This window comes from Tachypleus tridentatus, chromosome 4 (assembly GCF_004210375.1).
Source record: "Tachypleus tridentatus isolate NWPU-2018 chromosome 4, ASM421037v1, whole genome shotgun sequence".
Classification (NCBI taxonomy): Eukaryota; Metazoa; Arthropoda; class Merostomata; order Xiphosura; family Limulidae; genus Tachypleus; species Tachypleus tridentatus.
In genome coordinates, this window is record NC_134828.1 from 22,671,227 (window position 1) to 22,742,942 (window position 71,716).

The 71,716-nt window shown below is 35.4% G+C and overlaps 1 protein-coding gene across 1 annotated transcript; it reads left to right on the plus strand.

The window, feature by feature from the left end:
* Positions 1 to 17,740: 17,740 nt before the first annotated feature.
* Positions 17,741 to 60,032, plus strand: LOC143248080 (protein KRI1 homolog; the record flags this gene model as incomplete). The annotated part of the gene is given in 18 exon segments (XM_076496516.1): positions 17,741 to 17,858; positions 27,795 to 27,874; positions 28,494 to 28,599; positions 29,163 to 29,265; positions 29,869 to 29,955; positions 32,962 to 33,040; positions 45,531 to 45,611; positions 48,773 to 49,006; positions 49,534 to 49,629; positions 51,313 to 51,483; positions 53,835 to 53,913; positions 54,459 to 54,541; positions 56,582 to 56,641; positions 56,644 to 56,704; positions 56,837 to 56,967; positions 57,932 to 57,996; positions 58,906 to 59,004; positions 59,621 to 60,032. Coding segments are annotated over 18 exon segments (2,103 nt in total), but the record flags the coding sequence as incomplete, so codon positions are not given.
* Positions 60,033 to 71,716: the final 11,684 nt, after the last annotated feature.

Below are 71,716 nucleotides of genomic sequence, written 5' to 3' on the forward strand. Positions count from 1 at the left end.
TGATACAGAATACTAGTCATGACAACAAACACAGTAGATGATGATACAGAATACTAGTCATGACGACAAACAGACAGTAGTTGATGATATAGAATACTAGACATCACAACAAACACACAGTAGATGATGATATAGAATACTAGTCATGACAACAAACACAGTAGATGATGATATAGAATACTAGTCATGAAAACAAACACAGTAGTTGATGATACAGAATATTAGTCATGACAACAAACACACAGTAGTTGATGATACAGAATACTAGACATGACAACAAACACAGTAGATGATGATACAGAATACTAGTCATGAAAACAAACACAGTAGTTGATGATACAGAATATTAGTCATGACAACAAACACACAGTAGTTGATGATACAGAATACTAGTTATGACAACAAACACAGTAGATGATGATACAGAATATTAGTCATGACAACAAACACAGTAGATGATGATACAGAATACTAGTCATGACAACAAACACAGTAGATGATGATACAGAATACTAGTCATGACAACAAACACACAGTAGATGATGATACAGAATACTAGTCATGACAACAAACACACAGTAGTTGATGATACAGAATACTAGTCATGACAACAAACACAGTAGATGATGATACAGAATACTAGTCATGACAACAAACACACAGTAGATGATGATACAGAATACTAGACATGACGACAAACACAGTAGATGATGATACAGAATATTAGACATGACGACAAACACACAGTAGTTGATGATACAGAATACTAGACATGACGACAAACAGACAGTTGTTGATGATATAGAATACTAGTCATGACAACAAACACACAGTAGTTGATGATACAGAATACTAGTCATGACAACAAACACAGTAGATGATGATACAGAATACTAGTCATGACAACAAACACACAGTAGATGATGATACAGAATACTAGACATAACGACAAACACACAGTAGATGATGATACAGAATATTAGTCATGACGACAAACACACAGTAGTTGATGATACAGAATACTAGACATGACGACAAACACACAGTAGTTGATGATACAGAATACTAGTCATGACAACAAACACAGTAGATGATGATACAGAATACTAGACATGACGACAAACACAGTAGATGATGATACAGAATACTAGACATGACGACAAACACACAGTAGTTGATGATACAGAATACTAGACATGACGACAAACAGACAGTTGTTGATGATATAGAATACTAGTCATGACAACAAACACACAGTAGATGTTGATATAGAATACTAGACATGACGACAAACACACGGTAGTTGATGATACAGAATACTAGTCATGACGACAAACACAGTAGATGATGATACAGAATACTAGTCATGACAACAAACACACACTAGATGATGATACAGAATACTAGACATGACGACAAACACACAGTAGTTGATGATACAGAATACTAGACATGACGAGAAACACACAGTAGATGATGATACAGAATACTAGACATGACAACAAACACACAGTAGATGATGATATAGAATACTAGACATGACAACAAACAGACAGTAGTTGATGATACAGAATACTAGACATGACGACAAACACACAGTAGTTGATGATACAGAATACTGGACATGACGACAAACAGACAGTAGTTGATGATATAGAATATTAGACATGACAACAAACACAGTAGATGATGATACAGAATATTAGTCATGACAACAAACACAGTAGTTGATGATACAGAATACTAGACATGACAACAAACAGACAGTAGTTGATGATACAGAATATTAGTAATGACAACAAACACACAGTAGTTGATGATACAGAATACTGGACATGACGACAAACAGACAGTAGTTGATGATATAGAATATTAGACATGACAACAAACACAGTAGATGATGATACAGAATATTAGTCATGACAACAAACACAGTAGTTGATGATACAGAATACTAGACATGACAACAAACAGACAGTAGTTGATGATACAGAATATTAGTAATGACAACAAACACAGTAGATGATAATATAGAATATTAGTCATGACAACAAACAGACAGTAGATGATAATATAGAATATTAGTCATGACAACAAACAGACAGTAGATGATCATACAGAATACTAGATCGAAACTTGTCGCCAAACCTACACACGCCTTCAGTTGTGGGTGTGTTATAAAGCTACGGTTAATCCCATCATTTCTCAGTAAAGAGTATTCCAAGAGTTGGCAGTAGGTGGTGTTGAGTGACTGACTTCTCTCTAGACTATCATTTCTTAATTAGGAACGGCTGACGCAAAGGTCCTTTGAATTGCTTTGCACGAAAATGAATAAACGAAATGAAACAAGTGGAGGTTGTAACCACATACTATAAATATGTACATGCACTTATAAATATTATTTTCATATACAGGGTGTTCGGAAAGTCACTGTGCACTTATATATTTATTAACAGACATGTTTCAATATAGAATACAAGAGGTAAATATGAATGACAATTAGAAACAATGTTGAAAGTGAACCCCGTTGGCATTAATACAGGCCTGAATCCTTCTTATTTTGTTTCTGAACACCGCTATCAGTTGCTGGCTTGAAATAGACTGAATAAAATACGATTACAAAACTGCACAGTGACTTTCCGAACACCCTGTATAAATAAGTTTCAAAAACGATCTGAGAATCATTTCTTAGGGATTTTATAAACACTTCCACCCCATAAACGTTACACCTATAACGCAAAATATCAAATTTCACTTCAATTTTTAAGACTTTTATTTCTTTAACAGAACTTTTGTAGAAAATTATCAAATTTATGTTTTAAATAATGGCGTTTCCAAATTGTTCTAAAGTAAAAATATATTGTTTTAATATGTAATCTTGCTGTAAGCTGTAGTGTGACTCACATCACTAGAAACCGGGTTTCAACTACCGTGGTGGGCAGAGCACAGATAGCCTATTGTGTAGTTTTGTGCTTAATTTCAAACACACAAACAAATTGTAAATTGTATTTGATATTTCACAATTTAATTATTTGCTAGAGAAAACTACTGACTAGTATGATGATTCTACATCTAGAAAGTTCATAAGTGTAGTCCTAAAATGAGAAAAACGTTCATGACAATGTAATAATTTGGAGATATAATAGTGTATTATAAATACGAGTAATACTTCCATGAAAATTCGGTGAATCATTTAATAAGTGTTTTGGTTCTATTTTGCTATTCAGTTACTTCTTTCTTTATTGATCATAGCTAAGTAAATTAGGCATAGGTTCCATTAGCGGCGAACTTCTGTTGAAACGTTATTTATGAATTTAGGCCTACAACTTCATGTCAAAGTGAGTGTAGCCTGGAAAAAAAGGTTATAGAAGAAACAACTTAATTCACTATCATTATATGGACTGGTTTTCACATAATTTTTACCATATAATTAAAAAGAACCAGACGAACGAAAGAATAAATTTAAAAGTTTAATGTTGACTTGTTCAAAGTGATGGGTAAATAAGATAAGCCTAATTTATAAATATAACCCGTTTGTTTAATCTATAATAACCTACAGCTGATCTATTAAGCCAACAGTACGGACGATGGTCTCTGTTATCACAAATTTCTCATCACCTTTTTGTTTTTGTTAATATATACAATGTACAACCTTTATTATGCTCAAATGTAGGTGTTTTATTCCTGAAATAGAAGGGCGGGCTACACGTCTCAATCTTTCATGGTTCAAGTTCTACGCACTTGCTACACATAATCAACCTATGGTACTTAAGGGTGGGTGCAAGTTTTCTCCTCAGTGTAACTTTTAACCTCAATATAAAACGACTTAAGCACTTATTTATTAATTGAAGACTTTTAAATGTTAATATATTGGTGGTATTTAAATTATTTTGCCACAGTTTCTAATACATCACTTAAACTGTGTTATAACTGTCGGTGTTGTGTGGTTGTGTCACAGTAAAGTCTCAAAGCTTTTCGCTGTGTTTTACTAAAGAACACCGAGGAATTATTTATCAATATAATAGTGAGACCTAAATATATTAGCGTCTCTGGCGGATCCAAAAGGAAGACCGCCCACGTAGACAATAAAAGTGACTTGTTTTTATAATCATATGAATTTATATATTTTTTATCTTTCATACTAGTTTTTAAATACTTATTCATGCTGTTTCTAAAAATATCAAATTGAAATTATTCAGTTATTATTATTATTAAATTATTATATACACGTTTTTATCTTATACCCCTTTACTCGCCCCTGAATCTCTAAGAAGGGCAGAAGTGCGAGGTGTATTGCAAACGTAACTCTTTTGGGAAATGAAAAAATTCCTTCTCGGTTTGTAACATGTTATATAGTATCGTTTGTTAAACGGTGCGTGTTTTTCTTGTAGCAAAGTCGCATCGGGCTATCTGCTGAGCCCACCGAGGGGAATTAAAACCCTGATTTTAGCGTTGTAACTCCGTATACTTTTCGCTGTACCAGCGGGGACTGTTAAACATGTCTGAAGGTATGAGTTTTTTATATGCAAAAACGGCTCGTTTGCAATTAATTAATATTCAAATTGTGTTGTCCTTTTTAAGTTAATCATTTTATCAAATAACTACGCATAAGGTATGAGCGAGTCGATGTTTGAACACACTCAGTTATCTACGGCAATTACTAGTTTGGAAAATATCAATATTTTTAGTTTTAATGTAAAACTAATATCGCAAAGAAGTAAATCGTTTTTAAGAACAAAGTTGCATGATGGATGTGCCAACCACATGGGCCTAACCTTCCAAATATTAAAATACTGTGTTCTTAATCATGACCTTAAGCAACTGATGGAGTCGGAGGCAAAAGAAAACAAAACGCTTTTCAACTTAAATGTTTCATTTCTTTTACATTTTTACCTGTTCATCAATTTGTTTGTTTATTTATATTTCACAAACTCAAATATTTGTACTCGTTTTATTGAGTATTGACATTTTCTCATAAGTACCACATCTTTCTAGCAACCCCAGTAATTTGTTGTTTGTTTTTGAAATTCGCACAAAGCTACTCGAAAGATATCTGCGCTAGCCGTCCCTAATTTAGCAGTGTAAGATTAGAGGGAAGGCAGCTAGTCTTCACCACCCACCGCCAACTCTTGGGCTACTCTTTTACCAACGAATAGTGGGATTGACCATCACATTATAACGCCCCCACGGCTGAAAGGGCGAGCATGTTTGGTGTGATGGGGGATTCGAACCCGCAACCCTCGGATTACGACTCAAGCGCCTTAACCACTTGGCCATGCCAAGGCCCCATAGGAGACAACGTAATTGCCTCGTCTGTCTTTGTGAAAGCTATAGCAGCTCCTGCCCAATGTTATACTGTTCGTAAAAATACTTTGAAATTAGTCAACATGTCTAGGATGAGAAATACAGAAACATTTCTCTTTAAAAGCTTTAAAACTCCAAAGCTTAATAGTAAACTTATGTTAAGAAAAAAGTTTTTTTTTATTGAACCTAAATTTAAAAAAAATTCAGTCTGCGATACCATATTTAAGCTATTTCTTTCTTTTTTAAACTTCACGTAATTCTATCAGTTAAGCACGTACTGAAAGAACCAAACTTGCTTGCACAATGAAGGACACAGCATGGAACTAGAATCAAAAACGTTATCACAGATCAAACAACTGAGTAGACAAAAGCCCATAAAAATGCAGTTCACATGCAAAACACGTTGCTTAACCTATCTTGAGAAACTAATTTCAAACGCTTTTTCTTACATGGAGTACTTTTATGAAAAACACGCCCAATTTGGTAAAAAGTAATGTTAATCCCAGTCGAAATAAACATACCGAATTAATTTATTTTTTCCGAAGCGTACCCTGCTACAAATAGAGGGTGCATTCGTCACAAATTCCGTCTTAATAACTGACATTGAACTGAATATCTCACTGATTTGCTATATAATAATTCGGAATTTGGTATGTATTTTGCAGTTTAATTACTGCACATTATACGAAATGTCTAGATTCTATATAGGCCTTACGTTTCATGAAATGTTGCTTCGTTGTTACGTAAAAAGTGCTTCCTCTAGCAAAAAAAACATTTAAACTAGAATGTTAAAAATGCTCTTTACGATGGAACTCAACACTATGGTATGCTAGTTGTGTGTAGCATACCACAGTTATTTCAAATGAAAATAATGAAAGATAACCATTATACTTCTAACTACACATAACCGCATTAAAAATCTTGTATTACATATGAGTTTTAATTAATTTTCCACGTCACAGTTTGTATAAAGATAGCGTGATGTGTTATTAAGCTGTTAGGCCTAACTCATAACACTGCGTGAAAATACTAGTGTTAACTTAGTCCATTAATTAAAACTAAATACACAGTTTTAAATGTGAAAAGTTAATCCATAATTACTGTATTTATTTTTCAAAAGTGAAGTAATATTTATTGCTATTATTATTTAAATAGAATTCTTGAGATTCTAAAGTAAAAGTACAGACAAAGTGAATGTACAACGACTATCTCACATGCCAGTTCCCGCCAAAATATTTAAACAGAATATCTAACCCTCTTGGCGCGGCATGGCCAAGTAGTTAAGGCGCTTGAGTCGTAATCCGAGGGTTGCGGGTTCGAATCCCCCATCACACCAAACATGCTCGCCCTTTCAGCCGTGGGGGCGTTATAATGTGATGGTCAATCCCACTATTCGTTGGTAAAAGAGTAGCCCAAGAGTTGGCAGTGGGTGATGATGACCAGTTGCCTTCCCTCTAGTCTTACACTACTAAATTAGGGACGGCTAGTGCAGATAGACCTCGAGTAGCTTTGTGCGAAATTCAAAAAACAAACAAACGTATATTGTAGTTTCTGTGCCTCACCAGTACATTTGTTTTCTTGACAAAACTTGAGCTGACAGAGGTTGAATCTTCCCATAGTCTTTTGTGCCAGTTCTACGAAGGTATGTCCTTGTTTTTCACCTATGAACAGGTAAAACATGTTTTAATCAAAGAGACACAACTAGGAGGAGTACCGGATCCTACGTTAGATAATAATAATAAAAAACAAAACATTCACTTCAAACTATTAATAAAGTTTCAATCAAATAAAAATTTTAGTTCAAACTACGGTATTTACTATGGTACAAACTATAGTATTTACCGTGGTACAGGTAATTTTATGTGTCAGTGAATATTATATGTGGAATTTTGTAGTCATAGTAACTTGTATTCACAGATTACGTGATTGATCGCACGAGAGAACAAGATATCGTGCCCATATATTATATATATATATAATACTAAGTGTTATTATGTGTTTAACTTTTATTTCCCATTTTGTCGAACTATGTAGAATAAATCACCCTCAAAATAATTTATTTTGGGAATATATAATAATATAATGTTTATGAACGCCGTTAAAGAGACCCTAAAGAATCATTAATATTATTACTTACAAATGAGGGGTCGTACTGAAAATGATTGACTGTTTCGATCCACAGTTATTTTTCGTTTCAGTGGATTTTTGGAAAAAAAAAAAAATTGTTTCTAAGACTCAACAAACAGTCACCACCCTGACAGATGTTATTGTTCACACATTTCATTTCGCTTTACAATTAACTTCAGTTAAACATATGACAACATTGATAATATCCACGCCGTAGAAATTTCCCCGAGAGGCCAAAAAAAAGAAAAAAAAAGAAGTGAATAAGTGCAGAACATTTTTTAAAACTATCAGTATTATCCCGGTTCAGGCATTCTTCGCAGACACGTGAATATCTGAGTTCCACCGTTGTCCAAGACGAACTCAGTCACGGATCTGGATTGTGTACGTTGATATTATAATTAATCATACTGTCAGTCACAGACCCTAAAAGTCAGCTCTTAATTCACAGAACTGATTAACGAAACTCATTTTTTACCTCGTTTTGGCAACAGAACTGGCAGCAAAGATACAGATTAATTTATAGCCAGTTAAAACGAAAGTTGTATATGTTTATGAAAGTTTGATTTGTTTACAACACTGTATGTTTTAGATAAGAGAACATCGATTGTGTGTAACACATTAGTAAACAGGGTTAAGTATATTCGATGCCTGTTGGTCTTTGTGACACCTTCGGAAGCTCAGTGGTACGTTTCAACTAACAGCTTACAACGTTTAAATTCAAGTTTCAGTACTCACGATGGGCTGAACACAGATATCTCAGTTTGTAGTTTTGTGTCCATGAGAGCAAAACAAAAATTGTCGTGACTTTTTTTTTGCTTTTAAAAATGTTACATTATGTAAAATACAGTGATGTTTTATACCTGGATATCGGTAGCAGGGTTTTGTTTCCTATGTTCAGTTATCAAAAATGAACAACTGAAATTATCTGGAAAGATAAAACGAAAACATCTACAACAATATCGTGCTGATAAACCAAACATATAGTAAATTTTGTTAAATATACTGTATATTTCTAAATTTTATATTGCCTTTGTTAAAGACATTTCACTGTCTATCTTACACTGTGCTAAATTCATACACCATAAACCTTAAAACAGTGTTGTATAATACAACATGGGTTCACAGTTCGAGCATGATAACCATCACGTTGAGCCAAAGTTAATAAACTGTGAACGTGAAAAATCAATAATTTAAAAGTAAACACTCAGTACAAAAAAAGGGGTTTGTTTGTTTTTTGAATTTCGCGCAAAGCTACACGAGGGCTATCTGCGCTAGCCGTCCCTAATTTAGAAGTGTAAGACTAGAAGGAAAGCAGATAGTCGTCACCACTAACCGCCAACTCTTGGCCTACTCTTTTACCAACGAATAGTGGGATTGACCGTCACATTATAACGCCCCCATGGCTGAAAGGGCGAGCATGTTTGGTGCGACGGGGATTTGAAACCGGTACCCTCCGATTGCGAGTCGAATACCTTGACCACCTAGCTATACTTTTCTCTACAGTGTACACCTTTAAAGCCTCCTTCAGTGTACCATTCTACTTCTTTGGATTTAAGCCTTATGCAGTGGCGGCGCCAAGGGGGGTTTGGGGGCTTGAGCCTCTCCCCCAATGAGCCTAGCCCCCCAAATATTGTTACCTACATATATTCATAAAATATGGAAAACAAATGGGAATACGCACTGAGGCGGTGCGTCAAGGTGGACAGCGATCTGCCCCAGACACCTGGACGAATTCATAATCACATCTAGTACTGGTCAAAGAGATGAATCAACAGCAGATGCCAGGAGACACACCTTCTATGCCATCACAGACAGGATGCTCAACGAGTTGAATAGAAGATTCTCCTCTGATGCCTGCAGTGTTCTGATGGGTGCAACTGCATAGAACCCCAAACACTCCACATTTCTGGACAAGTAAGCACTCTTAGGAATGGCAGCAAACTGTGGTGTGGCAGAGGATGACCTCGCAGTGGAGGTCCACCAGTTGAACTGGCTAATCGCCAGGAAGAAAGACAAGGGGCAGGAAGTATCCACACCATTGGAGTTTGCAACCATGCTGAAACCATATAAGGATGCCTTCATGGATCTCCACAAACTTGTATGCATCGCTGTGACCTTGCCTGTCACTTCAGCTGCCTGTGAGAGAAGTTTCTCATGTCTGAAGCTTCTCAAGACATACTTGTGCAACAGCAGTGGTAACAACCGCACCAGCAATCTTGCTGTTATATCAGTAAACTCCAGGAGGGCAAAACAACTCGATATTGATACTGTTATAGACACATTTGCTGCCAATCACCAGAACAGGTGCATTGTTTTAAGTAATATTGACTATAAACACAACATGATGAAAGATACTTAGCCTGGTAGTGACCTTACTTTTCCTCAGAGTGTATTAACTTCACATGGGATAATTCGTTTCTGCTTTGTAAACTATGTCTTTATGTTATAGTTCATTTGATTTGTAGCTTTACTCTTAATGGTATATTAAATGTTCAATCTAAACTGATCTTGATTTTCTTTATTATTATGTATTACCTTGGGTGGAATTTAGGTGAGCTTCCTCTTTTACATATACGCATATTTTCATAAACAGATTATTTCTAATTTGTAATAATGAATTATTAATCAAAGTACGAGTTTGCAATGAAAACTACATTGAAAACGCAGTTCAAAATATCACACCTTTCTGAAATGTACCTTGGCATTTACATTATTATAATTTACCATCTATACTTCATATTGATGGCATTTTGGGAAGCCCCTCCACAGTTTACCTCAGCCCCCACAACGAAAATATCCTGGCGTCGCCACTGGTCGTATGACGCATTCTGCAATTTCTAAACTATTTACAACATTGTATAGTTGGAGAACATAACAAACACAATTATGTTGTTCGATTTGTTTGTTTGTTTTTTGAATTTCGCGCAAAGCTACTCGAGGGCTATCTGCGCTAGCCGTCCCTAATTTAGCAGTGTAATACTAGAGGGAAGGCAGCTAGTCATCACCACCCACCGCCGATCTTGGGCTACTCTTTTACCAACGAATAGTGGGATTGACCGTCATATTATAACGCCCCCACGGCTGAAAGGGCGAGCATGTTTGGTGCTACCGGGATTATATGTTGTTCGAAAACGAATCAACTGATATGTTTTTATAATTATTTCAGACACTTTTTATGTGGGTTTAAGTGGAATTTTCTATCATTGTGTTCGTAAATTTGATTTCTATCTATTTTATTAACGCTTTTCTGCAAAAAGCAGTACGGAAATATAAATATATATATATATATATATATTTATGTACATATTGACCATATGCTTTGTTTGTTTTTTTGGAATTTCGCACAAAGCTACTCGAGGGCTATCTGTGCTAGCCGTCCCTAATTTAGCAGTGTAAGACTAGAGGAAAGGCAGCTAGTCATCACCACCCACCGCCAACTCTTGGGCTACTCTTTTACCAACGAAAAGTGGGACTGACAGTCACATTATAACGCCCCCACGGCTGGGAGGGCGAGCATGTTTAGCGCGACGCGGGCGCGAATCCGCGACTCTCGGATTACGAGTCGCGCGCCTTACGCGCTTGGCCATGCCGGGCCGACCATATGCTCATTACTTCTGTTTTTCTTCCTCTGTGATTATGTTGCAGTTTTATTTTGAAGGAATTTTAATATTTTGAAAGTTTAGTAGCAGTGAAAAGTGAAGACACAAAATTAGCTCGGCTTTGGTTTCATTTTTTTTTTCGTGTTACTAATCGGAAATCGTTACGATATTCACACAAGAGGTCACTGACTGCAGTCAGACTCCAGTCAAGAAAATGAACACGTGAAGGAGAAAACATTTTAAGCTAAAGTTCTGGCGATTCGTATCACCAAAGAAAATACAAAGACATTCAACATCGATTGTGTGAACTGGAACAGAATTATGTAACATGGATACAAAGTCAGTTGTAATTTAATTTCAAACTAATTGGCTAACAGGCTACAGTGTTATAAACACACACATAAACTACAAAATAGTAGATAACTAAAATTAATGAGTATTGTATTCTGACGTGCTTTAATTGTATCATTCTATCTACTGTTTTTATCACTGAATCCGTCATGTCATTTGACCATCAAATGATCGAAATGTCCACGTTACAATAGTGTTCTACTGACTGGCTAACGCCGACGTACTAATTCGTTGGTTGGAGGGCAGAATATCAATCCGTCCCTGAAGCCCGTGAAATTGTTTCGACTGTACTGTTGAATCAGCGGTAAGTTTGATGGCTTATAACGCTAAAACTCAGGGCTCGATCGCTATGGTGGTCACAACACAAATAGTCCATTGCGCAGGTTTAAAACCGAATAAACAAACAAGGCAGTGTTATTTCTTGTAATACTGTATATACATATACATAAACAGAAAAAAAATATTATCCTATACAATCCTTAAAAACAATAACTATAAGCCTTTTCAGTATAGTGTTCTTACCGTCAGAGGGTGTCTTTTGTTCTCAATCTGTGAACAAATTTTATACAAAAAACAAGAGGGAATCTTCAACAGGCAGGATTAGATTAATCTAATCTATAAGACTTTCCCTCCTTTTTTTAGTAGCTAAATTTTTTGAGCGCCAGCAAAAGTCATCAAGATGTTTACTTGTCTACCCTCAAATTGAAACTATTTTAGGCAGGACTGGAGTAAGATCATTTATGAGGCCTTGGGCATGGTCAAATACACCAAACGAAAAGGTTTGACCTCCTAAAACTATAATTAGATCGGCCAAGAGGCAGAGCTATTACATAAAAGTTTGAACTTTCACCATCACCAACAACAAAATCTCAGAGCCGTTTTGTGAGCTGCTATGTCGCAGTTAACAGCTAATATTAGCAAACATCAAAATATAGCTATATCATTAGAAAGAGCTAAGAAAAATACTAACATATTATATGTTAAAGGTGGTTTTGTAATTAACACTGGGAACCAGAGTAATGATGTACAGATAGCAAAGGTCTACGAAAAGAATTAAAAAAAAAAGAATGAAACTGACCACTGCCTTATTGAAGATTCCTCTCTAGATACGAGATATGATTTAAAGATGAGGCCCCAATTTCTAGCATCTAGCGGTGGATTGTGTTCTCTTATAAAGCAAAAGAGGACACTGTAATTAGAACGTGACTGGACTTATTACCTAAGTTGAGAACTCGCTTACTTTAAGTGTCCCACTTTCCCTTGATGAGTTTGGAAAAAGTTATTCACTGAAGTGCCACCTCCTACTTTTTATTTTGTACGAAATACACGAACACACGGTTTAAAGGTTTTGTGTTGAATTAAATATTTTAATTTCTGCTTTAATTACTAGACTTTCCGTGCACTCAATTTTACATCTAATAATAATAATACATCTTGGTCATAATATATAAACGAAATGTTTGATTGACTTTTTATGATGTCTTTTCATGTTTTATATATATTGTTTCTTGGTATTTCGCACAGAACTAGTCATGCACTATCTAATCGACTACACGGAAGCCAATACCAGTCATCGCCAACTCTAGAAATATTTTTTTACTGACTCAAAGTTGGATTGACGATAACATTTTAACGCTCTCACGGCTGAAGGGATGAGATATACATGTTATAAAACTGCAATGAGTGTTGCTCCTCACTCTTTGATGTCATTAGACTTTATGTATATACATATATACACACACACACACACACACACATACATATTTTTACACATAATGATGACTAAAGCCCAAGAGAGGTGATATTTACAAAGGAAATTGACCATACAAAATTCACGTACTTTGTAATTTTTATTTGTTACAACATAGTGTTTTACTAAGTTGCTTGGAGAATGGTGGAACAAAAATTAAACAAATATAAATTATAACAATTGTAAAGATAAGTAATAACATTTTGAAATATTAAAATAATTGTCATGTTAAGTTTTCTTTTGTTAAACAGAGAGCTATACAGTTCTTAAAATTAACGGAACAACAAACAAACAAAAACTAAACACATTATTAAGCTACAAAAAGCTACTTGTTTATTTATTGCCTACGGCCTGGCATGGCCAAGCGCGTAAGGCGTGCGACTCGTAATCCGAGGGTCGCGGGTTCGGGTTCGCGTCCGCGTCGCGCTAAACATGCTCGCCCTCCCAGCCGTGGGGGTGTATAATGTTACGGTCAATCCCACTATTCGTTGGTAAAAAAGTAGCCCAAGAGTTGGCGGTGGGTGGTGATGACTAGCTGCCTTCCCTCTAGTCTTACACTGCTAAATTAGGGACGGCTAGCACAGATAGCTTTGTGCGAAATTCCAAAACAAACAAACAATTATTTATTGCCAATTCAAAACAAAGTTACAAAATGGGCTGTATATGCTGGGCCCACCCCGCGTATCGAAAGCCGATTTTTAGTGGTTTATGCCCCCAGACTTATCGTTGGCTTTCCTTATTTCAACACTCGACTTGTAATCTGAGGGTCACGGGTTCGAATCCTCGCCACACAAAACATTATCGTCCTTTCAGTTGTGGTGGCGTTATAATGTGACGATAAATCCCGTTATTCCTTGATAAAAGAGTAGGCCAAGAGTTGGCGGTTAACGGAGACGACTATCTACTTTCCTTCTAGTCTTACACTGCTAAATTAGGGACCGCTAGCGCAGATAGCCCTCATGTAGCTTTGCGTAAAGTTCAAAAACAAACAAATCAATCCTTATTTCAGTAAAGATATAACACCATTAAACAAATTTTCCATTCACGAACTTTACGTTTACTATGGTTGACAACTTTATTAAACACCCAGTGCCACAGGTGTATGAATGATGTAGATAAAAACAAAAGGTACCTACCGTCTCTGAATTCCATGGTAATACGTATTATTATTAGTAGGCACCACTTACAACGTGAGGTAATTTTTTGTCTCCCATAAAATGCTTAAAAATTGAAACTACTGCGTGTAACTGTGAAAATGGGGCGTGTACAAGGGAAGGAATTGCAAGATGCACCCCAATATATCTCTGCTTTTAGACTCGATCATTTGGGGGAGTGTAACTCCGTTTATTTTTATGCATGTGATGTATGTGCACGTGCTCATGTGGTTTATACATATAATGTCTGTATTTAAATTCTCCCTACCTCCTTCTCAAATATCGATCAAATTAAAATATTTCGGCATGGTCCTGTTAACATAATACTTTTAACAGATGAAACTAGAATATTTTCATACGTTTTTGTGATATAATTCTTTAATTCTATGACTTTATTTTACGACCAAGCAGGACGACAAATAGTCTTATCGCGTATTCAAACCCACGTGTCTATATCACGAGTACAATAAAATAATAGTTTCTTCCACAGAATTAACCCTAGCCTCATACAATGACAAGAAAGAAGGCAAAGCTTTATTGTCTAGAGCTATTATTACTGCTGGTTGACGCCCGGCATGGCCAGGTGTGTAGGACATTCGACTCGTAGTCTCAGGATCGCGGGGTCGAATCCCCTTCGTACCACAATATGCTCATCCTTTTAGCCGTGGGGGCGATATATAAAGTTAAGATCAATCCTACCATTCATTAGTAAAAGAGTACTATGAGAGTTGGCGGTGGGCGATGATGACTAGTTGCCTTCCCTCTAATCTTAAACTAATAAATTAGGTACGGCTTGAGCTAACAGCTCTCGTATAGCTTTGCGCGAATTAAAAACAAACAAACAAATCTTCTGCTGTTTATAGATAGCTTAAAGGCGCAGATAGCCTAGTTGCTTTGCGCCATAAAACACTAAACCAACCAACCAACTAAGACAGTTTAAAAGTTGTTGTTCTTATGTGTTAAATAATCACACAAATCTCTATAAGGTGAGATGTCGCTGTAAAGGTAATTCAAAATTGCTACAAGACTCCATTTCATTTCTCACAGAGTTGTCTGTATATTCGCAGTAAAGATGATTAATTGAAAATTTTGAAGTAATGAACAAACAACAACAGTTGTTTAATGCGTGCTAGTCGTATGAAGGATGAAATAAGCACACATGTAAAATGAACAGAAATAGTTTAGGTTTTATTTTTGTCAAATAACTTTTTGTTTCGCAAAACTAACTTTTGCCTTGAACGTAATATATGCCAGTGAACAGTGCAGACAACAACAGTAAAACAATTTCATATGATTGTACTTTCTAATTCTTTGTATAAGAAGCGGAACTTCAAGGTTGTTTTAGTCTTGGCTGTAAAATGTATCACCAAAATATGTTACATTAGTTACCAACCGCGTTGATGGAACTCGGCATAAGTTAGAGGAAAATCCCTTTTCTTCACTTTCTAAAATTTTGAAGTAAAATACATGATACAACAAGTGTGTGAACTCATTTCTTTACGAATGTAACTATGACTAATTTAAAATACAAAATATAAATTGCTCACAGACTAAGGTCACAATCTAGTTTCTCACCTGTATCCCAGAATGAAACAATATTAGCTACTTAAATTAACTGAGTCTTGATTAAGGTATTAGTTTGTGATTGTGATAATATTAACAGTCTTATAATTTTATTTTCACTGGAATTTTCATTAAGCAATGTGAAGCAACTGACGTTTGTTTGTTTGTTTTTGAATTTTGCACAAAGCTACTCGAGGGCTATCTGTGCTAGCCGTCCCTAATTTAGCAGTGTAAGACTAGAGGGAAGGCAGCTAGTTATCACCACCCACCGCCAACTCTTGGGCTACTCTTTTACCAACGAATAGTGAGATTGACCGTCACATTATAACGCCCCCACGGCTGAAAGGGCGAGCATGTTTAGCGTGAAGGGGATGCGAACCCGCGACCCTCAAATTACGAGTCGCACGCCTTAACACGCTTGGCCATGCCAGGCCGTTGACGTTTGTACAATTTTCTTTGGCTCAGTTTTTCTTTGTTGTTTTGCAAGTAACTATAAAAAAATCTGAAGTGACTTTTTACAAGCAACGACACCCAATAGTACTTTCAAACAACAACAAAAAAGAAGGCTTATGGAATATGATAATTTAACAAGTACAGCAGTACCTTTAGAATCAACACGATGTGATGTCACAAACCTTCTCAGAATTTAGTTGTTTTTTTGTACCTGAAGGTCTGATGTTTGGAGCGCTTATCTAAATTCACAGTTTAAAAAAAAAAGATTTTTAAATAATTATCTATCAACCCAAAAGTTTCTAGACAAATATTTAGTCTCTGAGAGTAGTCTATATATGTGTGTAGATACTGTAGAATTAATTCAGTAACTAATATTCAACTAAATCATTCACTTTTTAAACAAAATTTGCTAAAAGCTATCAACTAACAGTGTATTAAAATAAAGTAACCACACCCACAACAAGAACTTTATAAAAACTCTCTTTTTCTTCTTCTTATAGAACAACTGCCAGATGTCATCTAGGATTTTTAAGTTATTCATACGGGTATTTTAATGAGACAGTCGCCATTTAAACAACGATTATTTTTGTAACCCGTTATCTAGTGAAAAACGTTTTTAACACTTACTTTAAATTCGTTTTTGTGCTATATTTCTACATTTATATTATTACTTGCACTTGTGCGACCAAATAAAGCTATTTTTATGTTTTGGTGCAAGTGTCGTTGAAGCGACTACACTCTTATACCACATTTTCATGTGCCTAAGTATTTGTACAAAATGTTTGTAATAGCGATTTTTTTGCCGTTTTAATTTTTTTTAGTTAGATGAGAAAGATGAATAAAGACACGAGTTTTCCTTTTTGTTTGCTTTAGCAAATGATAAATTCAGAAACATTTTCTGCCATTGTAATTATGAACACGCGAAAACTGTTCTACTGACTTTTTCAGAGAAAGACTACAGTTTATTTAACCACTAAATGCTAGTCTGTTAGCTAGAACTTAACAAAATAAGATATTTCCTTAAACCTAATTGTGATAGTAGGCCTTCTAAAACGTCATTGCTTTTTGCGTCTATGTGTTTATACGAATGTATTTTTGATTTGTTTGTAATTTTTGTTTTTTCCTGTATTGAAAACAATTCCAATCAGGTGATGAATATAGAATAATATGATCAGTTTTACAAACAATAAATTCATGAACTATGACAACGAAGGTTGAATTTATTTCTGTGCAATTTTAAAAGTAGATGAAAGGTCCTGGGCACGATAAACCTTCAGTGTAACTTCCTGGAAGTCTTTATAATTGATATAAACAGAATATTTCCTTAATTTATAAATGGTCGAGAGAGGGCGCTTTTATCACCACGTTACGAAGGTTCTTTTATACTTCGTCCAAAATATCAGTTATATACGTATAGTTTAATTTGTATTTAAATTATTTTACAATGTCACTTTTTTGCCAACGAAAATTCATCGGACTCTGATGACGAACTTAAAATTAACAGTAATTATGCTGCTAGATATAACAATTGGAGACAGAAGGAGGAATTCCAGAAATGTAACGATTGAATGTTTTATTTTTTTTATGTCAATTACTTTATAATTTACAATGTATTTAATGTTAATTTACTGTATTAAATATACGTGTGAAGATAAACTTAGGTTGAACCTATTACGTGATCTCCGAATTGTTGACATAATAAATAACAATATCTAGTAATAATATTTAGAGATAAGAGATCTTTTTGTGGAGTCGTAAGGCACGGAACTTAAGTTACAAGATTTAAAAGCCAAACGGACGAAAAATAATTTACCCTGTTAATATTATTGTTGTTATGTTAGTGTTATCGAATTAAGTATCAGTTTCACCACACAGCTATGTCTGATGCCATTGCCAGTAGATTGGTAATATCATTCTTTTTGGAAGAGGCCTGTATATCTTGTCTTGTTTGACCGTCTACATGCAGAGTACTTTTTATATTTCAAATGTTGTAAAGAAAGGTCACAAACTAGCTGTAAAAAAAGGATGCAATCTCATTCAAAATATTATACTAAGATGTACTGCAACAGCTTTACTAAAGAAGCTCAATCTGTCTGTGAATGACATTACACATTGACAACAAGGGACCAGTTGGACTTCAACTTTCAAGTTATGACACATCTACACTATCATTTCCATTTACAAGAACATCAACCAGATCTCTTCTAACCCTTCTTTCAAGAGAAGACAGTTTTGAAGATCTTAATCTCTACTCATACCACAAACCCTCTATCCTTGGCACCATTCTAGTAACCCTCTTTTAAGCCCTTCCCAACAATTTAACACTCCAAATGTAACCTAACCAATGATCTATATAATGAAATTATACCTTCCTTAGATTTGGATTCAGTATTTCTCTAGATACAACTAAAAATCTAATTTGTCTTGCCATTAACAACAGCACACTGCTTGGATGGCTTTAAAGACTGATTAGCTGGTACATTGATATATCTTTCTTTCTTAATGCTGGTAAGGTTATTCCCATCCAAATTATAATTCAAGTTATGATAATACTCAAGTAAGGGGATTCAGTGATTTTTAAATTATGAAGATAAAATGTAGTCCCAATAAAGCCTGTCAGTTTCAAACTTGTACACATGGATTTGTATTATATATATAAATGAAAATTGTTAACAATCAGTTATTAAACATGAAGTATATGTGCCTATAAAAATATAGAGATGTTAAAATCATTTGTTGTAAATTTCAAATACAGTGACTGACAGATATGTACTAGTAGTAACCTCCATCTGTTCTATTTCATGGCATGATGTAATTGATATATCATTGGTACTAGTTTTATCAAAGACCATTTAGCTGTAGTCATACACAAAATATTACATATATTGACAGGACAACATATTGTCTGTTTACATCTAATAATATAGTGTAAAGCAATTTGTTACCAGGCCAATATGGTAAAATATGGTTTTAAAATTTGCTCAACTCGCTAACTGGTCAAAATCCTTTTGGAAATCGGCAACATTCTCTTCACAGCTAACAACACCTAAGACCTTGATATTTATTGACCATTCCTTAATCTGTATTATTGATTTAAATCAGAAACAGCAAACACTAAGACTGAGCTCTGAGGTATCCTACTTGTGACATGACTATACAAAATAAAAAATTCTAAGCTTCGTTAAATGATTTTGCATCTTTTAACAGATTTTCTAGAACTTTTCCTGCGACTGATGTAGGACTAATGGGTCTGCAATTACTGGGACAATTTTTATCACTTTCCTTGAAAAGAGGAGTGACGTTAGCTAACTTCCAATCCTTTGGTACCTACCCACTATTCAAGGACTAACAAAAAAAATAGTACCAACTGGCTCATATATTCAATTCTGGACTTCCTTCAAAATCTTTGGGGAAATATTATTTGGCCCAGAAGCGTTATTGTTTTTTAAACATTTCAGTTTTTGTCATAACAAGCTCGGAATTGATGAAGTCATGTTGTTTGATCTGTTTCCATCTATCTGCTGTTAAAGATGTGGAACACTGCTTAAGTCTTCATTAGTATAAACTGAATAAAAAGCATAATTTAATAACTTGGTCACTTCATAATCATCAGGTACAAGTCTTCCTTTATCCCTCAAGGATCTCATCTTAACATTTTATTTACTCAAGGAAATCCTTACTTTTAACTTTTACATTTTCAGCCAACCTTTTTCCCATACATCCTTGATGGTATCCTAATTTTCACCAACTTCCGAAGTCTTCCATCATAACATTAAACTTGTGATACTTTTTCTTTAATTTTATCTGTTATACCCATCGTGAGCCAACCTGACAGAAGCGGGAAACACGAAGAATTAAACGTAAAATTACAATGACAGCTGTAAATATAATTTTATGAAGTTTTGATCAGTATGAAATAAATAAAATAAGGCTATCCTCTGGTCAGTATAAACCTTGAGCATGAATGAGAATACTTATCGTGTGCACGTGTACACGCCCAACACTTGGGTACTGTGTAAATATCATGACACAGTTGTCTTACTACAATCAGGTTAAAATGAAAACATGAACATGACTGCCCAAGACTGCTGTTCAGTTAAAAATGTTAGTTATTGGTTATTTGTTTTCTTAAAATACTATGTAACATTGGCATAGTTTGGCCTTTTTTTTTTTTCCCCAATGTCAAAACTTTCTGAGAAATAAGGCACCAAAAATTAGTTGAATAAAGATGCAACTTGCAAACTAAATGTTAATTGTAGTCTTTGGAAATAAATAAGATATAAAAACATGACAATCTATGTAAAAAATGTACATTATTATCTTCATAATTGGTTCATTTTTTTTTAGGGTTTATTTTAGTTTTAAGGTAAACAATAAAGCCTTCCAGACAATTTGGAAATTTTCTTAAAATTGAGCCTTGTTTTATCCATATTAAATAAGTTGTAACCCTAATTTCAAATAAATTTCTGTCACCAAAATGTTCTATATTTAACTGTGTTTCAGTTGCTCCCATTATATCCAAGTTCTCCATTCATAACAGTTCTCAAAGGTCATCTATTTTGTTTCTTATACTTTTAGCATTACAGTAGTAACAATTAAGCCTATCCTTAGAACTAATTGTATACTTATTTCCTGTGGTAAACTTTTCTTTACATCTTACTATTTTTTCATTAAGTTTATCCTGGATCTCATTGTTGTATAGTCCTAGGTTAAATCTTCCCTTATGACTGAGTTAATAACCCTTGCAAACAAGCTAGACCATACAAGTTTGTATTTCAGAATGGCTGTTATGGGTATTAACACTTTTATTGATAAGGAGAGAACAATGTTTCAACTTTCCTAGGTCATCTTCAGGTTAAGAATTCAGACCAGAGTAATTTAAAATGTTCTACATCATACTTGTTCATTTTGATTGGTAAAAGGTCATTTAGGTTTGCATTTAAGCTCTTCAAACTTTATATAGAATGAACAATAGTTTATTTTGTTTACCACTGATAAAGGTTATTTGGGTTTGCATTTAAATTCTTTAAAACGTTATACAGAATGAACGATAGTTTATTCTGTTTACCACTGATTATTCTACACCAAAATGTTACTATTTTCTGCTCTATGATACTAGTGAGTTCTGATTTTTCTGTTTCTTCCTAAACCATACTGTATAACTGGTAACAAGTAATACATTTAAAAAAAAAAATTCTTGTGAAGAATTTCAGTTATTTAAGTTTTCATAACCTCATGTTTCACAACCATACAGAAGAACTGGAAGAACAAATTTATGAAACAAATCACACTGAATATCTCTAGGTAAATGTAGTTTTTTTGGTTTAAAATATTGAAAGAGCCTTTCATGCCTGATTAACTTACTTGTCAATAATACTTTTAAAACTACCATTATAACTAAATGTAATATTTAAATATACATACAAACCAACTGCTTTAAATGGGGTCATCCAAAAACACAAATGTGTGTTTTTTTTATTTTGTCCTGAGAAAATATAACAGTTTTGCTAGTGTTAACGGTAAGTTTCAAGTATTTACAATAACTGAATACAGTGTGTAAACCATTTTGTACTTCACTTGGAGTCTCAGCCATGACAACTGTGTCATCAGTAACGTATATAATGTTGAATAAATTTCTTTAATTTCATCGAGGTTATTTTTGTCTTTTGACAATACATTTAATTCATTTCAGTTATTGCTAACATAAGATTCAAAGTCACATGAGTAAATTGCAAATGGTTTAGTACACACACAGTGATGAATTTTACCCTTCTCTCACATTAATATCACACTTAAAAAAACTGATCTTTTACCATTGAGAAAAATGCATGTTTTTGCATTTTCACACACACACACACAGTTATATATACTTATATAATTTTAATTATCTTACCACTTATACCATAGCTTACAAACTTTTTATCCACAGTAAAAATCTGTTCACTAGATGAAAATCTTGTTAGTAAAAACTGAAGGCAAAATACATTCTTTATTTCTTACTCAAATAAATGGTAAAAACAGAATTAGGTACAGGAATATAATTTATTTCAGAAAATCCTTCTCTGAAGCCTGCTTGTTAATCACCTATATCCTCTAAACAATTCGTAGTTCTTTGGTTAAAGGTTACTATATGAAAAGTTTGCTCGGGAAGCTGAGTAGTTATATCTCTATAACTTCATTGCCTTGGTCCTTTTCCTGACCTCATATTTTTTTTTTTATATAAAGAAGCACAATCAAATCAATACACCAGTATGTTGGTATTAAACCAGTATCGAGAACTGGTGTGTATTTAAGCATTTCTTTAGAAACTTGTGTTCTCTCGTCTTCATAATGTAGTACAACAAAATTAGATCCTTTTATTTCTCAGAATAGCCTTGTAAACTTAAAATATTTTACTTTCTTCCTTTTCTCAGTGAAAGATTGAGATCTTAACCTGACCCTATAAATAATTCTTCCAGAATCATTTTTGTAGCTTGTCTTCCAACCCCTTCCAGTAAGTCAATGGAGACCAAAACTGTACAGAGAGATGATTACCTAGTTTGATTAACAATCATTGTGTATCAACATACCATAAAATTCTACTGACTTTACTACTAGCAATGAAGCACTAGTCCAGTAAATTGTGAATCATCAACCAATCTGCTAAGAACCTTTTCCCAAGTCACTCTGTTGTTTTCCAGTGTCTATTAAATGTGTGATCCATATTATGCTATTCCATATTTATCTTGCACTTACTGTAGTTAAAGACAATTTGGCATATATTTAGCTAACTTATCAATTGATCATTCTGTAATTCATCAACATCTTTCCTGCAGAGCTGTAAATGTAAGTAAGTTCACTTACGATATTAGCTGGAGTAAAATTACTAAATTAACACGTTGTAGTGATGTAATTAGAGTTTTGATCCTTCGAGTACATTATTGATAATAAGTGTGATTTGACATTTTGCTGTTTTCCATCCTACTGTTTAACAACTATAATCTAATTAACTAGTCTTTTCTTAACCCCTACCAATTTGAATATCTTTGCTGATCTTCTGTGTGGCACATTAATCTAGATAACATCATTAGGAAGGGTAAATAGGTTAGTAGGACAAGCTTTCCCTATGATGAATCTATGTTCGTTGTGTACAGGCTAGTAAAGCAAGGTCTCCTTTTGGTGAATCTATGTTGGCTGTGTACAGGCTAGTAAAGCAAGATTTCCCTTTGATGAATTCATCTATTTTTTATAATACATTTCAGTACATGATTTTTGAAGCTTCTTTTGTCAGACTTTATAAAATATTAATTTTAAGTGAAAAATTGGTCCAGTGTACTTAATTTAGCATTTTTATAAATGCCCCTTTATGGTAATGAATAAACATTATAAACTGTGTGTGAAAATGGCCCATGAGTGACACGTGTGTGTTGATAGCAGAAAATGCTAATGTCAAAATAATGTTTTGACCTTTTTAAGTCACCTTCAGAAGGTCAAAATGTTGTTCTCTGCTTTATTAGTAAGTGTCAATACCCATATCAGCTGTCCTGAGATACAATTAACTCCTCTTGCATTAGAAGGCTGTTGAAGATTTACCCATTGAGGTTACTCTCATGCTACTTTGAATTCATCATGAGGAGTTATTTTTGAGAGGGATTTAAAGAACATTCCCAAGTTGGAGATCCTCTTTAGTTTCTCCAGCCAAGGCATTTCTGAGGTGTGTGATATCTCCTCTCAGAAGGATGGAATAATGCTATCTACAAATGTACTAATTTTGACACTTAAATCACCATGCCCACCTACCATCATCAAGGTAGGTTATCTGAATTGTTAGATTTTTTCAATGTCAATAGTTCAGTCACTCAGTGATGTCATATTGTGGTTCCTTGATGTGTGCTCAGTGCAGTGGCAAGGACCGTGTTGCCTATGAGTGTGAAATGGACCCTCGTGTTAATTGTAGTGGCTCTCGCAACTCTTACTTTTATTCTTGCCCTAGGTGGGTTGAGGAAAAAGAGGTACAGCATTTAAAGATGGTTCACAACATTTCTTACTGCAAGGCTTCAAAGTCACTGTCCACCACTCTATCTTGAATGTATACTGTCTCATTCTGTTTCAGGGCTACAGTGGTAGTGAAGACAGATTTCTCTGTGCCTCCTACAGAATCGTTTTCAAACAGTGTGATGAATTTTTTGCTCTTTCGAGAGAGTTGACAAGTGAACACCTATTTCTGTTCCCACCATTCTTTCGAATGGCTCCCTAGATCCACTTCTTTTGGTTCTGGCTTTTCCTCAGGTCCGTCTTCTTCTTCATCCATGAGATGTCGAGTGATTATTCGTTCTAGACATCAGCCACTGGACTCTACATCTACTGACGGAGATCTGCCTACTTGATTTGGGGCAGAATCTATGGAGGTCAAAAGACTTCTTTCTAATAAAGAAAAATTACATGATCATAAACTGAAAGGTTCTATACCTAAATAAAAGTTGCCACAATGATACAGTGGAACTGTTGAGCCCTTCGTTTGAATATAGATGACATTAAGGATTTGATTAATTCTCGTTTGTCTCTCCTTTCAGAAAGTATTTCTGAAACCTGCTAATGCAGTCACCTTTTGGCAGTTTTCTTTGTACAGAAATAATGGATGAGTACATGAAGGAGTGGCACTACTGGCCGATTAGCATGTGTCAGTCCTGTCTTTGGCACCTGATACAAATTTGGAGGCTGTAACCATGCATCTTTTTTTTGGGTCATACCACCACTGTTTGTTCTCTTTATCTGTCTCCTGAGGAGACCTATGATCAGTCAGACCTTGATGCTCTCATTGAACAGTTACTGTCTTTCTTTTCAATTCTGGAGAATTTTAATGAACATAGTCCCCTCTGAGGTGGTGCTGATATTGATGGGAGGGGTTGTTCTGTAGAGTGTATGTTTTCAGATGACAATCTTTCTCTCTCCAATACTGATTATTATATTTATTTTCATGCACCTAGTTAGTCTTGCTGCTATTGATCTTTCTATCTGCTCCCCTTCACTTTTCTCTCATTTCTCTTAGGGGTTTGACAGTGACCCATGAAGCTGGGATCATTTTTCTGTCATTTTGAGAGAGACTGGCTACGGTCAATCCCAGCTGACTTGCATGCCTTGGTGGAAGCTGGATCAGTCCAACTGGTCCTCTTTCACTTCTTTCTCATAACTTGATCTCATTGTCATTTGTAAGCTATCAATGCATGACTGTGTAGCAGCAGTGACTGACTGTATTACTCAGGCAGCAATTCAATGCATTCTTAAAACGTTTATGTTTTCCACAGCATCCTTGTCTGTGGTGGAATCCTGCCTGTCACATAGCATGGAAGGCTCAAACACAGGTGTGAAATGCCTTTCTTGGGTATCCCACACTTTTAAACTGCACTGCTTTTCAGCGAGTCCATGCATATGCTTGGTAGGTAAGACGTCAAAGTCAGAAGGAATCTTGGATTAAGTTCACAACTTGCATCTCTTCAATCACCAGTTCCAAAGTTATATGGTACAAGATTCTGAAGCTTGGTGGACAGTACACTTCTGCCCCCATTTTGATCTTGCTCTCTGATAGCCAGGAAGTTGCTGATGCCTGGAGCACCACCTATACTTTTGGTAAAGCTTCTCCTGTGTACATAGCACTTCTGCTTTATACCTCACCTTTTTAGACATCAAGACTGGCAGAGCAATTGCCTCTTCCTTTTGGGCTGGTCATCTATATGACTATAATTGTCCCTTCACACTGATGGAACTTAAGCCTGCTCTTCATCAATCTGGCAGTACACTGATGGTGTTCTCTACAAGATGCTGTGCCATCTCTCTTCTGCCTCTTTTGCTGTTTGTCTGGTTGTTTTAAACCAAATCTGGCAGGAGAATGCTTTTCCTGATGCTTGGTGCCAGGCTATTGCCTTCTTTTTTTTCATGAGCTTGGAAAGGGCCCCAAGATTATTTTAAACTACTGTCCAGTTGGTTTGACAAGCTGTCTCTGTAAGATCTTAGGAGCTTAGGCTATGCATGGGAGCTTTCAACATTTCTCCAGTCAGTCGTTTGTACATTGAGTCTCATGCTGTTTGCATCTGTCTTTACTGTGTACTTCAAAACTTTGATCCTTAGCACAGCATCCCACCTGGGGTTGTGTTTTCCAGAAAGTCTGCCATTGTTCCTTTTAGCCTTCATATCCAGGTGAAGCTGGCTGTATTGGGTCTGTTTTTAAATGACGTTGCTGTCTCCACTGGTCAACTCACCTCTACATGACTTATTATCATCCATCCCCACCTGTGATCTTTCCTTGAGTCATCTGTGGAAGGTCAGTACTCTTGATTGGAAATACTGAGCATCTTTTGAAACATCTTTCCATTCCCATTTATACCAATGGTTTGAGATCAGGTGACTTTGTGGGCTCTGCCTTAGTATGTTGTGGTTCAGTGGTTGCACATAGGATCCCGTCAACACAGAAACTGTATGCAATACATCAGTTGTACTATTTATGTTAATTTGCTTATCTCTACTGGTCTTCAAACCACTTGACATTAGTTCTTGCCCTGTTATCATTGATATTCAAAACTCACTGGCTTACTTCTCTTTATCATCCATTTCTCTCCAGTTCTTCTGTATACTGGACCATGTTGGTATTCACTGGAACGAGCTCGCTGACATCACAGTAAATCTATCTGCTCTGGTACTATCATGACCATATCTATCTCATACTTGGACTATGGTTCTGTATTCAAAGCTTGGGTACGTGCCAGTTGATGTGAAGTGAGCAAGGTGACAATAAGCTTTTCCAGATCAAACCTTCTGTTGCTCTTTGGCCATCTTGCTTCTATAAGGATTGTAAGAATGAAGTTGTCCTGGTCAGGCTATACAGTTTAACTAATTATTTCCTTTTATCTGGGAGTGATGCATCAATGTGTAGTCTGTGTGACACTCACGTCACAATAGCTCACACTTTACTGTTGTGCTGTTGTTACAACCGTGAGCAATGACAACATTTTAGACATCTGTTTACTGTAGGTTCCTCCTAATGTTGGACACCGTTCACCTCAGTTGTGTTTTTAAATTTTTAAGAGCTATTGGCATTTTTAATTCTATTTGCATTTTTAATTTGAGAATTGACCTTTGATTTGTTTTAACATTATTCCCTTGTCCATGTTTTAACACTTTCTTATTTTTGATTTTTTACCAGTTGTTTGGCACAGATAGCCTAGTTGCTTTGTGCCAACAAACACTAACCAACCAAAATACTAATATGAGAGAACCTTTGAGCCTGTAATATGCTTCTGTGTGTATTATATGTGGCTTTTGTTTCAAAAATTTATTTACTTTTGGTCTACATATGGGACCCACAGTTGTGGCTGGACTGAATTTTACCTCCTCTTGCAAAGGTAATTATATGGATTATCGTAACTAACATCTTTGTGGTTTTCTTTAACTTTTATTTTTGGTGTATTTTGAGCATTTTAAAGTGATGTCTGTGTTTCAGCTTTGTCTCTTTTCTGTCAGTGAAAGACAAGTATGGAAATGATGTCATTGACTCGGGCAGTTCATCAGGCTCTTCTGAATCTGAAGACGAAAATGCGAAGGTATTGTCATATTTTTATAGATTGTAATTTGAGTTGGTCTCACTTTAAGATGAATGTGTGCAAGAAAACTTGAATCCTTTCGTTTTGGTACCAAACTTCCTGCAAGTAAATAGCTTTGTTAAAAATAAACAATGTATGTATGTATATTTGAGTTTCATCATGCACACAGACACACACACATTCTGTCAACTACTAATTCTGCTTACTCGTACTGAATATATATGAGAATGTAAACCATAACATCATTTATATTTGTTGTAAAGTACATTTAAGAAACCATTACTTAAAAGACTTAAGCATTATTAGTATTTTTTACAATATTCTGTTGTCCGAGGTACTGGCATTAAATTGACGGAAACCTATAATTTTGATCAAAGCAAGTGTCTTAAATGAATCAGTTAAGAATAGTGATACATTTTTGTTCTAATAAATTGGTGATTAAGGCAGTACCTGGTCTTTCAACATTTTTAGGGATAAAAACATGTAGGGGTAAGACATGAACATTCTTCAGCAACTTGATCTTGTGGTTATAGGCAATTATAATATTGATTGCAACATGGTATCGGTATGATAGTTTATTGAATGTTGTAATAAAGAAATTGTTCATTGTTTTTGAAAGGATCTCACACCAACTGTTGAAAAGGACTTTTTAAAAACTTTAAGTTTACTGAAGAAAAAAGACCCAAGAATATATAACCCAAATGAAAATTTTTTTCAGAAGGAAGGTATGTTTCTAGCTTATACATTGAAACATTTCTTAAGGTTTTTACTTCTTGTGTAGATCATGAGTTTAATTTAAATGTAATAAGTTGCATAGTTGTATGTGTTGGTTTTTTATTGATAAACAATTTGCTTATTAGTTTCATAACAATACTATAAAAGTTGAGCAAGTTATTTTTTTCAGGACTATAATTTTAAGTTTCTTGTAAAATCATAATTCAAGGTTATTATTGTACTTGTAAAATAACAGCTCATGGATGAGGTTACTTAGATATTTCTTAGCACTTTGTGATTTAAAGTATGACTTTATTTGATACTTAAAATATGTATTTCAAATAAAGCTATTTCTGTTATATTTTGCTATTTTCAGTTGAACTTTCATTAGTGTTTAACTTTGTTTCTGTTAAGTAGTCGAGTTTTATTATTTACGTCGTTGTAATTATGTAGGTTGATAACAGTTTTTCGGTGTGAATGAATTTTGGAGTGAATAACATATCTCTTGTTCATTTTTTTCATCTTCTTTCTTGAATTTAATTGCGAAGTAATTTCCAAGTTTTCTCTAATGTAGACGTTGAAAGAGGGAGATTAAACAGTTCTATCAACAAGAAAGAAAAACAAAAACCGATGTACTTGAAAGATTATGAAAGGAAAGTTATATTAGAGAAGGAAGGGTAAGAAACACTGTAAACTGTGTGACGTTACATTTATTTACGAATAGTGATTGTTAACACGAGTCTGAAAGTGAATTAATTACATGTAATAACTGTATATTTTTGTAAATCACATTAGGCTTTTAATTTTGTTAATTTTTTATTGAAATATAACTTAAATAATTCCCCACAAGATCCTCTGTTTGAAGTGGCTATTTTCAAAGAGATTGCTAACACAGTTGTTGTTTCTATGGTTTGTAACTAATATTTATATTTCTTACTCTTTTGAAAGCATTAATATGAATCTTATATAATGAGTAAAACAAACTGAGCTTTAAACTATTGTGATTAAAATAATATTAAGTTCAGAATTAACATATTATGTAGTCATGAAGAAATGTATTTTTAACCCTTAGGAAATTTTACCAAGTTGGTATTATAAAAACAAACAAACCTGCACTTGCTTAGATATTTTACAAAATTATTGTTGATATGCTTTTCCCCGTTGAGAAAGTTTCTAGGCTCAATGTTTTAAAAACCTAGTGTTGATATTATGTGTTATTCCTGAAGAAAATTGACTAACTTCACCATTATACTTAGTAATTCTGCTGCTTTTCCTGTTAGGAAATTATCCGATGAAGATGAAAACACAGGTTTCAAAAGGGCTTCATCACCCACTTACTATGAAGATCAACAACTGATTAAAGAAAGGTATTTGGAATAGAAATTTTGTGACTCAGAATAACTTGATAACATTTATTTCTCAGCATTTTTTATAGTATTTAAGATTTAGATATATCCTGAATCATGGTGGTTTCATAATAGGGACTGCCTGTTTGTTGTTCTTTTTTATTATTTGTTATGCCAGGTGGTTAAGGCATTCAACTTGTAATCTGAGGGTCACAGGTTAGATAGAATCTTATTTGCACCAGACATGCTTGCTCTTTCAGCCATGGGGGCATTATAAGTGATGGTCAATCCCACTATTCATTGGTAAAAGAGTGGCCAAAGAGTTGGCAGTGGGCGGTGATGACTAGCTGCCTCTCCCTAGACTTACACTGCTAAATTAGGGACCTCTAGCTTAGATAGCCCTTGTGTACTTTGCACAAAATTCAAAAACAAACAAACAGTTATTTGTTACTGTTTTTTCAGTTTACAGCAGAAATGGCTGTGAGTGCTGTTTTGAAATGTGGGCAGTATTACTAAATGCATCATTGGATATTGTGTAGGGTAGTTTTAAGTTTATTTGACAAACAAAAGTGGCCATATAACAGTTGACATTTGATTGTTTTAATGTAATCTGTGCTTTATATTGAGCCTCGTAATTTACTGCATCCATATGTATGAAGCTGCATGCAGGTCATGGATGTAATATCATGTTATATGGCAGGCATGACATGTACCATAGTACTTGTTAGGTTATTGTTGCAACTTGTTTAATGTCATGTATCATTTGTTTGTGTATGGGATATTTGCCCTTTCAGACACGACACTGCTGACAGGGTCACAACGCCACCTACAGTCCTGTACACATTTACACTCGTGTCCCTGAGACGCGCCTGGCAATGTTTAGTTGCAAACTCTCTCTTTGTAAACCCGAAGAAGATCTAAGAAGGTTGAAACGTTGTTCTCTGCTTTATTTTAATAAAGGGTTTAATACCCAAAGCAGACGTCTTGAGATACATTTTTGACAGGGTTACAGTATTTTTTACCACTACGTGATCAGTTTAAGCTATGTTACACAAATGTTTAAAATGTCGTACACACGTCTAAAACATTATACAAACATCTCAGATGTTTCCTACAACAGAAATATTTAAGCCACAGTTTAAAAAATTAGCACCAAGCTTGGATTTGTAGTCATGGTGATGGTTGATGGTAAATGTCAAACTATAGCCAACACTGTGTGATTGAGAATCTTATGGAAACTCTAGATAGAGTAGCCATCCTTGAAGCTAATTGTAGGAAGTGGTGAGAATCATGCAAGGAGGCAGAAATTTTGTTGCTAGATATCTTGTTTGTAAAATATTTAATTTAAGGTAAAGTACACAGCAGTGACAGCCTACAAGAATTTAGGGTTGTTAAAAGTGTCATGACCAATACTCCTTTAGAGATGGATGTGAGGAAAGGTATATTATTATAATGAATTCATGATTGTTAATTAAACACATTTTGGACTTGGAATATTGTGCAGAATATTGCTCTAAGTAGAAAATCTGTCCAGCTGTAGTAAAACTGTAACCAGTCTTGCTCTAAGTAGAAATCTGTCCAGCTGTAGTAAAAGTGTAACCAGTCTTTGTATGGCCAGTGGAGAGAAAGAAGAGGGAAATCTAAGAAATGTTTATTGTGTACAAACACTATTATGTTATAACACATTGTTTTATATATAAGCATGCATCTATGAAAGTTGAAAAAATCATATGGCTGTTTATATAAATGGCTTTATGACTTAAGGTATAAACCTATGCATGCATGCACATGCACACACATAAATACTAAGCAATACACATTGGATGTGCATACAAGTATAAAACTTGTATGGATAACAATCCAGTCCATACACAGTTCCAGTATAGTTCAGTTGTCTCTTTAATCCAGTGTTTACTGACACATCATATAGCTACAGAGTATTCATTTAGTATCCATATATATTTTATAAACATGTGCATAACACGTGGTTTGTCGTGTAAGGCGTGCGACTCGTCATCCGAGGGTCGCGGGTTTGTGCCCGCGTTGAGCTAAATATGCTCACCCTCCCAGCCGTGGGGGCGTATAATGTGACGGTCAATCCCACTATTCGTTGGTAAAAGAGTAGCCCAAGAGTTGGCGGTGGGTGGTGATGACTAGCTGCCTTCCCTCTAGTCTTACACTGCTAAATTAGGGACGGCTAGCACAGATAGCCCTCGAGTAGCTTTGTGCGAAATTCCAAAACAAACAAACAAACACGTGGTTTGTTGATCACCATGTATTGTAGTTACCATACATGTAGTACCACAATCAATGTTGATAACATTGTGGCAATAGCCATCCAGTCTGCTTGAAGCCAATACAAATGTTGTGTTTGTTTCCCGAGAGAGCATCATACACTAGCTACATAGTTTATTAAACTTAGCTGTTTTAAATAGGACAGTAATGCTATTACACAGATCTACTTCTATGATGGACATGAAAAAACAAGTAAAGAAATAAAATTATTAAAATTTATTTTAATAAGAAGAATATGTACATTTAAAAAATTACAGAAACAAGATAGATATCTTCAAGTGAAAATGCAACATCACCAAAATTAAAAAAACGGACTTAAAGTTTCGAACATGGTGTTGACACTATTTTCCCAAGCTACAAATCCCTAGTTTGATTCCATGCTTAAAAGCTGTAATATTTAACTTAAGCTTATTTGTTTACTTTTTGTGTGACAACATTTCAACTTTAAGCTACCTATCTTGTTTCTGTAATTTGTTTTTTAAGAATTCCATCCCACTTTTTTAAGTTAACAATTTCTAATAATTTTATTGTACCTTAACGTAAGGGTTATAGTAATTAACCTGATAAGACAATTGTTTTTTTTTTTTCATTTAAGTTTTATGGTTTTGAAGATTCATTTCAGTATTCTTCTTTGTTATGTATAAATATTTATTAAAGAAGGATTGTAGTGGAGCATCGTGTCAACTTGTGTTCAGTTAATAAATATAACTTCATTGTCATTTCCACTGTTAGCTTCAAGGAAGTTCTTCAGGATTCAGATGCTGATGATGAGGTTCTCTTGCAGAAGAAAAGAAAAACAAAAGAAGAAAAGGTTAAAAGTATTTTAATACATTATGAAAACATCAATATCTGTATATATTAGTCACATTACGGGTGTTTCTAGTGAGAAAATAGCAGGTTTGAACTTCTAGAGTAATATTAAGTTTGCTGTTTATTTGCAGTGATTGCACATAATGCTGGAAAATTTGACCACACACACACAGGTAGAGAGATTCAGGCACAGAGATATTCATATAATTTTGAATATTTTTAAATGGATTTCTTATTTTTATGTAAAATATAAATTGAATAAAAGTAAAGCAGTGTTTGAGGCTCGTATAAAGTGTTTGATGTTAAGAAGACCTCTGTGTCAGTGGCACATACTGGCAAATGGTTTTGGTTTATTTTGCTTATTGTGTGTACACACACACACACACACACACACACACACACGCTCGTATGACAGTAATAAAAATGTATATAAACATCTAGTGTGTACTATCCTACTTTGCACCTCAGTCCTGAATGACACACTTCCAAGGTGTTTACCACATAGCTGAACTGTCTTTGCCGCACTAGTCACCATAGACGACGCATATAAACAGTACTGAAATAGTACTGCAATCAACGATGGATATATCTTGTGTCGCTGCTCTTCAAACCTGCAGTAATTGTATATATTTGTGCTAGCAATGGATGAGATTCAAGTATTTTATATTGACTAAAACAGTTTTTAAATTTATCAAAGAAAGATCGGACTACCTCCAGTATACATGGTTGCATGTAAAATATGTTAGTGATCTGTATAATATCATTATACACAAAGGCCTGAAGATGCCTCAGTATCAACTAGATATTAGTTATGGAATGGGAACTGTACAGTTGTTAATAACTAATGAATATGTGAGTGAATCTAAACTTCATTATCCCGATATGGTTTTACCTTTGTTTACGAAAAGGTATTGTGACATTAATCTGCCCTCTAAGCATTGCTAAAAATAGTTTTGCAACCAGTGCACCAAATTATATTCCCCATCAATTTTTTTACCATTTCTGAACATGTATGTGTCGTGACTACTCTCTACCAATAGTATTGTGCCACCTATTGTGTATAGCTAGCTCCATCTACTATTTCTGTGCAATTCTCACATACTTGTTTGGCACCTCATTGTTTTGATGTGTGTTTTTTGCTTGTGGCTACTGTGTACGAATATGCTATTTCAATTTCAATTCTTCTTTGCCTTGATCATAAATTCATAAGATCTTATAATTTAAATAATTCTATTGACTGTGGAAGTTTCAGTTCCAGTTGAAATGACTTCTGGTAGGACATCCAAAGAATGAGGCCTCAGGTTGCAAGGAGCCAGATTCACATGCTTGGACAGCAATTTGTTTGTTTCTTCTGAACGTGACAACGTCCTGAAGAAGAATCCCGTCAGAGAGAATACAGTGTGGACTGTTTTTTTTTTTTTTTCTTCTGGTACTCTCTTGTTTTGATCAGTAACAATCTACACAAGTCCAGGAGATGTCACATTTAACCATTTGCCGTGCCACCATGCAATTCATTGTGGTGGATAGTTGTTTTTCTTCTGCTTTCTTCCAAATCTGCCAGGAGATCTGTGGCAAGTTGATCAACATGTCAACTTCACATTTGGTAGATACACCTGCGATAGGCACAGCTTACATATCCTTTGTGTGGCTCTCTGCTTCTTTACATGTCAGAGAATGAAGTACTTTATTCATACTCGGACTTTGGTATGTTACATATTTGTGTCCTTTGTCATCTAAGTTACTTTAAATGAATTATAAGTTACTTATTGATTATAACTTTGTTTTTTATGTCAATTTAAGTGTTTTTCACATTCATCACTGTTATGTACTTTGTAGATTTGTCAAATTTCAGAAGTTTTTAGTTTGTTATTCATAAATACTTTAACTAGGTACGTTTAGATTGTTTATAAACTACGTCACGTTACTGTTAGTGACATCCAATTCATTGTAATGGGTAATATTTTCGTCTTTTCTAAATTATTAAATATGTGCCTTATCATCCAGACATTCATCAGTGTGTCGTTTGTTTTCTTGGTTAATTTAGTTATAAGGTTAGTTAGGTGTTGATTATTTATGTGTTTTAAAGGTAATTCTAATTTCTAGGACAATCTCTTACCTGGCAATCTAATTCTATGAGTCTAAACTCTTACTTCTGTGGATGACTGGCTCCTGCTTTTTCTTCCCATTTATAGTCCAGAGACCACACTCCTCTGCTTGTATAGAAGCAGCACAAGTGAGATTCTTGACGACAGTGGGGAAGTCTGTTTTTACTCACTCTTAATACCCTGTTCATTTGGGGGAGTTTACCTCTTTCCAATCCTCAGCTGGGGCCAGCCATCTCCTTTTCACATTTGAGTTTGGAGCAACCAGTTCACTCATATTTCATCTCACATTCTTACAGCTTATGTTCTCTCTTTGGGAATGTGGGTTTCTTTGGAACTCTCATTCCTATGAATCGGATTCATTTGTGTTTCCTTCGGTTTCTGGCCAGGTGGTTAGATAGAGACCAGACCATGGCATTGGCATTATTTACTCCTCTCTTTATGGTCTCATCATTAGGGGTAAGGGTTCTTTCTTCAACACCTGGGAGATTTTTGATGTCTGGTTGCTTATATTGCAGAGCCAAGGGGTACCAGTTCCAGGTCTCTCTGTTTTCAGATCTTTTATCTCCTTTCTGGGACAACAGTCACCACATTGTGGTCTTTTACTGGCTCTGTGAATCTGGTGGTTTTTCAATTTTCTCCTAACAGATGCTTCCTTATGGAGTGGTCCCTCAATCTACATCTCTTTACGTGGGCATATTCTCAACTGGGAACATCTCAAATATGCCTCTGTTACTTAATGAAACATCAGGCTTCCCTCACTTTGGTTTCCCATTCCTTATCTGCTAAGTCAAGAGGTGATCACATTCTATTGAGACTGGAGGGTCTTTACATATGTGCTTACTCTCCTATTCAGCTTCTCTCCAAAGATTTGTCCTTCTTCCAAATTATTTTTGTTTATTTACCACACATGACAGTATATTTTCCACTTTTAGTCTTTTTGATGTGATATATGTCCTTCCTAACCTTCTGTTCTTCATTTGGTTGTTCACTTTGACTATTTCTCCAGTGTTTGTCTTCCTCTGTCATGTCCCTCCTTTTCCCACTCTTTTTGAGTTATACATCCTCCATGCTCCCTTGATTTATCTGATTGAAATCTCAATGTGGTCTATTATGCCTTTCTCTTCCTCCATTTCAATCTTTGTCTTCATGTACCATCTCTCCTTGTTAATTCTGGTTGCAGGAGGTTCTGTTCTTTCTATTATAATCAAGTCTAGGAGACTTTATCTGTCTTGTAATTCATGCAACAGGCCATACATTCACCGTTTCCATGGTTTAGCAAATGTTTCTTGCCCTTCTCGTAAAATTGAATGCAGAATATCTCTTCCCTGCTTTTATGGGTGAGTGAGTTATGATTTTGCTCATAATACTGATTACAACTATTATCGTGTTTGTATGGTTGAGTTGAGGCAATACCACAGTCTTGTAATTCCAAGTTTGGTATGATGTACATCTTGCTTCTGTGATTGTTCTGACTTGTAATTCCAAGTTTGGTGTGATGTACATCTTGCTTCTGTGATTGTTCTGACTTGTAATTCCAAGTTTGGTGTGATGTACATCTTGCTTCTGTGATTGTTCTGACTTGTAATTCCAAGTTTGGTGTGATGTACATCTTGCTTCTGTGATTGTTCTGACTTGTAATTCCAAGTTTGGTGTGATGTACATCTTGTTTCTGTGATTGTTCTGACTTGTAATTCCAAGTTTGGTGTGATGTATATCTTGCTTCTGTGATTGTTCTGACTTGTAATTCCAAGTTTGGTGTGATGTACATCTTGCTTCTGTGATTGTTCTGATTTGTAATTCCAAGTTTGGTGTGATGTACATCTTGCTTCTGTGATTGTTCTGACTTGTAATTCCAAGTTTGGTGTGATGTACATCTTGCTCCTGTGATTGTTCTGACTTGTAATTCCAAGTTTGATGTGATGTACATCTTGTTCCTGTGATTGTTCTGATTTGTAATTCCAAGTTTGGTATGATGTACATCTTGCTCCTGTGATTGTTCTGATTTGTAATTCCAAGTTTGGTGTGATGTACATCTTGCTTCTGTGATTGTTCTGACTTGTAATTCCAAGTTTGGTGTGATGTACATCTTGCTTCTGTGATTGTTCTGATTTGTAATTCCAAGTTTGGTGTGATGTACATCTTGCTTCTGTGATTGTTCTGACTTGTAATTCCAAGTTTGGTATGATGTACATCTTGCTCCTGTGATTGTTCTGATTTGTAATTCCAAGTTTGGTGTGATGTACATCTTGCTTCTGTGATTGTTCTGATTTGTAATTCCAAGTTTGGTGTGATGTACATCTTGCTTCTGTGATTGTTCTGACTTGTAATTCCAAGTTTGGTGTGATGTACATCTTGCTTCTGTGATTGTTCTGACTTGTAATTCCAAGTTTGGTGTGATGTACATCTTGCTCCTGTGATTGTTCTGACTTGTAATTCCAAGTTTGGTGTGATGTACATCTTGCTTCTGTGATTGTTCTGATTTGTAATTCCAAGTTTGGTGTGATGTACATCTTGCTCCTGTGATTGTTCTGACTTGTAATTCCAAGTTTGGTGTGATGTACATCTTGCTTCTGTGATTGTTCTGATTTGTAATTCCAAGTTTGGTGTGATGTACATCTTGCTTCTGTGATTGTTCTGACTTGTAATTCCAAGTTTGGTGTGATGTACATCTTGCTTCTGTGATTGTTCTGATTTGTAATTCCAAGTTTGGTGTGATGTACATCTTGCTTCTGTGATTGTTCTGACTTGTAATTCCAAGTTTGGTGTGATGTACATCTTGCTTCTGTGATTGTTCTGATTTGTAATTCCAAGTTTGGTGTGATGTACATCTTGCTTCTGTGATTGTTCTGATTTGTAATTCCAAGTTTGGTGTGATGTACATCTTGCTTCTGTGATTGTTCTGACTTGTAATTCCAAGTTTGGTGTGATGTACATCTTGCTTCTGTGATTGTTCTGACTTGTAATTCCAAGTTTGGTGTGATGTACATCTTGCTTCTGTGATTGTTCTGATTTGTAATTCCAAGTTTGGTGTGATGTACATCTTGCTTCTGTGATTGTTCTGATTTGTAATTCCAAGTTTGGTGTGATGTACATCTTGCTTCTGTGATTGTTCTGATTTGTAATTCCAAGTTTGGTGTGATGTACATCTTGCTTCTGTGATTGTTCTGACTTGTAATTCCAAGTTTGGTGTGATGTACATCTTGCTTCTGTGATTGTTCTGATTTGTAATTCCAAGTTTGGTGTGATGTACATCTTGCTTCTGTGATTGTTCTGATTTGTAATTCCAAGTTTGGTGTGATGTACATCTTGCTTCTGTGATTGTTCTGATTTGTAATTCCAAGTTTGGTGTGATGTACATCTTGCTTCTGTGATTGTTCTGACTTGTAATTCCAAGTTTGGTGTGATGTACATCTTGCTTCTGTGATTGTTCTGACTTGTAATTCCAAGTTTGGTGTGATGTACATCTTGCTTCTGTGATTGTTCTGATTTGTAATTCCAAGTTTGGTGTGATGTACATCTTGCTTCTGTGATTGTTCTGATTTGTAATTCCAAGTTTGGTGTGATGTACATCTTGCTTCTGTGATTGCTTCTGTGATTGTTCTTTGTAATTCCAAGTTTGGTGTGATGTATCTTGCTTCTGTGATTGTTCTGATTTGTAATTCCAAGTTTGGTGTGATGTACATCTTGCTTCTGTGATTGTTCTGATTTGTAATTCCAAGTTTGGTGTGATGTACATCTTGCTTCTGTGATTGTTCTGATTTGTAATTCCAAGTTTGGTGTGATGTACATCTTGCTTCTGTGATTGTTCTGATTTGTAATTCCAAGTTTGGTGTGATGTACATCTTGCTTCTGTGATTGTTCTGATTTGTAATTCCAAGTTTGGTGTGATGTACATCTTGCTTCTGTGATTGTTCTGATTTGTAATTCCAAGTTTGGTGTGATGTACATCTTGCTTCTGTGATTGTTCTGACTTGTAATTGATGTAAGTTTGGTGTGATGTGATGTACATCTTGCTTCTGTGATTGTTCTGACTTGTAATTCCAAGTTTGGTGTGATGTACATCTTGCTTCTGTGATTGTTCTGACTTGTAATTCCAAGTTTGGTGTGATGTACATCTTGCTTCTGTGATTGTTCTGACTTGTAATTCCAAGTTTGGTGTGATGTACATCTTGCTTCTGTGATTGTTCTGACTTGTAATTCCAAGTTTGGTGTGATGTACGTCTTGCTTCTGTGATTGTTCTGACTTGTAATTCCAAGTTTGGTATGATGTACATCTTGCTTCTGTGATTGTTCTGACTTGTAATTCCAAGTTTGGTGTGATGTACGTCTTGCTTCTGTGATTGTTCTGACTTGTAATTCCAAGTTTGGTGTGATGTACATCTTGCTTCTGTGATTGTTCTGACTTGTAATTCCAAGTTTGGTGTGATGTACATCTTGCTTCTGTGATTGTTCTGACTTGTAATTCCAAGTTTGGTGTGATGTACGTCTTGCTTCTGTGATTGTTCTGACTTGTAATTCCAAGTTTGGTTTGATGTACATCTTGCTTCTGTGATTGTTCTGACTTGTAATTCCAAGTTTGGTGTGATGTACGTCTTGCTTCTGTGATTGTTCTGACTTGTAATTCCAAGTTTGGTATGATGTGCATCTTGCTTCTGTGATTGTTCTGACTTGTAATTCCAAGTTTGGTGTGATGTACGTCTTGCTTCTGTGATTGTTCTGACTTGTAATTCCAAGTTTGGTATGATGTACATCTTGCTTCTGTGATTGTTCTGACTTGTAATTCCAAGTTTGGTATGATGTACATCTTGCTTCTGTGATTGTTCTGACTTGTAATTCCAAGTTTGGTGTGATGTACATCTTGCTTCTGTGATTGTTCTGACTTGTAATTCCAAGTTTGGTGTGATGTACGTCTTGCTTCTGTGATTGTTCTGACTTGTAATTCCAAGTTTGGTTTGATGTACATCTTGCTTCTGTGATTGTTCTGACTTGTAATTCCAAGTTTGGTGTGATGTACATCTTGCTTCTGTGATTGTTCTGACTTGTAATTCCAAGTTTGGTGTGATGTACATCTTGCTTCTGTGATTGTTCTGACTTGTAATTCCAAGTTTGGTGTGATGTACATCTTGCTTCTGTGATTGTTCTGACTTGTAATTCCAAGTTTGGTGTGATGTACATCTTGCTTCTGTGATTGTTCTGACTTGTAATTCCAAGTTTGGTGTGATGTACATCTTGCTCCTGTGATTGTTCTGATTTGTAATTCCAAGTTTGGTGTGATGTACATCTTGCTTCTGTGATTGTTCTGACTTGTAATTCCAAGTTTGGTATGATGTACATCTTGCTCCTGTGATTGTTCTGACTTGTAATTCCAAGTTTGGTGTGATGTACATCTTGCTTCTGTGATTGTTCTGACTTGTAATTCCAAGTTTGGTGTGATGTACATCTTGCTTCTGTGATTGTTCTGATTTGTTATTCCAAGTTTGGTGTGATGTACATCTTGCTTCTGTGATTGTTCTGACTTGTAATTCCAAGTTTGGTGTGATGTACATCTTGCTTCTGTGATTGTTCTGATTTGTAATTCCAAGTTTGGTGTGATGTACATCTTGCTTCTGTGATTGTTCTGACTTGTAATTCCAAGTTTGGTGTGATGTACATCTTGCTCCTGTGATTGTTCTGATTTGTAATTCCAAGTTTGGTGTGATGTACATCTTGCTTCTGTGATTGTTCTGACTTGTAATTCCAAGTTTGGTGTGATGTACGTCTTGCTTCTGTGATTGTTCTGACTTGTAATTCCAAGTTTGGTTTGATGTACATCTTGCTTCTGTGATTGTTCTGACTTGTAATTCCAAGTTTGGTGTGATGTACATCTTGCTTCTGTGATTGCTCTGACTTGTAATTCCAAGTTTGGTGTGATGTACATCTTGCTTCTGTGATTGTTCTGACTTGTAATTCCAAGTTTGGTGTGATGTACATCTTGCTCCTGTGATTGTTCTGATTTGTAATTCCAAGTTTGGTGTGATGTACATCTTGCTTCTGTGATTGTTCTGACTTGTAATTCCAAGTTTGGTGTGATGTACATCTTGCTTCTGTGATTGTTCTGATTTGTAATTCCAAGTTTGGTGTGATGTACATCTTGCTTCTGTGATTGTTCTGACTTGTAATTCCAAGTTTGGTGTGATGTACATCTTGCTTCTGTGATTGTTCTGATTTGTAATTCCAAGTTTGGTGTGATGTACATCTTGCTTCTGTGATTGTTCTGACTTGTAATTCCAAGTTTGGTGTGATGTACATCTTGCTTCTGTGATTGTTCTGATTTGTAATTCCAAGTTTGGTGTGATGTACATCTTGCTTCTGTGATTGTTCTGACTTGTAATTCCAAGTTTGGTGTGATGTACATCTTGCTTCTGTGATTGTTCTGATTTGTAATTCCAAGTTTGGTGTGATGTACATCTTGCTTCTGTGATTGTTCTGACTTGTAATTCCAAGTTTGGTGTGATGTACATCTTGCTTCTGTGATTGTTCTGATTTGTAATTCCAAGGTTGGTGTGATGTACATCTTGCTTCTGTGATTGTTCTGATTTGTAATTCCAAGTTTGGTATGATGTACATCTTGCTTCTGTGATTGTTCTGATTTGTAATTCCAAGTTTGGTATGATGTACATCTTGTTTCTGTGATTGTTCTGACTTGTAATTCCAAGTTTGGTGTGATGTACATCTTGCTTCTGTGATTGTTCTGACTTGTAATTCCAAGGTTGGTGTGATGTACATCTTGCTTCTGTGATTGTTCTGATTTGTAATTCCAAGGTTGGTGTGATGTACATCTTGCTTCTGTGATTGTTCTGACTTGTAATTCCAAGTTTGGTATGATGTACATCTTGCTTCTGTGATTGTTCTGACTTGTAATTCCAAGTTTGGTATGATGTACATCTTGCTTCTGTGATTGTTCTGATTTGTAATTCCAAGTTTGGTGTGATGTACATCTTGTTTCTGTGATTGTTCTGACTTGTAATTCCAAGTTTGGTGTGATGTACATCTTGCTTCTGTGATTGTTCTGACTTGTAATTCCAAGTTTGGTGTGATGTACATCTTGCTTCTGTGATTGTGCTGATTTGTAATTCCAAGGTTGGTGTGATGTACATCTTGCTTCTGTGATTGTTCTGATTTGTAATTCCAAGTTTGGTGTGATGTACATCTTGCTTCTGTGATTGTTCTGATTTGTAATTCCAAGTTTGGTGTGATGTACATCTTGCTTCTGTAATTGTTCTGACTTGTAATTCCAAGTTTGGTGTGATGTACATCTTGCTTCTGTGATTGTTCTGATTTGTAATTCCAAGTTTGGTGTGATGTACATCTTGCTTCTGTGATTGTTCTGACTTGTAATTCCAAGTTTGGTGTGATGTACGTCTTGCTTCTGTGATTGTTCTGACTTGTAATTCCAAGTTTGGTGTGATGTACATCTTGCTTCTGTGATTGTTCTGACTTGTAATTCCAAGTTTGGTGTGATGTACATCTTGCTTCTGTGATTGTTCTGACTTGTAATTCCAAGTTTGGTGTGATGTACATCTTGCTTCTGTGATTGTTCTGACTTGTAATTCCAAGTTTGGTGTGATGTACATCTTGCTTCTGTGATTGTTCTGATTTGTAATTCCAAGTTTGGTGTGATGTACATCTTGCTCCTGTGATTGTTCTGACAGTTTGTCTAATTTTGACTGAAAGCTCACCCTCTCTCTGTAATTCCAGTTGTTTGACGTAAGACTCTTATGATTACAGCTGAAGTATCTGCATCTGAACACCTCTATGATATGTTTGATTTTCTGGAATTCTTCCTAAGTGAGAACATACGTTATAAGAACTGTCATTTGAAATAAATCTTACAAACGTTTCTTGATGACGAGAAAACCCACTAGTAGAGAAAATTATATACGTAAAAACAGCTGGTATGGGTAAAGAAAGCACTATGTAAATGAGCGAACAACATTCGACCTTCTTTGGGCATCGTCAGAAGAAGGTTGAAATGTTGTTCGCTGATTTACATAGTGCTTTCTCTACCCACACCAGCTGTTTTTACGTATATAACTTACAAACATTGTTATATCTTCAATGTTGTGTTATGAGCAAAATTAAATCAAAGATTACATGTGGTTTTCATGAATTAATTATCAGTGTATGATATTTTAAATGTAAGCCAGATACTTTGCTTCTTTTGAATTTCAAGTTACCTTCAGATATTTACACTTTCATGTATTTCAATGAACTAATTATCTAAATCTTCATATGTCATGCAGCCAGTTTATAAAATTAATTTTCTTTTAATCAGTTCTCAAAAGTGAAGGGCTTAAAATGATGGCTTACCAAAAACATCTTTGATATGATGCAAGTTCTATTTGTGAAATTCAGACGGAAAATCGAGATATAAATCACTCGAATTTTGTACTAGATCAGTAGAGTATGTAGTTGACAATATTTAAGAGAGAATGAGAACACTTTATTGCATGGTCCACATACCCTAACCACATTGTTAATATCACAGATTATTATATCTTCATTCTCACCTCCGTGATGCCAAGGATGAGTTATGGAAACTCATCCAGTTGGGGTTGACAATATACATAGTTAATTCTGTTTGTGTGTTGACACAAACTGCATCTCTCGGAACGTGTTACACTTCTGCATGTTATCTCATTTTACTGCCTCTTTTGAATCAATTTTCTACTTCCTAGGTGAAGAGTGTAGTTTTTTCAGAAGTAGTGGGATATCCCACTAGTGTGCTTTGTTATGGGCACACATGTTCATGCTGGATGGTCACTTTCCATTTTTCACTTGGTTTCATTTCTGTATGCCTACACCAGCATCTCCACCATTGAAGTTAGGGATTTTAACTTTATGTGAGTGAAAGCAAGCATATTAGAATTTGAGATTTTTCTTACACTGAAATAGTATATCCAGTGTATGCTTGCTTCCCTCACACACTTCTTCCTTTCTTCCCACTGCTGTGGGAGTAGCAGAGGGAGTTAGCTGAGGCAGTGTAGGTGGTACAATACTATTGGTGGAGAGTAGTCACGTGATATGCTGATGTTCAGAAATGGTGTAAAGTTTACAGGCTATATATATATACTGATCACCAAAATGTTTTTAGCAATGTTAAGAGGGCAGATGAAAATCAAGATAGTTTTATGTGAGAGATAAGTACTTATTGGAAATACATTTTCAGTGTAAGAAAAATGTTAACTGTTTGTAACAAAGCTTAAACACATTTAAAGACACTTTTTAAAACAGTCACATTAACTCTCCTTATATTAGCTTGGTCATTTTGACTGACATTTTAGCCACCATGAAACTATACATTCTATAACTTTTAATATAATAAGTGTATCATTACAAAATGTGGGAGCATTACACAAGCCCGTTGTACACAAAAGTCAGATTTATTTAACAAAGTATTTCTACTAAGTATTTGCCTGTGAAATTATGAAATTGGTCTGACTCGGATCCTGACTAATCTGTGTGGGGGTTAATTTTCACATTAAGAATAGATACTTTTTGTTTTAAATTTATAAAACCCCTAGAGCCTCCCAAGAAATGAATAGCAAGAGATCTCTTTTATTTTTGGTAAAATGTTATATTTTATCCATTATTTTTCTTATTTTCTCAACCCTAACATTAACCAACTGTAGCAAAAGTTGAAAATATGATATAAAATCAAAAGAGCTGTTTTTTTTTGTGTTTTTGTCTGGAATTATTGGAGATTATAAAAGACACTTGCAGTTACCCATCCTGCAGCCTACAGTTCCCTCACTTTCACATGACTATTTCATTTAAATTTATTGTTCAATTGCTGTCTAAACCATGTCTGACTATTAAGGTAGCTCAAAAAATTAAGTCACCCACCAAGAACAAAATACTCAGTTATATCACACATAAGAAGCTTCCAACAAAGTACTCAGTTTTATCACACATAAGAAGCTTCCATCCTAGAGGACATTTTTTATTTAATTTGTTTTTTCATGTATGTTTTCTTATTCAAAGAGTTTTAATTTTAGTTGCTTTTTTAAATAATAAATAACCGTATATAAGAACAATAAATTCAGTAGTTATATATGGGTATTTTACTTTTTTTGTTATCTTGAGGTCTTCAGGAGAGTTGACCATATTTGCTAGTATTTGATTTTTTTATTTATTTCAAATATGCAATTTAGGTAATAAAGGTTTGAGAATATAATAACCAATATATATTGAAACTTTAAAGAACTACTTTCTGTGTTTGAGAATATAATAACTAATATATATTGAAACTTTAAAGAACTACTTTCTGTGTAACTTAGCTTTGTTTTGAGGTCTAGATAATTAAGGATATTCATTAATGTTCATGTTTGTTTTCTTTTCTTTTAGGATGCAGAAGAAGGAGATTACTTGTTGTGGTTGAAAGGACAGTGTGAGAAAACTGAAGATAAAGCAACACAAAAAGATTTGGTTGGTGTAAATGAAGTCCTTTAATACATTGGAAATTATTTTTCTGACTCTTTCGTAACAGACACAACGCCAACATAAGATGCTCTCTGTAAAATTCCTGGGGTGCTTTGATATAGTTAAATTTTAATCTGTATTTTTTATCTAGAAGGTTGTGATAAAAAAGTCTTTTAGACATAAGTGTTCTTTCATTTGATTAAGGAATACAAAACACCAACTTATTCACACTTCTCGAATTAGTTTTTAAAATGGAGCTGATAACGGACTAGTTTTTCTACCTTTATATGTTATGATAGGAGGTTAATAAATACATAACTCTTGTTAGTTTAAAAAGTCTGTTTTCAGGTGGGGTGTCTTCTCCCCGTTATAGTAGGCTGTTAACTAAACCAATATAGACAAAAATATTTTGGTTAGCTGAGCTTAATACCCTGCATAGCAAGTGTAGAATTTAATTTTTGAATACAAATTGTAATATATTTGTATGAGTAACGGTACTAAGCAATATATCATTGATTAACTTTTGATCAAATCGAGCTGCTTGTGTAGTACATAATTAAAAATCAAACTTCTATTGAAAGAGCTAATTAAATATATTGTTCTTACTTGTAAAGATTTGAATGCATTGTTTCATTATATGTGATCTAAATAATATCTTGTAAGGTTTGTTCAGCTCATAAAGTTTAATTAATCCAAAATTCATGTACTCAGCTGACAATGAATGAATGCATAAACGTTCTAACCAATATCGTTGCTTAACACAACATTAAATAATAGTTTACAGTTGAGCCTGGCATGGCCAAGTGGTTAGGGAGCTTGACTTGCAATCTAAAGGTCTCAGGTTCGAATCCCTGTCACACCAAACATGCTTGCCCTTTCAGCCATGGGGGAGTTATAGTGTGATGGTCATTCCTACTATTAATTGTTAAAAGAATAGCCTAAGAGTTGGCAGTTGGTGGTGATGACTAGCTACCTTCCCTCTAGTCTTACACTGCTAAATTAGGGATAGCTAGTGCAGCTAGCCCTCATGTGGCTTTATGTAAAATAAAAAAAAAATAATAAAAAAATTACATATGTATGAAGTGTGCTCTCTCATTCACCAACAAAACTTTTTATTACATTAAGAAAAACTAATCCTTTAAAATTGTAATGGTTTGGTTTTGGACTGTACCTTGTCTCAAATCTGTAATAATAGGAATCGTGTCTGATATACAGTGACAATACAAGGTTGAATACCACTTGTGATGATGAGGTTTGAAGGCTTGTTGGAATAGGAGGACTTGTACCAGAAAGTTCTTTTGATGTACCGTCTTTTGAAAGAGCTAGTTGAAGAGAGAGTTTTCACTGCAATACATTTCTTTTCATGCTGTGCATCGTTACACAAACAATGACTTGTTAGGTCTGTTTGAACAATTAAAAGATTCAGACAGTGGCTTGGTAGGCAATGATTTGTTAGGGTCTTTTCAAGCAACTTTAGTATACAATCATTCTCCATATGATGTGTTAAGCAATTCAAAAGCACAGAATTTCATGGGCAATGTCTGTGAATGGTATACCATTAAATTCTACTTGTGGAGAAACTGACAGTTTTTTTTCCAGATATGGCTGAATGTTTGTTTGGAAGAAGCCATATCTTCTTTTTTTTTTTTCCAAACGTACAAAGATAGTATTTGTTCCTAACATATTGGTGTCATCACATTAATCTAATAAGTGAAGTTCACCTGGGTGTTATTTTTTCTGTGTGTTTTAATCACTATTATAAGTGTAACCTGAAGTTAACAATTTTTGAAAAGATTTTTGCAACCTGTTTTATGCTATTTTTGAAGTATTGTTTCTTCAGCAGAGGATAATACATTATCTGGCTTGTTGCATGCACTGTTTCTTCAGCAGAAGATAATACATTATCTGGCTTGTTGCATGCACTGTTTCTTCAGCAGAAGATAATACATTATCTGGCTTGTTGCATGCACTGTTTCTTCAGCAGAAGATAATACATTATCTGGCTTGTTGCATGCACTGTTTCTTCAGCAGAAGATAATACATTATCTGGCTTGTTGCATGCACTGTTTCTTCAGCAGAAGATAATACATTATCTGGCTTGTTGCATGCACTGTTTCTTCAGCAGAAGACAATACATTATCTGGCTTGTTGCATGCACTGTTTCTTCAGCAGAAGACAATACATTATCTGGCTTGTTGCATGCACTGTTTCTTCAGCAGAAGATAATACATTATCTGGCTTGTTGCATGCACTTAATGAAATGTATTCTTAGTCCAACATGACAACATACTTCCATTGTTGCATGTCAAATATTGTTTTTAGTTTTCTATAGTTGGTCTTCATTTGCTAGATACTTTGAAAGAACTTATGAACTCAGACTTGTTAGCTTTTGTATATCTAAACCTACAGGAACTGTCTTGTTTACAGTTTCAAATTAGTTTCTGCTATGTTTTTAAGTTCTAGTAAAAACTGTTTAACTTTTCTTATTACCTCCAGTGTGCAACTTGTAGCCAGTTTTGGAGGGTCCTGTTTTGTGTGTACTAAATGTATGACTTCTGCTCTACTGTTTCAATCCAAAAATATTTCTTTTTCAGAATGTTAAGATTTTGAGTTTTGTATATTTTTATAATCCCTTAACGGAGAATTCCACATTAGCAAGTTATGTAATGTAACCATTCAAAAAAGGAGACCACATCTGGATGCTGCACAGAATTCCATGTTGGTAAGTTATGTAAAGTAACCATCCAAAAAGGGGAGCACATTTAGTTACTGTAGTAACTTCCGTATTGTAACCCTGTAACAAGGAGTCACCTTTAGGTGATGAGCAGTTGGAAATTATCACATTTAAACTCAATTACATCAATAGAGTTAGGGGTTTTACCATGTGTATAGCTACAAGGTTGGTCAGGAGAAAAGTGATTGGATATGCAAGTTGTTACTGTGAGTTGGAAACGAACCTGACTATGTGTATATAATAAATGTACCTGTATATTTATAAAAGCAGAGAGAGAGAGAGAGAGAAATTGGGCTTTCAGTCATTATAAAGATTCTTTTCCTGTAACTGTAACCATGATGTTATAATGCAAAAGTATACAATAAAAGATAATTTTAATAATTATTATTGTATTTTCAGTATTGCTTGATTTAAATGTTTGGTTTGTTCCCAGAAATTTTTACGGAAGTACTGGAACAATCCATCACTGGACAATGGTGAGGTTTTTTTACGTGATTACATCTTGAACAAAAAGTATTTAGAAGAAGGTATGAGTGAAAAGATTCCAAGTTATGAAGATATTGTTGATGATTTAGAAAATCTCAGTGAAGATGAGAAAACCTTGGAGGAACAAGCTTCTTTTGAACAGAAATTTAACTTCAGATTTGAGGAACCAGACCAAGAATTCGTAAGAAAATATAATGATTAATGATTTTTGTGTGTGTATAAGTGAAATTTAATTTCTTTTATATAGTTTTTTGCAGCTAGAGATTGAGATATAGAAAAAGAATCATATTTATTTTCATATATATATTTTTTATAATTACTCGTGTATGATTTCATATACAGATTGAATTGTTTTTTTGTTAGTTTGTATTGGCTGAAAGAAATGTTTTAGGCTGTCTTTATAAGGTGGCAGCAGTATTTGCTTTGGAAACCAAGTAGGGCTAATTTTGTTCTCATGGTTAGCATGCCTTAGCTAGTAATCAGTGAACCCATGTTTCGAGCCTATGATGTGTCATTAAACTTTCTCCACACTTTCAGTTGTGTGGGTTATAAAAGTAACAGTCATGCCTGCTGTTTGATCAAGAGTAGTTGTGTAGGTGGTTTTTAATCTATTTTGTACTTTCAGTTCATCCTGGATTTAATGCTAATAAAATCAAATAATTATGAAACATTTGACAGTATCGAATGTAGTAAAATTTTCTTTTATAGATAAAGAGGTATCCACGAACCTTAAAAGAGTCTTTGCGTCGTAAAGACAATCGCAGGAAGCAACAAAGAGACAAATATAAGGAACGTAAGGAAAAGGTAGCTTTGTTTTTTGTATCTGTAAAACTCTTTGTGTCATCCTTTAAAATCAGAACTATGGGCAAGATGTTTTATGTATATTTCAAATTTTCTTTATGAAACTTTATATTCATTATGTATGCAAGCTGCACATGGGTTACTTTAGAACTGTGTTTTCCACTAACACAGTTATCACAAGTTGCCAGTAACTGAGATATTTATTACTACATTTGTATAAGTTTGTTGCATCAACTATGGCTGTATTTTTAACAGGATTAATTTAACAAATGTGATTACGGTAGTTATTTTTAATTTTAATGATAACGACTGGAAAACTGGACCATGGCTCCAGTTGTTACAGGATTAACAAGTCAGTTATCATTATGCTATGATACCATTTGCCATTATTTATAAAGACCTGCTCGTATGCCTGTAAACATGGACAAAGTCCAATTTACCATGGCAGTTAAACTATAGTGTAACTTCCAAAGTTTTAAATATCATAACAGATTTGTTCGATACATAAAATAACACGTAGTTTGCTTCCAAACTTTCTACCATTTAATGCATTCATTGTCATTAAAAACAATGGATTAAAATACATATAACTAACTTTTGTAGATACATAGAGTAAATGAAAGAGTTAATTGAATTTATTATTTAGGTATTAAAACATTAGTGGTTTCAGCTACCACTGAGACTGTGTGCTAATTATAATTATTGTCCTGTCACCCATGTTGTGCTGCAGTATTGGTTACAACGTGCACATGGTCTTGCTGATAGTAATGCTACCTACTGTTTTTTACTCCCCTTTAAGTTTTTAATACATCAGTATTTAATTCACTGTAAATTCTTAATGTATTTTATTGCAGTTATGTCATTTGTAACGGATGAGCTGGCTCTAAATATTCTCTTCTTCTTCTGATTTATTTGAAGTGGTTTTGAAGGTTCTTAACTCTTCACACAAGTGATGCAACTTAATTGAGACAAATGTTTTATTTTTTCAACTTCATTGGACAAATTTGGCATGCTAATTTCTTCTATATGTCTAACTCACAAGTGAAACTAAATGACCAATTTCTTGTAATCTTGCTATTTTTGTTAAAACAGAGATGCAATATTTATATCACTGATGTGTTTATCTAACTCACTATAAGTTTATCTATAACTTGCTGGGTAACACTGTAACAAAGTTTTTACTTGCTAAATGGGTAGTTAACCCTTACATTTCTTCAGCTGTCTTACTAGCTTAACTTCACTATTCAACACGTGTTTAAAATAACTCGTCACATTTCTAGCCATCACGCATAATTTCAACATCTCTTTAAATTTGAATCCATCACCTGCATATTGTTTCCTTAAGTCTAGAATTCTTTAGTGAACAGAACAAAATCTCTAGCGCACAACGTATAATACCCTGGTGGGACACGAGTAAGTCTTCAGACTTACAGCAATAAAATCAGGGGTTTGATACCTCTCAGTAGACACAACAGATAATCCAGCGTGGCCTTGCTACAAGAAAACACACAAAACGTGTGTGTATACACTTATGTACAATAAAGTAAACGTTCTACAATTTTCACCCCAATCACTGTTTTAACATTTCCTTACTCGGATAGTGTCACTTTTAGTAAATTTTCAACAGAGTTTGATGGAAAGTATGTTTCTTACTAACCAGCCATTGGGAATACAAATTGTTTTTAGGAAAAAGTTAAGAAAAAAGAAGAACTGAAGCGACTGAAGGCATTAAAAAGGAAAGAAATCGTGGATAAACTGGATAAACTAAGAGCCATAACTGGAAATGCTAAAATGGGGTTTGATGATGTAGATTTAGATGGAGATTTTGATCCGGTCAAATATGATGAACAGATGAAGGTAAACTCTTTTATATTAGAGAAATAATAATAATAAAAAAGGTTATTTCTGTAACTGTTGTTTAGTTTTTAAATTTAAAAAAAAAATTATAGTGGTTTTAATAAATATAATACAGATTCAAAAAACAAAAAGAAGAGTTTGAACACATGTAGTAACTGTAGGTTATGGTGGTGGATAAAGAAAGGAAGAGATGAAACACAAGTAGTAACTGTAGGTTATGGTGGTGGATAAAGAAAGGAAGAAATGAAACACAAGTAGTAACTGTAGGTTATGGTGGTGGATAAAGAAAGGAAGAGATGAAACACAAGTAGTAACTGTAGGTCATGGTGGTGGATAAAGAAAGGAAGAGCTGAAACACAGTAGTAACTGTAGGTTATGGTGGTGGATAAAGAAAGGAAGAGCTGAAACACAGTAGTAACTGTAGGTTATGGTGGTGGATAAAGAAAGGAAGAGCTGAAACACAGTAGTAACTATGGAGTTATGGTGGTGGATAAAGAAAGGAAGAGCTGAAACACAGTAGTAACTGTAGGTTATGGTGGTGGATAAAAGAAAAGGAAGAACTAAACCACACGTAGTAACCGTAGTCATGGTGGTGGATAAAGAAAGGAAGAGATGAAACACAGCAGTAACCGTAGGTTATGGTGGTGGATAAAGAAAGGGAAGACTCGAAACACAGCAGTAACCGTAGGTTATGGTGGTGGATAAAAAAAAGGAAGAGATTGAAACACTAAGTAGTAACTGTAGGTCATGGTGGTGGATAAAAAAAGGAAGAGCCGAAAACACAGTAGTAACTATGTAGGTTATGGTGGTGGATAAAAGAAAGGAAGAGCTGAAACACAGCAGTAACGTAGGTTATGGTGGTGGATAAAAGAAAGGAAGAAACTGAAACAGTAGTAACTATGGAGTCATGGTGGTGGATAAAGAAAGGAAGAGCTGAAACACAGTAGTAACCGTAGAGTCATGGTGGTGGATAAAGAAAGGAAAGAAGCTGAAACAACGATAAATAACTATGGAGGTTATGGTGGTGGATAAAGAAAGGAAAAGAGCTCGAAAACCGCGCACAGCAGTAACCGCAGGTTATGGTGGTGGTGGATAAAAGGAAGAGATGAAACACAGTAGTAACTGTAGGTTATGGTGGTGGATAAAGAAAGGAAGAGATGAAACCAAGTAGTAACCGTGGTAGTCATGGTGGTGGATAAAGAAAGGAAGAGCTGAAACACAGTAGTAACTATGCAGGTTATGGTGGTGGATAAAGAAAGGAAGAGCTGAAACACACAGCAGTAACTGTAGGTTATGGTGGTGGATAAAGAAAGGAAGAAAGCTGAAACACAGTAGTAACCGTAGGTCATGGTGGTGGATAAAGAAAGGAAGAGCTGAAACACAGTAGTAACCGTAGAGTCATGGTGGTGGATAAAGAAAGAAAGAGCTGAAACACATAGTAACTATGGAGGTCATGGTGGTGGATAAAGAAAGGAAGAGCTGAAACCACAGCAGTAACCGTAGGTTATGGTGGTGGATAAAGAAAGGAAGAACTGGAAACACAGTAGTAACCGTGGGTTATGGTGGTGGATAAAGAAAGGAAGAGCTGAAACACAGCAGTAACCGTAGGTCATGGTGGTGGATAAAGAAAGGAAGAGCTGAAACACAGTAGTAACTGTAGGTCATGGTGGTGGATAAAGAAAGGAAGAGCTGAAACACAGTAGTAACTGTAGGTCATGGTGGTGGATAAAGAAAGGAAGAGCTGAAACGCGCATAGTAACTGTAGGTCATGGTGGTGGATAAAGAGAAAGGAAAGAGCTGAAACACGCGATAGTAACTGTAGGTTATGGTGGTGGATAAAAAAGGAAGAGCTGAAACACAGTAGTAACTGTAGGTTATGGTGGTGGATAAAGAAAGGAAGAGATGAAACACAAGTAGTAACTGTAGGTCATGGTGGTGGATAAAGAAAGGAAGAGCTGAAACACAGTAGTAACTGTAGGTTATGATGGTGGATAAAGAAAGGAAGAGCTGAAACACAGTGGTAACTGTAGGTTATGGTGGTGGATAAAGAAAGGAAGAGCTGAAACACAGTAGTAACTGTAGGTCATGGTGGTGGATAAAGAAAGGAAGAGCTGAAACACAGTAGTAACTGTAGGTTATGGTGGTGGATAAAGAAAGGAAGAGCTGAAACACTTGTAGTAAGTGTAAGTTCTGGTGATGGATAAAGGAAAAAGAAAGGTTCAGATATAGTCTAGTAACTGTTGTATGGCCAGCGATGTGTATTCTCATGATTCTTTAATAAAACATGTGATGTACTTTCTTGAATAAATCTAATTATTTATGCTGTTCTAATAATATTTTATGTATTGTAGAATTTATTTAGCGATGATTACTATGCTGTAGAGGAAGGTGATCAAAAACCAGAATTTCCTCCAGATGAAGAGATAGATGGTATGTAGTTTTAACATGATATGTTTATACTTTGTATTCAGTTTGTTTATGGAGGGTGTAGTTTTAACATGGCATGTTTATACTTTGTATTCAGTTTGTTTATGGAGGGTGTAGTTTTAACATGGCATGTTTATACTTTGTATTCAGTTTGTTTATGTAGGGTGTAGTTTTAACATGGTATGTTTATACTTTGTATTCAGTTTGTTTATGTAGGGTGTAGTTTTAACATGGTATGTTTATACTTTGTATTCAGTTTGTTTATGTAGGGTGTAGTTTTAACATGGTATGTTTATACTTTGTATTCAGTTTGTTTATGGAGGGTGTAGTTTTAACATGGTATGTTTATACGTTATATTCAGTTTGTTTATGGAGAGTGTAGTTTTAACATGGTAAGTTTATACTTTGTATTCAGTTTGTTTATGGAGAGTGTAGTTTTAACATGGTATGTTTATACTTTATATTCAGTTTGTTTATGGAGGGTGTAGTTTTAACATGGCATGTTTATACTTTGTATTCTGTTGTTTAACACTACCCTTTTATTTTAGAAGAAAACTGGGATGACTGGCAGGGATATGATGATCAGTGGAATGAAGAAGATGGGCCACATTGTGAAGATGTAGATTTTAATGTATGGATCTTTTAATCTTGTTTTGTTGTAATTATGGTACTTTATATGAATTAAGATTCAAATTTTGTCATTTAATCTTTCAACCTCATGAGAAATCCTTCCAGCTACCAGATGTGTGTGTAGCATACATCAGGTTTTTATTGCTATCGTGTTTTGGATTTAGGTTGAATGTTTTTTTAGTTTAAAAGTTAATTTTTACATTTGTTTCACCACAGGCAAATAAGGGTTAACTTTTGTAAACTAGAATTACACAGTATCAAACAGAAAGTTATGAGTGATGGTTTATTTAACCTATTGACTGTCATGTATTTCAGCTGCTACAATCCAACTCTAATGCTTCTTTATTTTTGTAACTTTTTTCGTAACGCTGTTTTGGATCGAAAGTGAAACAATTTGTAAGTAGGTCAAATGCATGTATAGTGCTGACATCTAGCGTTGAAGTTAGGTATTATTGAGAACGAATTAACTTGTCCGTGGCACTGTGTTACCGATCGGCTTAGATGAGTTATCTTGTTTACAGCACTGAACCTAGAAATACATTTTAAGTATCTTGAAAACGTTTTGGAACAAAATGTAAAAGATGTGTCATGATTTGACATTTGGAAGTTTTTTGTATTATGGTGAACAAAAGGCAAAACATTAAGTAAGTGATATATATTCAGATTCATTTTTTCCATCATGACACTTCAAACTCTTTGTCAAGTCCTTATCAAAAGGTGGGGAACTCTAAAAATAAAATAAAAAATCTTATTACAGATTTCTCTCTGTGTAACTTATTTCATAAAAAAAGTAACTTCATGTTTAGTAACATAAATTTTTGTGTTAGATGTGGGTGGGCTGAGAAATGTTGAACCTTTAAAACTTAGATATGCATTATACAGTCAGCATGTCTGATGCTTGTTGTTAAGTTTGAATAGTGTTACCTTGACTTGCTTTTTATAAGTGAACTATAGAAAAAACTAGTTGTATCCTAAAATGTTGTTAAACCTTTTTTTAAAACTGTTAATTATTTTTCTGTCGTGTTTTATAAAGTTTGTTTTAATTATTATTAATGTATGATTAATACTTGTTTTGATGTTAATAGATGGGAGGCTCAAGAGTTTTGAGTTCTTTGTGCAAAAATAACACCAGTAAAATTATTCAGATATTTGTATAGATGAGGACTTGATGTGTTTTTTTCTATATTAGATCGGTATTGTTATTCCAGTATTTTTGAGCTTTGTTACTCAGTGTTATAAAGATTTAGGTTAAATATTTTGTCTGTTTATTTCCCATTTAAAGAACCATGAATATTTTAGATCAGTCTTCATTTGTGTTGCATCATGTAGGAAAATATATATATATTTAAATATATATAAACAGTTTACTTTTCTAAGTATAAGTAAATATTATTTTGTTGTGAATGTGTAGGGGTAGGGATAGCTAGAAATATGCACAGGTGTTAAAACTCATAACCCATTCTTAAGTTTATAAACCCATCTGTAAGACAGATTTAGTTATACCAGTTTAATTGTTATTTAAAAAAAAAATTATTAATGGACAGAAGTGATTTTCCATGTGATTATTTGAACTGTCAGTGCTGTTTGTCTTCTCTGAAAAAACTTAAAAAACAATACTGGTGATCAAAATGTAAATGTGTACAATACTTTGTTACTTTTAGGGTAAATATTTTGTAGATAGTGTGTGTGTACACATATATAAATAAATGTCTTCAGTATGCACCATTTCAGGTTTAAATTTCAAAACTTTCCTGGGAGGCTTCACCATACCTGTACCAGGATAAAGAGCCATCCCAGCCCATAACTACAACTAATTAAACCTGTGACATGCCTTTTTTTTAAATACAGTTGTTAGCTAGAATTTAATTTGGGACAATTTTCTTACCTGTTTGTAATCAAACCCCAGATCCACCTGTTGAAATTGGAAATCCTGGGGTTTCATCATTATTTCAACGAAAGTATTTACCTTAGGTAGTGCAATGCAATTTTGTTTGTTGTAACTTTAACACCTTATGAGGGTTACAAGTATAGATTGTTGTAGATGGATGTTGAGTACAAACCTCAGAAAGCTCTGCAAGAAGAACTTGTAGGACAGAGTAAAAGAAGAAGAGATGGTCAGCGTTCCAAACAGCTCTGAGAAGAAAGAAGCCTATTTTCAATCCAAGTATGTGTTACATTTTGTTTTTCATGTCTCATCTCATCGCTTAGTCATGTTTACAAAGTCATTTCAATTCTTTTTTAAATCATTCACCATTTCATCTACATTTCTCTTGTTTTTTGCATCTGTCTTCTACAGCTGAGAAGACTCTTGAAGAATACTTTGATGAATATTATAAGCTAGACTTTGAAGACATCATAGGAGACATGCCAGTTCGTTTCCGATACCGCCAAGTTGTAGCAAATGACTTTGGTCTTTCGACGGAGGAGGTAGGTTGATGTCAGTTCTGTGACATGAGGAATGATAGTTGGTAATGTTTGTATACTCTGTTTGTTTTTGTACCAATTTCTAAGCACATACTAATTACAAGTTTGCTTTAAAACAATGCTGTGCACCAGATATGTTGATATTCTGCATATATGTAAAGAATGAAACATTATAATAACTTACAAATGACACTTTTAGTTCTTTAAGTTACAGTAACTTTTACTGATGCAAAATCAGTGTAAGAGATACATTAGAACAATGCATTTTTTATGACATTTCTAGTATGTAGCTATGAAGGAAACTAATATCTAATAGAAATGTAACTGATTGAACTTGTGAATCAATTATAACTAGATGAATGTGTAGGGTCCAGGAGTATGTATAGTGATTATCATGCTGGACTGTGGAGCTAAGAGTTCATAGTTTCCAATCCATTCCTATAAAACTGCTCTGTCGATATGGGCTGATGTAAGGGTTGGTTAGAATAGTCCAAGAATTTGAGTTAGGTGGTTTTTAAATAGTTCCCTTCCTTCTAATTTAGCAGTTAAAAATTAGGAATGGCTAGTGAAATAGGCCTTGTAAAGGAGGGTAAAAATGTTATGGCAAAAATGAGTAGCAGCATCACTGACATTCTTTATATATGATTGTTCTTCAATGGGTGTTTTCAGTTATTAATTATGACAGTTGTAAAGAACAAAAAACACCAATTCTAAAACTATTCAGCAAATAATTAGTGGGAAAGTATGTTTGTTTTATAAAAAAATCTCTATTTCAAAGCATTAAGTAAGCAATGTCCTAGTCATTTCCTTTACTATGATGGAAAATACAGTTTTAATTGAATGTTTCCTTACCACTATTATTTTGGTTTGTGGTTTACAGCCCGTAAATACAATATATTTAAGAGTGAGTTTTATTTCCATGTATATTGTTTCAACTGTAATTGTAAAATTAATTTTTTATAATTAGATTCTTCTGGCTCAAGACAAGGAATTGAACAAATGGTGTTCACTTAAGAAAGCTGTCCAGAATAGGTGAGATTCAACTTGGATTTAGACAGTGAAAAGGACACACGAATGTGACGTTAGGGAAATTAAGGGTTGACAATGTTTCTGACAGAATTAGGCTAATGGCTACAAATAATACTGTTACCTTACAATTTGTCTTTTCTCAGTGCACTATGAGTGTTTAGTGAAGTCACTATACAAGGTTAAGCTTGGAATACCTGGACCATCATTCTTTTTATGTTAAAAATGAAAAGTAGACTTGGAACATAAAGTGAAAATTGTTAGTTCTAAATCATTCTAATAAACAGAGAAATCTGATATGCTTTGTTGGTGAAAGAATCCAGTTACAGAAGTACTGTGTTATTCCACAGTAATCAGCTTCTATCATGAGACTTGAGCAGACACTCAGTTTTAGTGAATATAGATCATTTTGCTCTATTCATAATAATTTTGTGAACAGTTGAAGTTTCTTTCGAAAACGTCGATTTTTTTCACCCAATTGGGGGGGGGATGATTTTTGCAACCACTTATGTGGACTGTTCAATTTGTAAATTGGTAATCTCTGATTACGTGAACCTGAAAGCTGTAGACATGCAGTCACAGAGTACTCTTGTTGCCATGATACTTGCTTGTATACTTAGGCCTACTGACTGATACTTACGAACTATCGCTTAGATCGAAAAGCTTAGAAACACGCCTATATTAAAGATGCACATTTAGGCTACTGAAAATCCTACATCTAGGCCTAATTATGTAATTTGATTGGTAAGAACACGAGAATCACAAGAACAAACACAATTTGTAGGCTTGTGATGCAATAAAACAATTCAACACACCAAACTGTAGGGGGGATTAGCACAATTTCTGACAGAGAATAATAGGTGAACAGGTTTTGACTAGAATACAGTTTTAGACTATTTTCTTTTTCTGAAACAGACCAGAAGAGGAGGAAAAGTATGACGTTCAGGCATTTCAGAAAAAATCTGAAAATTTCGGTCTGAAGCAGAAGATCCTTGCCAGTGTCTACTCAGAAGAGTAAGTAATGTATTCTTTGATCAAATGTCTTGTGTACCAGGTTTAGTAAATAATAAAACAAGTACATTCCCTGCAGAATCAGACCTTTTCATGTTTAGGTTAGAAATCCTATGGACTTTACTGCTATTAACTATCAAGACAGGCCTATCTCTGGTCATGGGTTCTCTCAATTTGTAAACCAACGTTTGGAATTTTAGTATTAGATGTTTGTGGTATCTAAATCTCTATTTTGTTACGAAAAGTATCATATATTTTTTTCTATTTACTGATACTATACTATATTTAATGAAAGTGCACAGTGGCTGCTCCATAGTTCTATCTGTGACATGTGAATAACTAACTGGAAGTTAACTGTCACTCTAGTTGTTTTCTCAACATCTGCAGTGTAATATAAGATGTTAGTAAGCTTAAAAAACTGTGATAAATTCTGTGGTACTTATTTATTTCCCATCGTCCACATGCAAAATCAATAACTCGGAGATAATTATAAAACTTTTGTTTGGGTGTAGTTCAGATAATTTGAAGATCAGTTTATTTACAGCTGTTTTATGTAAATACTAAAAGACATCAAACACACTCTTTTTTTCTTTGTACAAGTTTCCATTTGCTCTTACAGAGCCGAAGGAGAGCCTGCTCCTAAAAAGAAAAGACACAAGAAAAGGAAGTTAAAAAACGAGTCCCCTCCTGAAGATTGTCGTGTTGGACCAGCTGCAGGAAACTCGACTGTGTCTCATCTTCAGCATAAAAAAACGTGTGAGCAAGGGAATGGAGTTCCAGGTGGCGTTGGTAAGAAAGAACAGTTTTCTTCTACTGCAGGTAAAAGCAATAAAAGGAGAACAGGAGATTTTCATAAGTCGGCCTCCAGTGTTGACACACTTCAATTATCAGATGAGCGTTTAAAGGCATATGGGCTCAACCCTAAGAAATACCATGCCAAATTCAAATATAGAACCAAACACAATACAGGTGTGCACAAGGGGATGTAAATATGTGTTCCATGTTGTTTATTAAAGAAATATTATATACAATTCTTTCTATTAAAACCCAGTGCTGCGAAGGAAAGCTTATTTTCGCTCACGTTTTGTTTTCCTGCCACATTTTTTCTCTACACAATAATTCATTTATTTCATTATCATGAAATAATATTTACCAAAAAATGTAGTAACGTCAGTAACTGCACTACAATTCAAGCAGGGTGGAGGAAAATAAGACAAGGTTTTATCATAGTGATTGGAAAAAACTGAGAAATTAACAGAAAACAATATATTTAATTTAAGCTATGATGTTCAGCTTATGTGGACCAGAGATGCCAATTATTTCAAATGACTGAGGGTAATGATTGTAGACAGAGTCCGTACAGATATCGTACAACCACTGGATGCAGTTTTCAGTCATCCATGTCTGGGGATCCATCTGTGACTAAACTGTAAACACTGTTAGTAAGTATGCTTGAAATCATCTTCACAACCCAACATTTGTACAATGGCTGTAGTTTTGGTTCTAGCACAGCCATATTTTTTTGCTATATCAGAGTCTGGGTACATTTTTCTGAATAGATGTTCTGCATGATCGGCTACAGCTTGGGGTAAATTATGAGCAATGACGAATTACATGAACATCACTTCTGAATTCTTACTCATAAATGTCGTTGTCTTTGCCTCATCCTTTTGTTAGCGAGATACGGATTTTGTATGTCTGGAACAATTGTTTATCCTGCCATGCACCACAGAAAAATCGATGTGACAAGCTGTACAAAATGCATGACTGGATATTTTGCACTATACTCTTTCCTAAATTTTTGAATTTGCCAGAAATAAGGCAATCTGTTGGACGATCGCATTGGTGTTTCTATGCCACTTAGATGTGTTTGTGTGTTTTTCTTATAGCAAAGCCCCATCAGGCTATCTGCTATGGCCACCGAGGGGAATCAAACCGCTGATTTGAGTGTTGTAAATCTGTAGACTTACTGCTGTACTAGTGAGGGGCATGCCACTTAGAAAACAAGAAATACCCATATGGAGAAACACCACATTCAAACTATTGGTAGACGTCTGGAGATACAAATTTTTTATTATTGCAAGTAGTCATTTGTCTTTAATTTATTATCAAAATTTATTTGTATCTCACTAGAAATTTTCTTTTCACCCCTTTCAAGCCCTGGGGGAACAATTTGTCACTTTATGGTGCAGGCCTATATAATAATTTGGGAGTTGTAATGGTTGGAATCTCTGGTGAACATTACTTAAACTTATGTTCCAACTACATAAAGAAGCGAGTAGGAGTGTGTCATCTATTGGCAGTAGGATACATTAAGCCTGTACCACCATGAAGAGAGAAAACGTTTTTACACATTTCTCAGGAAGTTTTAATATCAATTGAACACATACAGAGTAACATTTGGAAAGCAAACATGGTTGACATTAATCAACATATACAAAGCTAATTCGTAAGAGAAAGAAAATGACAGTTCAAAATTCATGACTTTTTTATTAGTGCTCTACAAGTCTTAGTTAAGAGGGAACATTGAATGAAGCATATGTTATCTCTCACAGGTACTTTAAGTTGTTTTTTTAGAATACTCTATTAGCCCCACCCCAAAAGAAAAAAAATATTTAAAGTCTCCTTTCCTGAAACTTTATATCAGGGAGAGCTGTCTGTATAACAACTAGATTTTATGCACCTGACAAGCCTTCAATAACTTCCCCTCATACAGGTTAACATGTAGTGTGCTGGCCTATGGTGTAATTATCTGTCGACTCTAGCCTTTCTCCTATAGAAGGATGACAGTTCCCAACAAGGTGTAATTATCTGTCGACTCTAGCCTTTCTCCTGTAGAAGGATGACAGTTCCCAACAAGGTGTAATTATCTGTCGACTCTAGCCTTTCTCCTGTAGAAGGATGACAGTTCCCAACAAGGTGTAATTATCTGTCGACTCTAGCCTTTCTCCTGTAGAAGGATGACAGTTCCCAACAAGGTGTAATTATCTGTCGACTCTAGCCTTTCTCCCTGTAGAAGGATGACAGTTCCCAACAAGGTGTAATTATCTGTCGACTCTAGCCTTTCTCCTGTAGAAGGATGACAGTTCCCAACAAGGTGTAATTATCTGTCGACTCTAGCCTTTCTCCCATAGAAGGATGACAGTTCCCAACAAGGTGATCTGTCGACTCTAGCCTTTCTCCTATATCGGGATGACAGTTCCCAACAAGGTGTAATTTCTGTCGACCTAGCCTTTTCTCCTGTAGAAGGATGACAGTTCCCAACAAGGTGTAATTATCTGTCGACTCTAGCCTTTCTCCTATAGAAGGATGACAGTTCCCAACAAGGTGTAATTATCTGTCGACTCTAGCCTTTCTCCTGTAGAAGGATGACAGTTCCCAACAAGGTGTAATTATCTGTCGACTCTAGCCTTTCTCCTGTAGAAGGATGACAGTTCCCAACAAGGTGTAATTATCTGTCGACTCTAGCCTTTCTCTATAGAAGGATGACAGTTCCCAACAAGGTGTAATTATCTGTCGACTCTAGCCTTTCTCCTATAGAAGGATGACAGTTCCCAACAAGGTGTAATTATCTGTCGACTCTAGCCTTTCTCCTGTAGAAGGATGACAGTTCCCAACAAGGTGTAATTATCTGTCGACTCTAGCCTTTCTCCTGTAGAAGGATGACAGTTCCCAACAAGGTGTAATTATCTGTCGACTCTAGCCTTTCTCCTGTAGAAGGATGACAGTTCCCAACAAGGTGTAATTATCTGTCGACTCTAGCCTTTCTCCTGTAGAAGGATGACAGTTCCCAACAAGGTGTAATTATCTGTCGACTCTAGCCTTTCTCCTGTAGAAGGATGACAGTTCCCAACAAGGTGTAATTATCTGTCGACTCTAGCCTTTCTCCTGTAGAAGGATGACAGTTCCCAACAAGGTGTAATTATCTGTCGACTCTAGCCTTTCTCCTGTAGAAGGATGACAGTTCCCAACAAGGTGTAATTATCTGTCGACTCTAGCCTTTCTCCTGTAGAAGGATGACAGTTCCCAACAAGGTGTAATTATCTGTCGACTCTAGCCTTTCTCCTGTAGAAGGATGACAGTTCCCAACAAGGTGTAATTATCTGTCGACTCTAGCCTTTCTCCTGTAGAAGGATGACAGTTCCCAACAAGGTGTAATTATCTGTCGACTCTAGCCTTTCTCCTGTAGAAGGATGACAGTTCCCAACAAGGTGTAATTATCTGTCGACTCTAGCCTTTCTCCTGTAGAAGGATGACAGTTCCCAACAAGGTGTAATTATCTGTCGACTCTAGCCTTTCTCCTGTAGAAGGATGACAGTTCCCAACAAGGTGTAATTATCTGTCGACTCTAGCCTTTCTCCTGTAGAAGGATGACAGTTCCCAACAAGGTGTAATTATCTGTCGACTCTAGCCTTTCTCCTGTAGAAGGATGACAGTTCCCAACAAGGTGTAATTATCTGTCGACTCTAGCCTTTCTCCTGTAGAAGGATGACAGTTCCCAACAAGGTGTAATTATCTGTCGACTCTAGCCTTTCTCCTGTAGAAGGATGACAGTTCCCAACAAGGTGTAATTATCTGTCGACTCTAGCCTTTCTCCTGTAGAAGGATGACAGTTCCCAACAAGGTGTAATTATCTGTCGACTCTAGCCTTTCTCCTGTAGAAGGATGACAGTTCCCAACAAGGTGTAATTATCTGTCGACTCTAGCCTTTCTCCTGTAGAAGGATGACAGTTCCCAACAAGGTGTAATTATCTGTCGACTCTAGCCTTTCTCCTGTAGAAGGATGACAGTTCCCAACAAGGTGTAATTATCTGTCGACTCTAGCCTTTCTCCTGTAGAAGGATGACAGTTCCCAACAAGGTGTAATTATCTGTCGACTCTAGCCTTTCTCCTGTAGAAGGATGACAGTTCCCAACAAGGTGTAATTATCTGTCGACTCTAGCCTTTCTCCTGTAGAAGGATGACAGTTCCCAACAAGGTGTAATTATCTGTCGACTCTAGCCTTTCTCCTGTAGAAGGATGACAGTTCCCAACAAGGTGTAATTATCTGTCGACTCTAGCCTTTCTCCTGTAGAAGGATGACAGTTCCCAACAAGGTGTAATTATCTGTCGACTCTAGCCTTTCTCCTGTAGAAGGATGACAGTTCCCAACAAGGTGTAATTATCTGTCGACTCTAGCCTTTCTCCTGTAGAAGGATGACAGTTCCCAACAAGGTGTAATTATCTGTCGACTCTAGCCTTTCTCCTGTAGAAGGATGACAGTTCCCAACAAGGTGTAATTATCTGTCGACTCTAGCCTTTCTCCTGTAGAAGGATGACAGTTCCCAACAAGGTGTAATTATCTGTCGACTCTAGCCTTTCTCCTGTAGAAGGATGACAGTTCCCAACAAGGTGTAATTATCTGTCGACTCTAGCCTTTCTCCTGTAGAAGGATGACAGTTCCCAACAAGGTGTAATTATCTGTCGACTCTAGCCTTTCTCCTGTAGAAGGATGACAGTTCCCAACAAGGTGTAATTATCTGTCGACTCTAGCCTTTCTCCTGTAGAAGGATGACAGTTCCCAACAAGGTGTAATTATCTGTCGACTCTAGCCTTTCTCCTGTAGAAGGATGACAGTTCCCAACAAGGTGTAATTATCTGTCGACTCTAGCCTTTCTCCTGTAGAAGGATGACAGTTCCCAACAAGGTGTAATTATCTGTCGACTCTAGCCTTTCTCCTGTAGAAGGATGACAGTTCCCAACAAGGTGTAATTATCTGTCGACTCTAGCCTTTCTCCTGTAGAAGGATGACAGTTCCCAACAAGGTGTAATTATCTGTCGACTCTAGCCTTTCTCCTGTAGAAGGATGACAGTTCCCAACAAGGTGTAATTATCTGTCGACTCTAGCCTTTCTCCTGTAGAAGGATGACAGTTCCCAACAAGGTGTAATTATCTGTCGACTCTAGCCTTTCTCCTGTAGAAGGATGACAGTTCCCAACAAGGTGTAATTATCTGTCGACTCTAGCCTTTCTCCTGTAGAAGGATGACAGTTCCCAACAAGGTGTAATTATCTGTCGACTCTAGCCTTTCTCCTGTAGAAGGATGACAGTTCCCAACAAGGTGTAATTATCTGTCGACTCTAGCCTTTCTCCTGTAGAAGGATGACAGTTCCCAACAAGGTGTAATTATCTGTCGACTCTAGCCTTTCTCCTGTAGAAGGATGACAGTTCCCAACAAGGTGTAATTATCTGTCGACTCTAGCCTTTCTCCTGTAGAAGGATGACAGTTCCCAACAAGGTGTAATTATCTGTCGGTGTAATTATCTGTCGACTCTAGCCTTTCTCCTGTAGAAGGATGACAGTTCCCAACAAGGTGTAATTATCTGTCGACTCTAGCCTTTCTCCTGTAGAAGGATGACAGTTCCCAACAAGGTGTAATTATCTGTCGACTCTAGCCTTTCTCCTGTAGAAGGATGACAGTTCCCAACAAGGTGTAATTATCTGTCGACTCTAGCCTTTCTCCTGTAGAAGGATGACAGTTCCCAACAAGGTGTAATTATCTGTCGACTCTAGCCTTTCTCCTGTAGAAGGATGACAGTTCCCAACAAGGTGTAATTATCTGTCGACTCTAGCCTTTCTCCTGTAGAAGGATGACAGTTCCCAACAAGGTGTAATTATCTGTCGACTCTAGCCTTTCTCCTATAGAAGGATGACAGTTCCCAACAAGGTGTAATTATCTGTCGACTCTAGCCTTTCTCCTATAGAAGGATGACAGTTCCCAACAAGGTGTAATTATCTGTCGACTCTAGCCTTTCTCCTATAGAAGGATGACAGTTCCCAACAAGGTGTAATTATCTGTCGACTCTAGCCTTTCTCCCTGTAGAAGGATGACAGTTCCCAACAAGGTGTAATTATCTGTCGACTCTAGCCTTTCTCCTGTAGAAGGATGACAGTTCCCAACAAGGTGTAATTATCTGTCGACTCTAGCCTTTCTCCTGTAGAAGGATGACAGTTCCCAACAAGGTGTAATTATCTGTCGACTCTAGCCTTTCTCCTGTAGAAGGATGACAGTTCCCAACAAGGTGTAAGTATCTGTCGACTCTAGCCTTTCTCCTGTAGAAGGATGACAGTTCCCAACAAGGTGTAATTATCTGTCGACTCTAGCCTTTCTCCTGTAGAAGGATGACAGTTCCCAACAAGGTGTAATTATCTGTCGACTCTAGCCTTTCTCCTGTAGAAGGATGACAGTTCCCAACAAGGTGTAATTATCTGTCGACTCTAGCCTTTCTCCTATAGAAGGATGACAGTTCCCAACAAGGTGTAATTATCTGTCGACTCTAGCCTTTCTCCTATAGAAGGATGACAGTTCCCAACAAGGTGTAATTATCTGTCGACTCTAGCCTTTCTCCTGTAGAAGGATGACAGTTCCCAACAAGGTGTAATTATCTGTCGACTCTAGCCTTTCTCCTGTAGAAGGATGACAGTTCCCAACAAGGTGTAATTATCTGTCGACTCTAGCCTTTCTCCTGTAGAAGGATGACAGTTCCCAACAAGGTGTAATTATCTGTCGACTCTAGCCTTTCTCCTGTAGAAGGATGACAGTTCCCAACAAGGTGTAATTATCTGTCGACTCTAGCCTTTCTCCTGTAGAAGGATGACAGTTCCCAACAAGGTGTAATTATCTGTCGACTCTAGCCTTTCTCCTGTAGAAGGATGACAGTTCCCAACAAGGTGTAATTATCTGTCGACTCTAGCCTTTCTCCTGTAGAAGGATGACAGTTCCCAACAAGGTGTAATTATCTGTCGACTCTAGCCTTTCTCCTGTAGAAGGATGACAGTTCCCAACAAGGTGTAATTATCTGTCGACTCTAGCCTTTCTCCTGTAGAAGGATGACAGTTCCCAACAAGGTGTAATTATCTGTCGACTCTAGCCTTTCTCCTGTAGAAGGATGACAGTTCCCAACAAGGTGTAATTATCTGTCGACTCTAGCCTTTCTCCTGTAGAAGGATGACAGTTCCCAACAAGGTGTAATTATCTGTCGACTCTAGCCTTTCTCCTGTAGAAGGATGACAGTTCCCAACAAGGTGTAATTATCTGTCGACTCTAGCCTTTCTCCTGTAGAAGGATGACAGTTCCCAACAAGGTGTAATTATCTGTCGACTCTAGCCTTTCTCCTGTAGAAGGATGACAGTTCCCAACAAGGTGTAATTATCTGTCGACTCTAGCCTTTCTCCTGTAGAAGGATGACAGTTCCCAACAAGGTGTAATTATCTGTCGACTCTAGCCTTTCTCCTGTAGAAGGATGACAGTTCCCAACAAGGTGTAATTATCTGTCGACTCTAGCCTTTCTCCTGTAGAAGGATGACAGTTCCCAACAAGGTGTAATTATCTGTCGACTCTAGCCTTTCTCCTGTAGAAGGATGACAGTTCCCAACAAGGTGTAATTATCTGTCGACTCTAGCCTTTCTCCTGTAGAAGGATGACAGTTCCCAACAAGGTGTAATTATCTGTCGACTCTAGCCTTTCTCCTGTAGAAGGATGACAGTTCCCAACAAGGTGTAATTATCTGTCGACTCTAGCCTTTCTCCTGTAGAAGGATGACAGTTCCCAACAAGGTGTAATTATCTGTAGACTCTAGCCTTTCTCCTGTAGAAGGATGACAGTTCCCAACAAGGTGTAATTATCTGTCGACTCTAGCCTTTCTCCTGTAGAAGGATGACAGTTCCCAACAAGGTGTAATTATCTGTCGACTCTAGCCTTTCTCCTGTAGAAGGATGACAGTTCCCAACTAGCACTGGAAGAAAGGCTCATTATTCACAAGGAAAACTAAATGTTCCAGGAGAAGATGTTTTGCAGAAAGATTTTGAGATAAGGAACATTAACTTCAGAAATGCTACCAAACTTTCTGCATAACAAACAGCTAGAATTCCACACCCAATCAAGTTGGTGGTGAGGGCTGATAAAAATAAACTAAGGAGATGAGCACGTCATTTATTAGAAAGGTGGGGGGAGGCTGGATCTGGTATTGCATCTGAACAGAAAGGATTAGTTGTTGTCAAGTGCAAAGCTAAATAATGTGCTACCTCTACTGCATTAGGTACAGATATGGAAACCCACACCTGTAAACGTGAGGGGAAGGGTGAGGTGTGGAATTGAAGGAGTTACCATGAACATGAATATGGTGGATTCCTGTATGTACATATGTAGGCAGGTCACAAGTAACTGACAGGGACTTCTCGGGAGGGGAGGTACATCACAGAGGAATAAGGAACTCGAGAAATTTTCCAAAAGAGAGAAATCCATTCATGAGGAGACATAAGATCCTTGATATCAAAAGCTTCATGTCTCAAAATACAGGTATGTTGGAAGGGGTAAATACATGGCTGACATTCACTGAGTAGTGAAACGAAAGGTTTCAAGAATGCAACCTTCACGTGAAACTTCATTGAGCTCAGTGAAAGGTATGGGATCAAAGCCAACTTGCAAGGAAAGGCTGAGAACCAAATGACGGACAAACCCAGAGCAGTAAAACTGGGTCGACACGTTGAGTATTTACCAAAGAACAATGACTTGTTCTTAACATCCCATTTTTAAAGGAATAAGAAAGAAAGACGGGAATAAAACCCCACGACACAGTTGAATTGGCCCATTGTGTTCAAAATAAAGTTAAAAGTATAAGAACAGGAAAAAAACCTTATGTTTCCATTTATTACAGCCTATCAAGTATAGGCTGTAACAAAGGGGAAACTCAGAGAACTACTTTGGATAGCCACAAGAGAGAACAGAAGGGTTCCATGAGCCCATACATGGTGAGGCTCTCTCTTGTAGCCCAAGATGAAAGCTAATCCATAAAGTAGAAGGAATATCGTCAGAGTTCCTCCATTTCCCAGTGTGGTACTAGACAATTCCTGTGGCAGAAACATTGGAAGATTAACTCACAAGTTAGCTGATCCACACAACTGACGTAAAGGGGTTTTGTTTGGTAGAGAATTAGTGCCCTGGATAAGATAACCATGTTGGATTAAAATAACAAACTGATGGGACATGTCCAAAAAGTGTAAACTGGTTATTCAAGTTCTAACTGATAAGTTTAAATATTTACACCCTTTTATATAATAAAGAAATTACACTAAAATGATAAAGTTTTAAGTCCTAGACAAGCAGTGCTAAGGAAAGAATGAGCCATTGTTCATGAGCATTACAAAATACGGAGAATGTCTTGCCTCTTCTACTGATGGAAGACTACAGTGTAATGACTTTTCCATACACCACAGGCTGGCATGATACACTTTAGGACATGCAGGGGGGGTTGTAATAATAAAAAAAAAATCACACGGCAGGCCTTAGGTACCCAAATTATCTTCTATGCACCTAAAGACTCAGCCAAATGTTTAATATCTATATTATAAGAAGAACTGAAAGGTAAAGGGCTTTCACCATTAAATGGTTGATGCTAATTAAAGCACCTGTGGTTTTGAAAGGCACAGAAATTTGAGGGATATATCTGTTACCCCATAACCCATCAATTTGTCATAAAACATTGTTGCAGTTTACATATACCAATTACTTTTGGTATTTTCTCCATGTAAGCTTTAACATTTAAAATAACTTTGTATTTCAGAAGAATTATTGTTTAAAAAAATTGGTTTTGATACGGTCAGTTTATTGCAAGGCACATTTCATGAACAAACTTGTCTTCAATAGCTCAGTAATGATAAAAATATTTGATACAAATTTATATGCAAGCAGGTGTCCTTTTCTTATCTGTCCACGACAGCCAACCATATTAGAGTTTAACAAACGAGTATATTTAATAGTTAAAAAACAACAGTTTCTTTCAGTTTTTCATATCATATCAATGAAAGGCAAATTTTGGAGAGATTTAATACCACTCAGATCCATGTAAATATTCATGATACTTGTATGATTTGTTGGAATAACTGTTGCAATATATACTGTAGTTCATAAAAAGGTACTTGTAATACACATAAGTATTTCCTCCTAAATTACACAGATATAATGATAAGACAGTAATGTAAGATATGTTTACAATCCAGTTAACAGAAAAACAGTTTGAAACTGGTATTATCCCAAATTACAATAATTAACTTGCATTTTTTAAACACTGTTTATGTTCAATGTTTAAAAATCTTTTGCCCAAAATCAAATGCTGTTAACTAACAACTAATAGTTTCCTTTTTACAATATAGCAAACGTTTCGTAAATCTAAAATACGACCTTTTGAATATAAGAAACAAGCAGCTATTCTACAGTGGTGTAATTGTAATCACTTTGTTTTTTTCCAACGAAAAATAAACAAGTCGCATTACAAGGACAGCTTTCTTACTAAGCTTAATTAAGAATAAGACACAATAACTTTGTAACGAAAACAAAACCAATACCAAATTATTTCTTCCACATACAGCAAATCAACTGAGTGGATGAATATTCAAAAATAGATTTACAAACATGAAATTCTACACCCACCACATAGACTACACTACACTAGATAAGCTTGCAAAAATACAATATATATATATGTATATTTTGTTAATGAAATGTCCCCTGAAGACTATGTGGTGGACATAACTGAATTAATACATAATAAAGAAATGACTGTGATACAAAGACAGCTTTCAAAAATGTAGTAACAAAACGAGAATCATTCATTACAAATCTCTTGTAGTATGAACTTTTCAACAAGTAGATTTATTTAGTTTTCCTTTCTTAAATTAAATATCCTTACTTCATGGTCCAAAGGCTCTCTAGCTTTATTTGTAACCCTGTCAATAAGAATGCTTTCCAACCCTAATCTATCTTTGTTAATTTGTCTCTGTTTCAAACTTTCCAGGCCAAAACTGTCTAGGCTAATTTTTAACCCTGAAATATAAATTTTGGGTCATCATTATTTAGACAAGATTATAACTTTTGTATTGGCGATTCTCTTGCCTTAATGCTATTTTTAGTACATTATAAACCCGAATTTCTATTATTGTTTTGGTTCCACTTTTATATGAGGTAATAGTACACTCAGTCTTATTTATAAAACTCCATAATTTCTTTGCCAAACAATCAAACCTTCAATAAATGTTCTTGAAGGATTGGGCCAATTTCAGGTTATTCTGTTTTGCTTCAAAGTTTTCTTGTATCACAGTGATAATGGTAACAGTCTTCTAGCAAGGCAATTTGGACAACAGGCTAGTCAATAAATCAGATTTCTTTATTTATATATTTGTTTAATCTGCTCTGAAATTCTTGATTTCCAACTTAGATTGTTGATTTGGAAAAGGAAACTCTTAAGTGACTGGATTCACTAAGTTGGTAGTTGTGCATTTTCTGGAAAAATACAAAACAACAAAAAAATTTAAGTGGTACAATCTTAGTAAAACGTTTCCCAATATTAGAATAGAATACAATAAAAATAGTGCTTTTCTGGTTCCAAACTAAACTAAATAAAACCATTTTGTCATCTTCTTGTTGTCAGAAAAAGCAGAAGGTATGTTTACACAGATATTCCTTAGACATTTAAACATTAAAAAAGTCTGGAAATGTAACTGTGAGATAAGTTTTATATCCTAGAGATTAATGTAAGATTAAAAAAGAAAAAAACAACAGAGTACTGCACAGTAAAAATTTAGGATAAAGATTTTCAAATATTCATCACTATCTCAATTCTTTAGAGATTACAAAATTATCTAGAATCATTATAAACAAACTTACTAAGTACAAGTGAAAA